At 48.2% G+C, this 65226-nt stretch overlaps 1 protein-coding gene across 1 annotated transcript; it reads right to left on the bottom strand.

Annotated features, from left to right (window-relative positions):
- Nucleotides 1-42249: 42249 nt before the first annotated feature.
- LOC142920229 (protein Wnt-5b-like) lies at nt 42250-53234 on the bottom strand. The gene is made up of 7 exons (XM_076062717.1): nt 53066-53234; nt 51988-52096; nt 50296-50534; nt 49200-49531; nt 48111-48227; nt 46539-46848; nt 42250-42882 (listed from the first exon to the last, which is right to left on the bottom strand). The coding sequence occupies exons 2-7, from the start codon at nt 52071-52073 to the stop codon at nt 42788-42790; spliced, it is 1179 nt and encodes a 392-aa protein (XP_075918832.1). The 5' UTR covers nt 52074-52096; nt 53066-53234; the 3' UTR covers nt 42250-42787.
- Between the last annotated feature and the right edge of the window lie 11992 nt (nt 53235-65226).

The raw sequence follows: 65226 nt of genomic DNA on the forward strand, positions 1-65226 counted from the left end.
GCTCTTGTAATACACCAGAGGACACACATGGGAGAGAAACCCTTCAAGTGCAGTGTGTGTGGGAAGGCATTTGCAAATTCATCAAATCTTCAAGTACACCAGAGAACACACAAGCATCAGAAGATCCACAAGGAGTGGAGTCTGAAATCAGCTTGTGAAAGTCAAAGTGCCGCAATGAGCCCATCCCTCATGAAACACGAACCGGAGGAAAATCCCAGCTTGGACACTTTTAAAGGTATCGAGGTGAAATATGAAGAGGTGATGGTGAAATGTTAAGAAGTGAAGGTGAAATGTGAAGAAGTGATGGTGAAGAGGGAAGAAGTGAAGGTGAAATGTGAAGATGAAGATTCAACTCCAAAATGGGACCTTCACATCGATGGAGGCAACGTGAAGCAGGAGGAGAATTCTGACTGAGGCAGAGCGAGGCAACTCCCAGCAGTTTGTGGAAGTGGAGGTGTGGGTGGACTTCCTAGACAATACAAAGTCAAATGGAGACCCGGTAGATGTGTAAACTTTGCGTTTTAATAATTGTGTTTTTTTATTTTATTTTGGGCACCTTTATAATACATGCCACAGGACCCGCACGAGCTTAATCCAGCACTGTCCGGGATACCATTCCAGTGGCCAACCAGGCTGTTGAAACCACCGCGGGTGGAGTTGAGGGTGACGGTGGAGGGCGCGATTGATGCCGATGGGCGGCGAGGGGGTCATCCAAGAGGATGCCCAGTGGGGAGACGAAACAATGAAATCGCTCCACGTGTCAGGTGATGTTGATATCGAAAACTGACACATAACTGGCATGCCATAAATAGTAAATTAACTCTGCTTATTCGAATCAATGTATTCATATATGTTGATAAACTGTTTTCAAGCAGATTGTCTCTAATGGCGACTACAGGGACCACGTGATTGTTTAAGAATGTCTTTGATTATAACTATAATTGCCTACAATTCGTCATGTGTAGCTTATTTAGACTATAATTTATTCACTACCCAAACTGTATTTACTTGAAAACATAGAGCTGATATTTGTAAGCAGTCTTTTTTATTTATACGTTAAGTGGAATTGGTAAAAAAATATTTGTACACGTACAGGCGTTGTGGTCCATAAGTCTGGTGACACAGAGGCGTTGTGGTCCATAAGTCTGGTGACACAGAGGCGTTGTGGTCCATAAGTCTGGTGACAGAGGCATTGTGGTCCATAAGTCTGGTGACACAGGCGTTGTGGTCCATAAGTCTGGTGACAGAGGCGTTGTGGTCCATAAGTCTGGTGACACAGAGGCGTTGTGGTCCATAAGTCTGGTGACAAAGGCGTTGTGGTCCATAAGTCTATGGGCAGTGTTGAGTCTATGGCAGTGTTGAGTCTATGGAAGTGTTGAGTCTATGGGTAGTGCTGAGTCTATGGTGCAGTGCTGAGTCTATGGGTAGTGTTGAGTCTATGGGTAGTGTTGAGTCTATGGGCAGTGTTGAGTCTATGGGCAGTGCTGCGTGTATGGGCAGTGTTGAGTCTATAGTAGTGTTGAGTCTATGGGTGGTAGTGTTGAGTCTATGGTAGTGTTGAGTCTATAGTAGTGTTGAGTCTATGGTAGTGTTGAGTCTATGGGTGGTAGTGTTGTGTCTATGGTAGTGTTGTGTCTATGGTAGTGTTGAGTCTATGGTAGTGTTGAGTCTATGGGTGGTAGTGTTGTGTCTATGGTAGTGTTGTGTCTATGGTAGTGTTGAGTCTATGGGTGGTAGTGTTGAGTCTATGGGTGGTAGTGTTGAGTCTATGGTAGTGTTGTGTCTATGGTAGTGTTGAGTCTGTGGGTGGTAGCGTTGAGTCTATGGTAGTGTTGTGTCTATGGTAGTGTTGAGTCTACAGTGAGGGAAAAAAGTATTTGATCCCCTGCTGGTTTTGTACGTTAGCCCCATGACAAAGAAATGATCAGTCTATAATTTTAATGATACGTTTATTTGAACAGTGAGAGACAGAACAACAACAACAAAATCCATAAAAACGCTTCGCTACGTGGCCACGAGTGACGGTAAAATATGAAGAAGGGGCGACCTTGAAGCGTGAAGGTCAGGAATCTTCTCCGGGTGCTCCTCCTCCCACGTTTGCAGGCGCCTATCAACGTCATCACAGCATCCCAATGGCAGTATTCTCGACACGAATATCATCTTGACTCAAGAAGGCTATTCTGGATAAAAATCATTCGCGTTATTCTCATGATTATTGTAATCCTCATGTGTGTATGTTGAACTCCTTTCGCACAGTACGTAGCCAACCTTGCTATACATCCTAAAAAGACTAGAATAGTCATCCTATGCAGAGACCGGTGCCTGCCAATAAATGTGTAACTTCCACCCTCGAGCTCAGATAAGAGCCGTCAAATGTATATTTGACAATGGTGACACTTTGCTTTGTGTTTCTGGATAAGGTTAACATATAGGTTGCATTTTGCATTCAAACAGATGACTATACAGGAATACAGCTTCTGACCTTCAAGTGTGCATAACGTTCATTTTATTTAAGCCGAGATGCCATTCATTAATGTGAATGGAAATAAGCTCAAATATACGTTTTATGAAAGTATACCACATTGATGAAATTTATGGTGTGCATTATTGAAGGTCTGTGAACTTTATAACAGTCTTCCCAGCAAGTGAAGAAACTTGTCAAGCATTTCAAAAACACTTTATATAAACAAGGTTAATGTTTTAATGGTATCTGTGAAAGCAGAGGATGGAGCTCTTTTTTCATCAGCGGAGTATGGTGCCACACTCCTCTTACACAGCAACTGTTTGAGTTTATGGATCACGCAGAGATCGTAAAACTCTGCACGCCCGACTTGCAGGGCAGCACTGTGGTGTCTGTAAGAGCGTTCATTTTGATCTATGCACGTAGTCTTCAGTCTCGGTGGTGCTTTCCTGGGTAAATATTCTAATGAAATATGGATGATGAATGTTAGCAACTGCTCAATCTGCTGTGTGTGTATATATATTTACATTTCTGCTCTAATTTGATGCGTGAGAAGGGGAGATCCATTTTTCACTTAATGGGAACCAGTCTTTCCAAAAAAAGACTGCATTATAGTGGCTGTACAAATATATTTACAGCTTTGTTGAACAGCACCGCTCACCTTCATTACAGTGGAGATAACCCATGTATATCGGTTCACCAACATTGATCTGTTGTTCACACGTTACTAAGGTTGTGGTTATGGTGATGGAGACAGAAAAATACATTCTCATCCCCACAGTCCACAATTGTAATGCGAGATTGTGATCTTTGCAGGTCTTTCTCCGGCTCAGACCACCTTGCCTTGCACATGAAGAGTGTTGTACGTGTAGAGGTGTTACGGGAGGGTGACACGCGGTTGTGTAACGGTGGCCACAAACACGTGTAGAGGCGTTACGGGAGGGTGGCACGCGGTTGTGTAACGGTGCCAACACAAACACGTGTAGAGGCGTTACGAGAGGGTGGCATGCGGTTGTGTAACGGTGGCCACAAACACGTGTAGAGGTGTTACGGGAGGGTGACACGCGGTTGTGTAACGGTGGCCACAAACACGTCCGCTACGGCCACCACCCTGGGGGGCTGTGGGGGACGCTGTGATCACTCCCAGCCCCGCCCCTCAGTGAGGGACAGTATAAAAGGTGGGACCCGGGGAGCTGAGGTTTAGTTCGACTCAAGCAAGATGAAGAGCCAGTGAAGAATGAAGATCGACTAGTCAGACCCTGGAACTCCTTTGGCCCGCTGCCCTTCTGAGGGCCGGGCAAAGCAAGCCAGGGTGTGACACCAGAGCCACAAGGGCCGATGTCCTTCCGAGGGCCGAACTCGTGTGGCTGGTGATCGGGACCTGCGCCGAAGCTGGGCCAGGTCAGACAGCCTCCCGGGAGAGGACCAGGATAGAGGGAACCAGGGAGCTGGCGTGGGCTAAAGCTCGGGGAACGTTTCCCTCTATAGAGTACGGGTGAAGAGGCCGTTACCTCTTCAAGTATCAGATTAGCCACTGCAGAGTGAAGTGTCTGTAATAAACACGTGTTGCCTCCGAAGAATGTCTCCGTCGTCAATAAGGCCACTACACTTGCACAGCCACTTCTGGAGTTGCTTGAAAGAGCCATTCTTACCCAATAGACAGTTCTTCACCATAACACAGGGGGTTATTTTTGTAGGTTATATATAAATGTTGTGTCGTTAAATCTGCCACCACCCGGCGCAGCCAACTAGTAAGGTTTGTCACGTAAACAGAAGACTCCAATTCGTCACTAGTACAGCTCACGCCGGTGTGTTGGGGAGCGAAGCCACAACATTAACAATCTGAGTACGACTTGGCATGTTCCGTTTGTGACGAACCTTACAAATTGGCTGTGTCGGATTGTGGCAGGTTTCACGACACAATTACGTGTTCACGCGATCTAACCCAATAAAACCTACGAGAATGATATTTTGATTTAAAGCTTTCGTGACTGCAGGGATTCATATTCTTGGCTCTTTTGGTAAAGTCACCACCACGTAGAAGCGAAACAATAAAACCAAGAATAAGGATGATATTGGTTGCGAAAGCCGACGTGTTAAACAGTTCTTCACATTTCAATAATTCAGCAATGTATTTTGATCGCTCAAAGGTAAACTACCATATATGTAAATGCAGAAATAAATGTTTTACAAGACTTTGTTTGAGCTCTTGTTGGTGATTTAGCTAAGATCTTCAACTTGGCTACACTTGAGAATCTGGTTTAATTTTGCACGCTCGCCTGGGTTTGAATCCAGGATCGGAGGTGCTGGGCTCAGTCATTTGACGCAGCATTACACCTCCAAACCACCTGTCGACTTTCTCGTTTATTTTTCTTTATTTTTCACCTACGTGACTTTACCGAACAAAACCAAAAAGTATGAATCCTTGCAGTCACGAAAGCTTAAAATCTAGAAGAAAAAAACGTCTATATTTGTGCCTTCAAGAATAATACTGGTTGGAGTGCCCTTTCAACGAGTAGCGTTGCATAATAATCAGTCATCCTATTGTTAACAACGTGACAATAATTGCATTAAGGGCCGCGCATGATCAATGACCGAATACTGTGTTGTGTGACAATTCAAGTAACGAAACATTGCGGCCATTGAGTGGTATTGATAAGGCAATTAGAAGTATTTCAGTCGAACGCTTTAATTTCATAATCGTTATGAATCAATGAACGAACATCGACGTGGTACTGTGCTGACGATTTCAAGCATAATAACTTCGCATATCAGAATGTGTTAAGGATTGGATACGAATCAAAGACCGAGTGCCGTGTTGTGTAACAATTCAAGTATACGAGTTTGCATATTATAAAGTTAAGGTTTGATAGAATAGTTCGCATGTTTTTAATCTCTCTCTCAACAACCAATCGATTGCGTTACGCGTCGGGAATTAACCACAGGTGCAGCTATCGAGGTGAAACAACGCAATCGTGATGGTATCATGTTAACGCTGTGTTGAAATTCCAACATCCCGAGATTGAGTTTTCATATTATCCAAAAATTAAAGTTAGCTAGAAAATAAAATTGATTAAAGCAGAAGGTTTGTGTGTGATTCTTCCTGAAATTCTGCGTAATATTGTTCTGCGTATGAGATCTGAATCCTGGGGACCTATCATAAGCACACTATCACCACATAATCCATAACACACATAATTCATAATGTTCAATCAAGAGTAATCGTATCCTTATCGATAATACGGAATTAAAGAGCAGAGTCGAATCGACTCTCTCTCATTCACGCTCACAATGCCTGCGTCACTTCATACGATTATTTGCGTTATTCCAATTCATAACACAATCCTAGTCACCGAGGCTCGACCTGATAATCCATAACGCCCTTCATTATCATAACCACGCCCACTCACAAATTAATACGATTATCTCTCGAATCAGCATAATTTATATGCATAATTACATCAATTAACATAAATTCGGATAAATTATGCAAATTTTAAATTTCATTTCATTTTCATTATTTTCATCAATTTTCATAACACCTATATATACAACAGTGTACACAGACAGTGTACACACACTGTACACACACAGTGTACACACACACAGTGTACACACACAGTGTAAACACAGTATAACCACACACAGAGTGTACACACACACAGAGTGTACACACACAGTGTAAACACACAGAGAAAACACACACAGTGTAAACACACACAGTGTACACACACAGAGTCTACACACACAGTGTACACACACGCATTGTGTACACACACAAACAGTGTACACACACATTGTGTACACACACACATTATGTACACACACACACATTGTGTACACACACAGTGTACACACACACAGTGTACACACTGTGCACACACAGTGTACACACACACACAGTGTACACACACAGTGTACACACAGACACATTGCGTACACACACAGTGTACACACAGACACATTGCGTACACACACAGTGTATACACACACAGTGTACACACACACACAGTGTACACACACAGTGTACACACACACAGTGTACACACACACATTGTGTACACACACAGTGTACACACACACAGTGTACACACACACAGTGTACACACACTGTGTACACACACACAGTGTACACACACACACAGTGTACACACACATACAGTGTACACACATGTACACACAGTGTACACACACACAGTGTACACACACATACAGTGTACACACAGTGTACACACACATACAGTGTACACACACAGTGTACACACAGTGTACACACACACAGTGTACACAAACACTGTACACACACAGTGTACACACACATATTGTGTACATACACAGTGTACACACACACACAGTGTACACACACACAGTGTACACACAAACAGTGTATACACACAGTGTACACACACACACATTGTACACACACAGTATATACACAGTGTGCACACACACAGTATATATACACACACACAGTGTACACACACAGTGTACACACACACACACAGTGTACACACACACACACACAGTGTACACACACACACTGTCCACACACACACTGTCCACACACACACAGTGTACACACACACAGTGTACACACACACACACTGTACACACACAGTGTACACACACACACAGTGTACACACACACACAGTGTACACACACAGTGTACACACACACAGATTGTACACACACAGTGTACACACACACAGTGTACACACATACTGTACACACACACAGTGTACACCCACACACAGTGTACACCCACACACAGTGTACACACACACAGTGTACACACACAGTGTACACATACACAGTGTACACACACACAGTGTACACACAAAGTGTACACACACACAGTGTACGTACACACACAGTGTATACACAATAATGTCCACGTTGTTGTAGCTGAGCCCACGCACCCAAGGGAGGGAGCAATGAAAATGAATCTAAATCAACTTAAACTCCAATCCCGCTCTGTGACGTCACCACTCAGCATTACTTCATCGGCGTGAAACGCCAGGGTGAGGTGTACCTCGCTAGTTACGTCATGCCACCATGGTATTCCACCGCGCTCTTGAGCGTGACGTCACCTCCGCTTGGGTCACTGCCGATTGAGTTCCAGTGCCAATCCTTATTTGGGCAAAGCTACGCCCAGTGACGGCAAACCATTAACATAATTTATTCGTTAAAGCCGGCGAGTTCATTGCCCACGACAGATGGGACGAGTACATTAACATAATATATTTATTCTCTATTTAGTTACGGAGCCGCTCATTGTGGGAGGAGCGTGTATCGTTCCCCGGATGTGACGTCATGTCACCTGCTGCTGCGTGACGTCATGAGGTAACAGCACTGAAATCCGAGGTGAGAAATTCTCATTGCGATTGTGGTTGTTGTGGTGGTTGTGGTGGTGATTGTTGTTGTTTACCAAGGTAGAGCCTCGCTCTCTTTCGTAGGGATGTCAATTGAGTAGCAGCGAGCATGGGAATCGATGTCCAGGTTGGAACTTTACAACGCGGGGCCTAGCCACGCGGGGCCTTGCCTCCTGCCCTCGCCTGATTGGATTTACTTTAATTATCTCGCTTAAGTTTAATTTGTCTTCACCCGGCTCGCCACTTTGTAACTTTGTTTTATTGTAAATATTCACGCAGTTTTTATTTTCGTTCTTTTGTTAGGCCAAGCCCGCTTGAGCTGCTATACCGCTCTTGTTATCAGAAGCGACCTGCCCACAACAACACAAGGTGAGGCTTTGTCAACGTGTGTGAATGTTTTGACTTTAAACTTTGGTGACTGCAGGAATTAATATTCTTGGTTCTTTCGGTAAAGTCACGTAGATAGAAAATTAAATAAAAATAACTTTAAAAACAATAAAAAATGTAAATAAAGCAAAAAACTCAAGTCGTTTTGATCGCAACACAAGTGGTCTTTATTTAATGTAATTGTATTATCTGTTATTGTTATTTTCTATCTACGTAACTTTACCGAAAGAAACAAGAATACATGTGTCAATGTCTATCGGTCAAAGACGCTCAGCGGAGAGACACGCAAACTCCAATATACAGCAGGCGTCAGGGTCGGGATCGAACCCACGACTTCCTGTATACCAGGTGAGGTAGTTAACATCTCACCACGGAGAGAGACACGCAAACTCCTGTTAGCCTCAGCTAGGTTCGTTGATCCTTAATTAATTACTTGGTGGAGTGAGGAAGAATTAATGCTGAGCAGATGAAGGTGGCCAGGCATGATTTTAGACACTCCACCGCCTGTTTACCCAGTGACAGTGTACAGTTTGTGTTTGCAGTAACGTCTATTAACTCTGTTGAACACGGAGGTTATAGCATAACAGTAGTTTACTTTTGTTTTCCTCTGGAACTCTTTATAAGAATGGAAACAGGAGGTGAACACAGCACACACATGCAGCTGAAGTCGGAACTGTTCATCCCAGCATTTAAGGACATCTGAGCCTGGATTCACACCTCTAAGTTGCGATTGAACATTAATTTATGCATTTCTGCCTAACACAAATAGTATTGTTTTCAACACCCTTTGCTATATCAGCTGAATTTAGCTCTCATAAATATTCCTTTTGTAGCCAGACATTTTGAAGATACGAGGGCTTCCAGGCATGTTTATGACCATTTGCCCTCACAGCCGTGTGATGAATTTGGGAAACGTTTTTACTACATCATGAATATATTAATAAGTATAGACGTATAAGTCACATGTGACTATATATGCATTCCTCTGTGCCTCGATACTGACGTGTAGATGGTGTGGATATTATTTTTTTCTGTCTGCAGCTGACGCTTCCCCTGACGCTTCCTCCGCAGAATTGGTCTGATGGAGCAAATGCACTCAGCGCAGCTCGGTATGACAAGTCAACAATGCGACCAGCGTGCATACAGCACGGATCGTACTGGAGATTTCACACGGCACAAGAGAACTCACACAGGAGAGAAACCCTTCAAGTGCAGTGTGTGTGGGAAGGCATTTGCATGGCCATCTGCTCTTGTAGAACACCAGAGAACACACACGGGAGAGAAACCCTTCAAGTGCACTGTGTGCGTGAAGGCGTTTGCACGTTCATCTCTTCTTGTAGAACACAAGAGAACTCACACAGGAGAGAAACCCTTCAAGTGCAGTGTGTGTGGGAAGGGGTTTGCACAGTCATCTACTCTTGTAGCACACCAGAGAACACACACGGGAGAGAAACCCTTCAAGTGCAGTGTGTGTGGAAAGGTGTTTGCATATTCATCTGCTCTTGTAATACACCAGAGAACACACACGGGAGAGAAACCCTTCAAGTGCAGTGTGTGCGTGAAGGCGTTTGCACGTTCATCTCTTCTTGTAGAACACCAGAGAACTCACACAGGAGAGAAATCCTTCAAGTGCAGTGTGTGTGGGATGGCGTTTGCAGATTCATCACATCTTCAAGTACACCAGAGAACAAACACGGGAGAGAAACCCCTCAGGTGCACTCTGTGCGGGATAGCGTTTGCACAGCAACAACATCTTCAAGTACACCAGAAAACACAAGCATCAGAAGATCCACAAGGAGTGGAGTCTGAAATCAGCTTGTGAAAGTCAAAGTGCCACAATAAGCCCATCCCTCATGAAACACGAACCGGAAGAAAATAACAGCTTGGACACTTTTAAAGGTATCGAGGTGAAATATGAAGAGGTGATGGTGAAGAGGGAAGAAGTGATGGTGAAGAGCGAAGAAGTGAAGGTGAAATATGAAGAAGTGATGGTGAAGAGGGAAGAAGTGAAGGTGAAATGTGAAGATGAAGATTCAACTCCAAAATGGGACCTTCACATCGATGGAGGCAACGTGAAGCAGGAGGAGAATTCTGACTGTGAGGCAGAGTGAGGCAACTCCCAGCAGTTTGTGGAAGTGGAGGTGTGGGTGGACTTCCTCCGAGACAATCCAAAGTCAAGTGGAGACCCGGTAGATGTGTAAGCCAGAGACGATGTCACTCCAATAGATGCACCTTTGTCACAGGCCTTTAATGACAAGAATGTGAATTTGAACACTCAGCTCCTAGGTTCAACCTGCAGAGTAAGAGCGGCCAGTCTTTGTGGACCTGTGGGTTGGGTCAATCTCTCACCAGGAGCGAGAGCCAATAAGCTCCCAAGCATTCATGATGTTCTAATGATAATTGCTTTTACATGGTGCTTGCTTAATCGCCTCAGCAACTCGGGAGTTTTGTATCTCGTCTGAAACGCTCGAAGAGCATCCCCAAGTAGCAGCTGCCCCTGTGTGGCACAGGGTGGTGGCCCTGCACCGGCCTGCATGTGGACTAGAGCCTGTCAGTAGGGGGGTATGATTGATGCGTCATCTCAGTTGTGTCGTTTGTAGGTAATCTTGATTCGAAGCTTTTGTGACTGCAGGAATCCACACTCTCTAGTTATTTCGGTAAAGTCACCACGTGGGTAGAAACATAACAGATCACGGCGTTTAGATCACAACACAAGCAATCGTCATCAGGTGGGACAACCACAGCAAGAAGAAGACGCTGAAGTAGTAGGCGCCTACTCCAGCAGTTTTATCTTCTTGCTGCTGTGGTTGTCCCACCTGATGACGATTGTTTGTGTTGTGATCGAAACTCCGTGATCTATTATTTGTAGGTAATGTTTAGAATTTGCTACATTTTGACCCAGATGCCAGCATGCAATGGTCTACTCGTTTTGAATGACACTACAATAGTACGTTGTACATACACTGTTAAGCAGGCGGTGCGTATTTTAAAAATAGCTTCTTGTTAATACGATGTAACCTGATGCAGTATATTTCACTGCAGTAATTACATTTTGTTAATATGCCTGTCAATAATTACGAATGAATACTTGTCTGTGCGTATTTTAAATGTTATTCTTTTATAAGGTGATGTTGATATCGAAAACTGACACATAACCGGCATGCCATAAATAGGAAATTAACTCTGCTTATTCGAATCAATGTATTCATATATGTTGATAAACTGTTTTCAAGCAGATTTTGTCTCTAACGGCGACTACAGGGACCACGTGATTGTTTAAAAATGTCTTTGATTATAACTATAATTGCCTACAATTCGTCATGTGTAGCTTATTTAGACTATAATTTATTCACTACCCAAAATGTATTTACTTGAAAACATAGAGCTGATATTTGTAAGCAATGTCTTTTTTTATTTATACGTTTGAAAAAAAATATTTACACAAATTGAACTTGTTCAGATACAAGGTGAATTCACAAGGCTTTGTAAAAAATCCAATATTTCAGAATTTTGCCTTATGGGAGAATATTTTTTTAAATGTTGGTAAAAATAAAGATTCAGAAGTATATATTGTGCCGTGTCTACAATTTTACTGTAAAGTGGAATTGGTAAAAAAAAATTAATGGTTCAATGAGCCACTCCTTCTACGGGAAAGCTACCCATATGGATGCTTACCTGAAACCGGATTCCCACCATCCATCCCAGAAGAATTCCCTCATCAAGACTCTGCACCATAGAGCCCAATGCATATCCGACCAGGAACACATAGCCAGTGAACTCAAGCACGTACACCAAGCTCTTAAGGCTATTGGTTACTCTGACTACAATCCGCAAAGCTATCACTCCAACCATGAAGAAGGACCCTCTTGAGCCTTTCAAAACCATCACTTTGCCCTACATTGCGGGGATCACAAAAAAAGATCTCCAAAATCTTGAATAAACACAAGATCCAGGTCCGATTCAACACATTACATAAAATCCGTGATCTGGTTCCGTCTGTAAAAGATGTGATTCCGGACATACAATACCCTGGTGTCTACAAACTAAGTTGCCTCTGTGGTAGTAGTTACATTGGAGAAACCAAACGCCATGTCTCGGACCGCATTCGTGAACACAAAGCAGACCTGAAACACGGTAGGACCAACACCTCGGCCGTGGCAGATCACTGTTATAATTCAGTAGGCTCACATGACATTGACTTCTCCCAGACAGAGGTTATTTGTAAGCCATCTGGCTACCATGAGAGATTCGTTCATGAGGCTATCCACATATACAAACACAGAGACAATTTCAACCGGGAAGATGGATTCTGGCTTAGCAATCATTGGAAAGATTTTATAAACCATTTCGTGTCTTAATTGATTGTTCACGCTTACGGTGGCTTTCAGACCGCATTCATTATTTTCGTCTCCCCCCTCCTCTTTTCCGAACATAGATGGACTCGTCCTTCTAAACAAACTGTCAAATCACTCTCCGTGGTGCTAACGTTAAAAAAAACCCGCCACTTTTTTCAAAATTTCTTGCTGTGGTTTTCACACCTGACGACGATTGCTCGTGTTGCAGTCGAAACGTCGTGATAATTTTATTGTTTTATATTTTTATTATTTTATTGTTTCCCTTCTACGTGGTGACTTTACCGAAAGAACCAAGAACATGAATTCCTCGCAGTCACGAAAGCTTTAAATGAACATTATTACTTCGTTAACACCTTTCACTTTCGCACGCCGCTAATTTTTTGCGACAAGAGGTTTCATTACCACAGGTTACACGTGCAGTGGGTTCAAGACGAGGCGAGACGGTTCGCTGGAGGCAACACGTTTATTCAACAAGGGAACCACAACACAGAGGGGTGACGACCCCTCACAGCCGATAACCTCAGGAGGCAGTCCCTCCACACTACGGTGCCCTTACTCTGGTTCTAGCGCTAACCCTACACTGGTTATGTCTGAACCCGACCCTAGCCAGGGTCACTGGGCTCTTCGCTTCAGGGTCTTCAGAGTAGCGCTCAGAGTCTTCTTCAGAGCTTCAGGTGGACGAGGACCGCCAAACCCGTTCAGGGGTCCGGCTTTTATCCCCGTTCCAGGGTCTCTCCGCCCCTGGCCAAGCCTTCTGGGACTCTCTAGGGGGCCCTGGAACATCCCCCAGCCCCCCCCCCCCCTCTTGGGGTCTGGGGGCCCTGTTCGTCCCACCTGGTCTGTACACCACCCCCTGCTGACGCATGTCCGCTATTACAGGTCAGCTCCCGTGGTAATACGCATACAGCCCAACAATGGCGCTACATCATCCCCCCCCCCCCCCCTTGTAACATCTAGGCGTCTGCTACGTTCACAGGAAGCCCTAGACGCATGCACGAATATGCTCAAGGTGCCATGTCATACATGCGAGCGTATGGATGTCCCCGACTTATTTATTACCTTTACATGTAATCCAACTTGGCCTGAGATAAAACAAAAATAATAAAAACTTTCATTCGGCCAGACACCCAGCCGTCGATACGACTTCACAGCCAGGGTGTTCAGACAAAAGCAAGTTAAATTCATCGAGAGCATTCACTGATAGTCGTGTTTTTTGGAGAATCAAGATGCTGGATGTACTCAACTGAGTTGGCGTCCTCTGCTCGAGGACCAATTGAGTCGAGGCTCTAAAGAAAGCCGTCCCTTGGTGTGGACCAATCGGTTTCAAGGACAATGCATCATATATTATCATAGTGCGTGTTTTGTTTGCATTTTGACTGCAGGTATTGTGGTTAATGCAGCGACATTAATCCTTGTAAAAAGGTTTCAGTTTTGTTGCCAGAAAAAAGGGGAAAACCCCTATTATTATATTTTGGTACCGGCAAAGGAGGTCTAATGATGTAGATGACTTCCCCACGCTCATATTTTAATCTGGCTGAAAGAAAAAAATCATCCAATCCAAATCGATGTTATATCTGCCGAGTTTCCAAATCCAGAGGAAGACCCAAAATCTGTTTGCAGTAGTGACCGCAAAAATGATTCATGGGCCATGCGGAAACCTTAATGGCAATGCAGCAGCATGTATGAAGGACATAGAGGGCAGCAAGAAATATCCGAGACAATTTATTAAAGACACACAAACTAGAGATGATGGATATCCTCGCTATAGAAGGTGAGCTCCAGCAGACGGTGGATACACAGCAAGACTGAAGATTAGAGGCAACGCGGAAATCGAAATGGACAACAGGTGGGTTGTTCCGTATTCTCCGCTTCTTTCTAAAATGTTTCAGGCGTAGATGTGCTGACCACGCTCCACCTCCTCCAGTTAGTGTGTGTATCATGGTGTGTGTGTCAGTGTGTGTGTCAGTGTGTGTAGGTGCTCGCTAACAGCACTTGCCCCTACAGTCTGTTAAGGCTATACGGGGGATCTTTGTTTTTTGCTTTGTCAGTGTGTGTGTGTGTATCAGTGTGTGTCTGAGTGTGTGTGTGTCAGTGTGTGTGTGTCAGTGTGTCAGTGTGTGTCTGAGTGACTGAGTGTCTGAGTGAGTGACTGAGTGACTGTCTGAGTGAGTGACTGAGTGTCTGAGTACGTGTCTGAGTGACTGAGTGTCTGAGTGAGTGACTGAGTGAGTGACTGAGTGTCTGAGTACGTGTCTAAGTGACTGAGTGTCTGAGTGAGTGTCTGAGTGACTGAGTGAGTTACTGTCTGAGTGTCTGAGTAAGTGTCTGAGTGAGTGACTGAGTGAGTGAGTGAGTGACTGAGGGACTAAGTGAGTGACTGAGTGTCTGAGTGAGTGACTGAGTGTCTGAGTGAGTGACTGAGTGACTGAGTGACTAAGTGAGTGACTGAGTGTCTAAAAGAGTGACTGAGTGAGTGACTGAGTGAGTGACTGAGTGTCTGAGTGAGTGACTGAGTGACTAAGTGAGTGACTGAGTGTCTGAGTGAGTGACTGAGTGAGTGACTGAGTGTCTGAGTACGTGTCTAAGTGACTGAGTGTCTGAGTGAGTGTCTGAGTGACTGAGTGAGTTACTGTCTGAGTGTCTGAGTAAGTGTCTGAGTGAGTGACTGAGTGAGTGACTGAGTGTCTGAGTGAGTGAGTGAGTGACTGAGGGACTAAGTGAGTGACTGAGTGTCTGAGTGAGTGACTGAGTGTCTGAGTGAGTGACTGAGTGACTAAGTGAGTGACTGAGTGACTGAGTGAGTGACTGAGTGAGTGACTGAGTGTCTGAGTGAGTGACTGAGTGTCTGAGTGAGTGACTGAGTGACTGAGTGAGTGACTGAGTGTCTGAGTGAGTGTCTGAGTGAGTGACTGTCTGAGTGAGTGTCTGAGTGAGTGAGTGAGTGACTGAGGGACTAAGTGAGTGACTGAGTGTCTGAGTGAGTGACTGAGTGTCTGAGTGAGTGACTGAGTGACTAAGTGAGTGACTGAGTGTCTGAGTGAGTGACTGAGTGAGTGACTGAGTGTCTGAGTGAGTGACTGAGTGACTAAGTGAGTGACTGAGTGTCTGAGTGAGTGACTGAGTGAGTGACTGAGTGTCTGAGTGAGTGACTGAGTGTCTGAGTGAGTGACTGAGTGTCTGAGTGAGTGACTGAGTGACTGAGTGAGTGACTGAGTGACTGTCTGAGTGAGTGACTGAGTGTCTGAGTACGTGTCTGAGTGACTGAGTGTCTGAGTGAGTGACTGAGTGAGTGACTGAGTGTCTGAGTACGTGTCTAAGTGACTGAGTGTCTGAGTAAGTGTCTGAGTGAGTGACTGAGTGAGTTACTGAGTGTCTGAGTGAGTGAGTGAGTGACTGAGGGACTAAGTGAGTGACTGAGTGTCTGAGTGAGTGACTGAGTGTCTGAGTGAGTGACTGAGTGTCTGAGTGAGTGACTGAGTGAGTGACTGAGTGAGTGACTGAGTGTCTGAGTGAGTGACTGAGTGTCTGAGTGAGTGACTGAGTGACTGAGTGAGTGACTGAGTGTCTGAGTGAGTGTCTGAGTGAGTGACTGTCTGAGTGAGTGTCTGAGTGAGTGGCTGAGTGTCTGAGTGAGTGACTGAGTGTCTGAGTGAGTGACTGAGTGTCTGAGTGAGTGACTGAGTGACTAAGTGAGTGACTGAGTGTCTGAGTGAGTGTCTGATTGAGTGACTGAGTGAGTGACTGTCTGAGTGAGTGTCTGAGTGAGTGAGTGAGTGACTGAGTGTCTGAGTGAGTGACTGAGTGTCTGAGTGAGTGACTGAGTGACTAAGTGAGTGACTGAGTGTCTGAGTGAGTGACTGAGTGAGTGACTGAGTGAGTGACTGAGTGTCTGAGTGAGTGACTGAGTGACTAAGTGAGTGACTGAGTGTCTGAGTGAGTGACTGAGTGAGTGACTGAGTGTCTGAGTGAGTGACTGAGTGTCTGAGTGAGTGACTGAGTGTCTGAGTGAGTGACTGAGTGTCTGAGTACGTGTCTGAGTGACTGAGTGTCTGAGTGAGTGACTGAGTGTCTGAGTGAGTGACTGAGTGACTAAGTGAGTGACTGAGTGTCTGAGTGAGTGACTGAGTGAGTGACTGAGTGAGTGACTGAGTGTCTGAGTGAGTGACTGAGTGACTAAGTGAGTGACTGAGTGTCTGAGTGAGTGACTGAGTGAGTGACTGAGTGTCTGAGTGAGTGACTGAGTGTCTGAGTGAGTGACTGAGTGTCTGAGTGAGTGACTGAGTGTCTGAGTACGTGTCTGAGTGACTGAGTGTCTGAGTGAGTGACTGAGTGAGTGACTGAGTGTCTGAGTACGTGTCTAAGTGACTGAGTGTCTGAGTGAGTGTCTGAGTGACTGAGTGAGTTACTGTCTGAGTGTCTGAGTAAGTGTCTGAGTGAGTGACTGAGTGAGTGACTGAGTGTCTGAGTGAGTGAGTGAGTGACTGAGGGACTAAGTGAGTGACTGAGTGTCTGAGTGAGTGACTGAGTGTCTGAGTGAGTGACTGAGGGACTAAGTGAGTGACTGAGTGTCTGAGTGAGTGACTGAGTGTCTGAGTGAGTGACTGAGTGTCTGAGTGAGTGACTGAGTGAGTGACTGAGTGAGTGACTGAGTGTCTGAGTGAGTGACTGAGTGTCTGAGTGAGTGACTGAGTGACTGAGTGAGTGACTGAGTGTCTGAGTGAGTGTCTGAGTGAGTGACTGTCTGAGTGAGTGTCTGAGTGAGTGGCTGAGTGTCTGAGTGAGTGACTGAGTGTCTGAGTGAGTGACTGAGTGTCTGAGTGAGTGACTGAGTGACTGAGTGAGTGACTGAGTGTCTGAGTGAGTGTCTGATTGAGTGACTGAGTGAGTGACTGTCTGAGTGAGTGTCTAAGTAAGTGTCTGAGTGAGTGACTGAGTGAGTGACTGAGTGAGTGTCTGAGTGAGTGACTGAGTGAGTGACTGAGTGAGTGACTGAGTGTTCGAGTGAGTGAGTGAGTGACTGAGTGAGTGTCTGAGTGAGTGAGTGACTGAGTGTCTGAGCGAGTGACTGAGTGTCTGAGTGAGTGACTGAGTGTCTGAGTGAGTGACTGAGTGTCTGAGTGAGTGACTGAGTGACTGAGTGAGTGACTGAGTGTCTGAGTGAGTGTCTGAGTGAGTGACTGAGTGAGTGACTGTCTGAGTGAGTGTCTAAGTAAGTGTCTGAGTGACTGAGTGAGTGACTGAGTGAGTATCTGAGTGACTGAGTGAGTGACTGAGTGACTGAGTGTTCGAGTGAGCGACTGAGTGAGTGTCTGAGTGAGTGACTGAGTGAGCGAGTGAGTGACTGAGTGAGTGACTGAGTGTCTGAGTGAGTGACTGAGTGTCTGAGTGAGTGACTGAGTGAGTGACTGAGTGTCTGAGTGAGTGTCTGAGTGAGTGACTGTCTGAGTGAGTGTCTGAGTGAGTGACTGAGTGTCTGAGTGAGTGACTGAGTGTCTGAGTGAGTGACTGAGTGTCTGAGTGAGTGACTGAGTGACTGAGTGAGTGACTGAGTGTCTGAGTGAGTGTCTGATTGAGTGACTGAGTGAGTGACTGTCTGAGTGAGTGTCTAAGTAAGTGTCTGAGTGAGTGACTGAGTGAGTGACTGTGTGAGTGTCTGAGTGAGTGACTGAGTGAGTGACTGAGTGAGTGACTGAGTGTTCGAGTGAGTGAGTGAGTGACTGAGTGAGTGTCTGAGTGAGTGAGTGACTGAGTGTCTGAGCGAGTGACTGAGTGTCTGAGTGAGTGACTGAGTGTATGAGTGAGTGACTGAGTGACTGAGTGAGTGACTGAGTGTCTGAGTGAGTGTCTGAGTGAGTGAGTGACTGAGTGAGTGTCTGAGTGAGTGAGTGACTGAGTGTCTGAGCGAGTGACTGAGTGTCTGAGGGAGTGACTGAGTGACTGAGTGAGTGACTGAGTGTCTGAGTGAGTGTCTGAGTGAGTGACTGAGTGAGTGACTGTCTGAGTGAGTGTCTAAGTAAGTGTCTGAGTGAGTGACTGAGTGAGTGTCTGAGTGACTGAGTGAGTGAGTGACTGAGTGACTGAGTGTTCGAGTGAGCGAGTGAGTGACTGAGTGAGTGTCTGAGTGAGTGAGTGACTGAGTGAGCGAGTGAGTGACTGAGTGAGTGTCTGAGTGAGTGAGTGTCTGAGTGAGTGACTGAGTGAGTGACTGACTGAGTGAGTGAGTGAGTGACTGAGTGAGCCACTCCCAACGCCCTGACCCGCTGCCCTGGAGTCTCCTCACCCTCCTCTTCACCACCCGACACCTCACCACCCAGCCCCTCCTCACCACCCTACACCTCACCACCCAGCCCCTCCTCACCACCCTACACCTCATCTGCTCCTCCTCACCCTGCATCTCCCCTCCAGCTGGGGTATCTCAGCCATGATGTCGTCTATCTGCTTGAGAATCCGGCACTCCTCCACCCTTTTGAGACTCGCCACCCTCTCCTCCTCCTCCTCCTCCTCCACCTCGTCGCCCGACTTGCAGTCGCCATCATCGGCTGCACTGCGTGATCTCCGTAGTCCCCTCCTCCTCGTCCTCTTCTTCTTCCTCCTCCTCCTCCTCGTCTTCCTCTCCTCCTCCTCCTCGTTCTCCTCCTCCTCGTTGTCCGCCACCTCCCCATCGTCTCGTGCTCTGTCGACGCTCGGCTGCAGGCGGCTGGTGCAAAACTTCAGCAGCAGCCTGCGGATGCCCCCCGTAGACTCCACCACATCCTCCTCCTCGTTCCTCCGCTCCTTCACCTCGCCCCCCTCCACTACCTCCTCCTCGTCCCTCCGCTCCTTCACCTCGTCACCCTCCACCACCTCCTCCTCCTCGTCCCTCCGCTCCTTCACCTCGTTACCCTCCACCACCTCCTCCACCTCGCCCCACCGCTCCTTCGCCTCGTCACCCTCCACCACCTCCTCCGGCGATGAAGACGACCACGACGACGATGCGTCCGAGAACGACCAACAGCTGGGCGACGATGACGACGCTCTCTGCTGCCGGTATTGTTGCTGAATTTGTCTCCGTCGCTGCCGCTGCTTCTCCAGGGCGCAACCCCGGCGCCTCCCGGTGGGCGGTGGTGGCGGCTCAGCCAGCGGCCATGGCATCAGCGAGAAGAAGTGGAGCGTCGCCCCACGCGGGGCCGAGCGCGGAGGAGGCGGAGGAGGCGGAGGAGGCGGAGGAGCGCGGCAGGCAGAGGAGCCCGGGCAGGGATCGGGATTCGGTCCCGCCGGACAATCCGCCGCCGCCGCCGCCTCCCGCCGCTTGCTTAGCGGCGACTGCCCGGTCAAAACCTCCTCCTCCTCCTCTTCCTCCTCCGCCTTCATCGCCGCCTCGGCCTCCTCTTCCCCTCCTTCTCCTCTCGCTCCACCTCCTCCTCCTCCGCCCCTCCTGCTGCTCGCCCTCCTGCCCACGCCCTGCCACCAAAAGTCGAAGTGTCTCTTCCACGCCGCACGCGGTCCAAACGCGGCCTCCCTGCGTCTCTCCGCCTCCTCCGCCTCCTCCTCGCCCGCTGCCTCATCAGCGCCAAGCGCCGGCCCCGACTCTCCGCCGCCGTCTCCGCGCTCCGGGGCGACCCTCGGGCCGATTCCCGGCGTCGGCGTCGTCCGGGCGCCGCCGCTGCCGCCGCCGCCGTCGCGGGAGCTCTCCTGGGGGGGCGCCGCCGCCGCCGGAGTCTCCCGGCGGCGGCGCCCCCCCTCGAGAGCCCGGAACGTCACGGGGCGACGAAGACGACGGTCGCGGCGGGGAGGCCCCGGCGCGGGCCCCGGCCCCCCGGCGTCGTCGTCGTGGAGCGGGCGAGCGACCTTGGAGGGCTCCGCGTGGGACTCGGCTCCTCCTCCTCCGGCGTCGTCCGCGGAGCGCTTGGGCACCCGGATGGGCCAGGAGGAGCGAGCCCTCGCGGAGGGGGCGGCCGTGGTCGTGGTCGGGGCCGGGGGAGGCTGTCTGGGAGGCCGCTGGTGAGGGGGGAGGGCCGGAGGAGAGGGAGGAGACGCGGGATCAGATTCCAGCATTCAGCACGCAAACGTCCTGGTAGTGGTGGTGGTATTGGTGGTAGCGGTGGTGGTCAGTGATTGTAGTGATGTTGGTAATGGTGGTGGTGATGGTAGTGATGGTAGTGTACGGTAGTAGTGGTGGTGGTGGTAATGGTGGTGGTGATGGTGGAAGTGGTGGTAGAAGTGGTGGTGGTGATGGTGCTAGTGGTGGTGGTAGTAGTGGTGGTGTAATGGTGGTGGTAGCGTTGCTGGTAGTAGTGGTGGTAATGGTGGTGGTGGTAGTGATGGTAGTGTATGGTAGTAGTGGTGGTAATGGTGGAAGTGGTGGAAGTGGTGGTGGTAATGGTGCTAGTGGTGGTGGTAATAGTGGTGGTGTAATGGTGGTGGTAGTGTTGGTGGTAGTAGTGGTGGTAATGGTGGTGGTGTCCGGCAAAACAACCCCCTACCTCCTTGTGGTGCCGGACGGGCAACGCTGCCGTGGGCAGTGCCGGGGGGGAGGGCCAATTCGGATTGGCCTTTCCCCTCATGGCGTTTGTAACCACCACAGTGGCTAAGTGGGGGCTCTGGACAGGTGTGAGGGGCTGGAAACCCCTCCACCTCCAATTAATTACCACTAAACCACGACCACAACATTTTATAAATAAGCTTGTGCCGGAGGCCCCGGGGGGACAGGCGTCTATGACGTCTCCTGACCAAACCCCATTTGGCGGAGCCAGGAGACTGAATCCTTCCCCTCGGGGCTCCTCCAAAAACAACAAAAAACCACTACGTGTGGCCACGTGGAATGTTCGAACGCTCACTGCGGAGGAGAGGCTGCCACTCCTCTGTCAAGAGCTGGACCGGTACCGCCTGGATCTCTGTGGTAATAAGGAGGTCCTGTGGACCGGCTCTGGCTCCTGCCACCATGAGGGGTGGACAGTCCTCTACTCGGGGCAGGAGACTGCCAAATAACAGGGTGTGGCTCTTCTTCTGAATAAAAGAATGAAGGGGGCGTGGGAGCGTGGTGATGAGGTGTGGGATGCTGTAAGCCCCACGCTACTTTGGGCTCGCCTTCCCATCAACCACAGGCGAGGAGTGGTGGTCATGGTAACTTATCCCCCAACCAAAGACGAACATCCGTGGAGGAATGCAAGCAAGGCCAATGAGTCAAATGCCTTCTATGACCTCCTGTCACAGGTGCTGGCTAAAGTAGCCCCTCGGGATAGTCATCTTGTTGGGTGACTTTAATGCCCGAGTTGGTCATGATGCTGGCACCTGGTCTGGAATAATTGGAAGGCATCGGGCAGATCAGCTCAATAACAACGGCAGGAGGCTGCTAAATTATTGTGCAGCCCATGGGCTTGTAATTACCAACACGCTGTTCCGGCATCGGCGCATCCACACCACATCATGGATGCATGCGGGTCCAAGCAAGAACATCTGCTGGACTACATAGTGACGGAACAGCGAATGCGGGCCCATGTCCTTGACACCAGGACCTACCGTGGAGCTGATCTGCCCACTGACCATCGACTTGTCATCTGTAAGATACACCTGCAATTCTTCCACTCCGGTGGTGGATGTACACCCAGGACCCCATTCAAACCCTTAGTGGCATGGTCTCAGCTAGCTGATGAAAGTTATAAACGAGAATTTCATCATAGCTTGTGGCTGGGATTGGCATCATCCCCCACTCCTCTTGATGTCGAGGGGAAATGGGCGAGGTTTAGGACTGTAGCTCATGTAGCTGCAGTGGCTGCTTTGGGTACACGGTCCAGACCTCGCCAGAGACCCTGGCTGACAAGAGGAGGTGTTCAAGCTGGCTGAGAAAAATCGACAGGCCCACTCTCATCGGCTACAGCATCCCACGTCGGAGCATGAGGAGGCTTACCGCAGCCTTCGCTCAGAGGTTCGGAGAGCCGTGAGGCGCTGCAAGGATGGGTGGTGGTCGCGGGTTGCTGAGGAGATGGAGTCTGCCTCAGTGGCCCACGATCACAAATCGCTCTTTAATTCCATCAAAAAAGTAACCTGCAGCGCCACACCTATTACCGTCATTAGGGGAAAGAACGGTGATCCAATATCCGACCCCCAGGAACAGGTTTGCAGATTTTCTGAGCATTCCTGAGGTCCTGGGGAAGTGGAAATCCCTCAGCCAGGAAAACGTGGGACAAAGTGGGGATGACCCTACTGAGGCTGCGGTGCCTCAAATATTGGAGGAAGTCACCCCCTGTGAGTGGCTGGCTGAGGTGCCATCCGTTGAGGACAGCAAGTTGGCACAGTAGGGGGCACAGGTGGTGCATCAGCCAGTCGTCTCAGTCAGTCGACCCGTCGCATCTGGGTCTGCCCCGTGACCTCCTGCCAGCGGGCGTTCGACACTTCACGTGGCCTCAAGGTGCAGATGGCCTGGCACAAGCGTCGTGGTGACGTCACCACCACTTAGTGGTGAATGGCGCTTGTTGTTGTTGTTGATAGTGGAGCTGCTGGTAGTATATTTGGAGTGTGTGTGTCTCGCGCCTCGTGGTCACGTGGATTTGTTTCTGGTTCCTCCGGTTCCCCCCCCTCCAGATTTAGAATTAACATCACGCATTTAAAATATTTCACTGCGATACATTTCCACACGATGAAGTCACTTTGTGTTGAGCTTTCATTTGTGATGGGCAGGTCGCTTGTGAAAAAAACGCCACATAGCTCAGTGGGCCTTACCTTGTACAATAAAATAGAAAAACTAGTTTATAGTTGAAGAAAAGAGATTAGTTGGATCTGTCACGTGGGTTATTTAAATAAAAAAGGTTATTCGTTTCATCAGGTCATGTGCACAGATTACAATAACATTTGGAGGGAAAAAAACATGCTGGCCGTTATGTGACTTCACCGAAAAAGCCAAAAAGTAAGTTACGGTCAAGTTTTATTTTAAATTTATTTAGGATATTTGCTCTTAATGTGCTTACTTTCCCCCAGCACATTCACTGCATTGCCTTGGTGAATGCATGGCATCGCGTGGTCATAACCCACCGGGATATTTTCCCCTTACGCGTCAAGAGATTGACATTCTCAATGGAAATCATTTCAGGTATTCACTGAAAGTGTCAGAGATGAATTTTCAGGATAAAACTGAACATTCGTGCTAAAGATTGGTGCCATATTGTACGATTATAATTGTGCAAAATGCAACCAGAACACAATTAGCACGGTTAGCTACGTACCGCTACAGTCTACATTATAGACTCTCAGTACACTCACTCAGCTTAATAACCAGGCTACATTCTACATTATAGACTGTCAGTACACTCACTCAGCTTAATAACCATTACTACAGTCTACATTATAGACTGTCAGTACACTCACCATACTTAACAACCATTACTACAGTCTACATTATAGACTGTCAGTACACTCACCCAGCTTAATAACCAGGCTACAGTCTACATTATAGACTGCTAGTACACTCACTCAGCTTAATAACCATTACTACAGTCTACATTATAGACTGTCAGTAAACTCACCATACTTAATAACCATTACTACAGTCTACATTAAAGACTGTCAGTAAACTCACTCAGCTTAATAACCATTACTACAGTCTACATTATAGACTGTCAGTACACTCATCCAGAATTAATAACCATTACTACAGTCTACATTATAGACTCTCAGTACACTCACCATACTTAATAACCAGGCTACAGTTTACATTATAGACTGTCAGTACACTCACCATACTTAATAACCAGGCTACAGTCTACATTATAGACTGTCAGTACACTCACCATACTTAATAACCAGGCTACAGTCTACATTATAGACTGTCAGTACACTCACCATACTTAATAACCAGGCTACAGTCTACATTATAGACTGTCAGTACTCACCATACTTAATAACCATTACTACAGTCTACATTATAGACTGTCAGTACACTCACAACACCTAATAACCATTACTACAGTCTACATTATAGACTGCCAGTACACTCACTCAGCTTAATAACCAGGCTACAGTCTACATTATAGACTGTCAGTACACTCACCATACTTAATAACCATTACTACAGTCTACATTATAGACTGTCAGTACACTCACTCAGCTTAATAACCATTACTACAGTCTACATTATAGACTGTCAGTACACTCACTCAGCTTAATAACCATTACTACAGTCTACATTATAGACTGCCAGTACACTCACCATACTTAATAACAATTACTACAGTCTACATTATAGACTGTCAGTACACTCACCATACTTAATAACCAGGCTACAGTCTACATTATAGACTGTCAGTACACTCACCATACTTAATAACCATTACTACAGTCTACATTATAGACTGTCAGTACACTCACCATACTTAATAACCATTACTACAGTCTACATTATAGACTGTCAGTACACTCACCATACTTAATAACCATTACTACAGTCTACATTATAGACTGTCAGTACACTCACCATACTTAATAACCAGGCTACAGTCTACATTATAGACTGTCAGTACACTCACCATACTTAATAACCAGGCTACAGTCTACATTATAGACTGTCAGTACACTCACCAAACTTAATAACCATTACAACAGTCTACATTATAGACTGTCAGTAGACTCACCATACTTAATAACCATTACTACAGTCTACATTATAGACTGTCAGTACACTCACTCAGCTTAATAACCATTACTACAGTCTACATTATAGACTGTCAGTACACTCACCATACTTAATAACCAGGCTACAGTCTACATTATTATTCACAAATTAAATCGTTTGTATTTTGTCAATGGCCATAGACTCAACACTGCCCCATAGACTCAACACTGTCCCATAGACTCAGCACTGTCCATAGACTCAGCACTGCCCCATAGACTCAGCACTGCCCTATAGACTGAACACTGCCCCATAGACCCAACACTGTCCATAAATTCAACAGTGCATATTTAAACTATCTGCGAATCACGGGCTGGACATTTGAGGCCACTTTTTACCTCACGTTTTCCCTCACGAGAGGCGATCTCGCACCCCTGGGGGGTCGTCATCGTCGTTAATTTCTGCTCCGAAATAAAAAAAAATTCAAATCCGCACCTCACGACTCTCAAAATGGCGCCTGGCCGAGGAGGAGTCTCAAAAATTTGGCGGGAAAAAAAATCCCGCGTCACGTGGCTAGGGAGGAACCAAATCTGATTGGCTACAAGTCGCCGCTTGGACCAATCAGAGAGCTCCAAGCGCCTCGCCTCACAGCAGCTCCGCTCCTGCACTGATAGATCACTGCAGAAGGTCTCTCGTCTATAGTTGAATAGTGTAATAGTGTGTGTATCTGTGTGTATGTAGCTGTGTGTATATGTGTGTATCTGTGTGTGTCTCTGTGTGTGTATCTGTGTGTATGTGTGTCTCCGTGTGTATCTGTGTGTGTGTGTATCTGTATGTACGTGTGTGTATGTATGTGTATCTGTGTGTATGTATCTGTGTGTACGTCTCTGTGTGTGTATCCGTGTGTGATGTGTCTCTTTGATCTTTGTGTCTGTGTGGGTGCACATAGCCTGGCACAAGCGTCGTGGTGACGTCACCGCCACTTAGTGGCGAATGGCGGTTGTTGTTGTTTGTGTGTGTCTCTGTGTGTGTCTCTGTGTCTCCGTGTGTGTGGTGTGTCTCTGTGTCTCCGTGTGTGTGGTGTGTGTCTCTGTGTGTGGTGTGTGTCTCTGTGTGTGGTGTGTGTCTCTGTGTGTATCTCTGTTTGATGTGTGTGTGTCTCGTGTGTGTGTCTCTGTGTGTGTGATGTGTCTTTGTGTGTGTGTCTGTATGTGTCTCTGTGTGTCTTTGTGTGTCTGTGTGTGTCTCTGTGTGTCTCTGTGTGTGTTGTATTGCCTCGTTACGCGGTAAATGCTGCGGCACAACAGGAGGGAACTGCAGGGATGAGGCTCTCCACTCTTGGTGCCGTGAATTAAAACAGCGCCAGGGTGGAGCGTCCCGTCCCTACAGCTCGTAGCTGTGACGGAGTGAGAGTGATCAGCGGACAGCCACCATGGTTGCCAGGTAAGGGGAGACTTCACCCGGAACTCGCCTCCACACGTGTTTTCCGTGAACATTGTCGCAATAAACGTACGATCAGGAATCTTTAAAATATCCGACCTTTGTCGTTCCGCAAGAATATTAACGCTCAAACTCGTATCGAACTCTTCATGAATTCACTTGGTCAAACAGTTCAGGTACTCGGCAAAGCATTTCACCACCCGGTATGCAACAGTTAAACAATCTACTCCAAATCAACACCGAAATGTCAAATCATCATCCACCATTGACTTCCACATCGATGGAAGCCGTTTGCCACGACGTCCAAGCCATTAAACACCGGAACAACGAACGTGCCATTCAAGTACATCTTGAAAGCCATTATCTGAAGTAGTTGGTATTAAACAACAATAACTAAATAATAGAAACACGTTTACAATATTGAGCGAAGTTATAGTCACGGACTCTTTCCAACTTGATCTCAACAGGACCACAAAAGCTCAGATATGTGTTGCATAATAATGAATCAATCTGATTGAAATCATCAAACACTTTCCGATTTCAACATCACCTTATAAAAGAATAACATTTTAAATATAAGCGCACAACTTTATCTATCTGTGATGAGCGCTGCATTTTCCGTTGTTTTCATGCAGGGGGCGCTGTAAACCTACGCACCCCCTGCATGGACAACGGAGGCGCAGGGACAGACGTTCGATTACGTTGGAATTGATCTGCAGACGGCGGTCTTCTCGCACGGCCAGCTGTGTGTCGCCTTATCTCGATCCCGCAATCCCAAACAGGTGAAAGTCCGCATCGAACCGAACCCCCAGCAAGGCCATCTACTTAACGACAAGAGAAAATTCACACGAAATGTCCTTTTCAATGAAGTCTTCCAGATGTAAATTGATAGAAGCTTTTAATGAGGGAATAAAATCATCTAATTCAAAACACAACACAATTCAAATGTTTCATTTTAAAACTTCAAAACGGAGCATGGGTTACTTGCGTGAATGCGTCCTTCATGTGCAAATGTTGTGACTTTCCTGGCCTGAAGGCCGTCAATGTGTTGGACCCTTATTGGTGCACAGCGTCTCAACAACAGCAGTGGGGTTTGCTTCAACTGATAGGTAACGAACATGCAGACGTCAATCAGCAAGGAGCATTTCTAGTCCTAGTTAGACAAAATCTACGTCAACACGTAAGACAAAACTACAATTCGTGTTGTAGAGAATGTACCTCCTCCTATACGTGTAACCTTTAAATGGTATGCCTTGTAACTGATGAATGATCCGAGCGTACTACCTATTTCAAAGACAATGAGTTTCTCCAGATGCTTCATGGAACACAAAAGTACCCTTTGACCTGTATCACAAGAACAACGGGTCTCACCTGAGTTATCTGTACAGGTTACTTTCAAACACACACACACACACTTTGTCCTAACATCACTTAATCAATGTTTGACCCTTACAGATCAAATGTTACAAGTATGCAAAAAACCAGACAAGTATACATTCTAAATTATTGACAGGCATATTAACAAAATTGAATTACTGCAGTGAAATATCCTGCATCACGTTACATCGTATTAACAAGAAGCTTTAAAAAAAAGTTGCACATTCTGCTTGACAGTGTATGTAAAACATACTATTGTGTCATTCAAAACGAGGCCATTGCATACTGGCGTCTGAGTGAAAATGTAGCAAATTCTAAACATTACCTACAAACTACACAACTGAGATGACACATCAATCATCGCCCACTACGGACAGGCTCTTGTCCACATGCAGGCCGGTGCAGGGCCACCACCTTGTGCCACACAGGAGCAGCTGCTACTTGGGGATGCTCTTTGAGTGTTTCAGGCGAGGTACGACACAGAACTCCGAGTTGCTGAGGCGATTAAGCAAGCACCATGTAAAAGCAATTATTATGATTACATAGTGAATGCTTGGGAGCTTATTGGCTCTTGCTCCTGGTTAAAGAGCTACCCAACCCATGGGCCCACAAAGTGTTCAACTTCACATTCTTGTCATTAAAGGCCTGTGACAAAGGTGCATCTATTGTAGCGACATCGTCTCTGGCTTACACATCTACCGGGTCTCCGCTTGACTTCGTATTGTCTAGGAGCAAGTCCACCCACACCTCCACTTCCACAAACTGCTGGGAGTTGCCTCACTCTGACTCACAGTCAGAATTCTCCTCCTGCTTTACGATGTGAAGGTCCCATTTTGGAGTTGAATCTTCATCTTCACATTTTACCTTCACTTCTTCACTCATCACTTCTTCACATTTCACCATCACCTCTTCATATTTCACCTTTATACCTTTAAAAGTGTCCAAGCTGGGATTTTCGTCCGGTTCTTGTTTCATGAGGGATGGGCTCATTGCGGCACTTTGACTTTCACAAGCTGATTTCAGACTCCGACTCCGCTCCTTGTGGATCTTCTGATGCTTTTGTGTTCTCTGATGTCTTCGAAGATTTGATGAATCTGCAAATGGCTTCCCGCACAGAGTACACTTGAAGGGTTTCTCTCCTGTGTGTCTTCTCTGGTGTGTTACAAGATCAGATGACTGTGCAAATGCCTTCAAGCACACACTGCACTTGAAAGGTTTCTCTCCCGTGTGTGTTCTCTGGTGTATATCGGACCTTTGTCGTTCCGCAAGAATATTAACGCTCAAACTCGTATCGAACTCTTCATGAATTCACTTGGTCAAACAGTTCAGGTACTCGGCAAAGCATTTCACCACCCGGTATGCAACAGTTAAACAATCTACTCCAAATCAACACCGAAATGTCAAATCATCATCCACCATTGACTTCCACATCGATGGAAGCCGTTTGCCACGACGTCCAAGCCATTAAACACCGGAACAACGAACGTGCCATTCAAGTACATCTTGAAAGCCATTATCTGAAGTAGTTGGTATTAAACAACAATAACTAAATAATAGAAACACGTTTACAATATTGAGCGAAGTTATAGTCACGGACTCTTTCCAACTTGATCTCAACAGGACCACAAAAGCTCAGATATGTGTTGCATAATAATGAATCAATCTGATTGAAATCATCAAACACTTTCCAATTTCAACATCACCTTATAAAAGAATAACATTTTAAATATAAGCGCACAACTTTATCTATCTGTGATGAGCGCTGCATTTTCCGTTGTTTTCATGCAGGGGGCGCTGTAAACCTACGCACCCCCTGCATGGACAACGGAGGCGCAGGGACAGACGTTCGATTACGTTGGAATCGATCTGCAGACGGCGGTCTTCTCGCACGGCCAGCTGTGTGTCGCCTTATCTCGATCCCGCAATCCCAAACAGGTGAAAGTCCGCATCGAACCGAACCCCCAGCAAGGCCATCTACTTAACGACAAGAGAAAATTCACACGAAATGTCCTTTTCAATGAAGTCTTCCAGATGTAAATTGATAGAAGCTTTTAATGAGGGAATAAAATCATCTAATTAAAAACACAACACAATTCAAATGTTTCATTTTAAAACTTCAAAACGGAGCATGGGTTACTTGCGTGAATGCGTCCTTCATGTGCAAATGTTGTGACTTTCCTGGCCTGAAGGCCGTCAATGTGTTGGACCCTTATTGGTGCACAGCGTCTCAACAACAGCAGTGGAGTTTGCTTCAACTGATAGGTAACGAACATGCAGACGTCAATCAGCAAGGAGCATTTCTAGTCCTAGTTAGACAAAATCTACGTCAACACGTAAGACAAAACTACAATTCGTGTTGTAGAGAATGTACCTCCTCCTATACGTGTAACCTTTAAATGGTATGCCTTGTAACTGATGAATGATCCGAGCGTACTACCTATTTCAAAGACAATGAGTTTCTCCAGATGCTTCATGGAACACAAAAGTACCCTTTGACCTGTATCACAAGAACAACGGGTCTCACCTGAGTTATCTGTACAGGTTACTTTCAAACACACACACACACACTTTGTCCTAACATCACTTAATCAATATTTGACCCTTACAGATCAAATGTTACAAGTATGCAAAAAACCAGACAAGTATACATTCTAAATTATTGACAGGCATATTAACAAAATTGAATTACTGCAGTGAAATATCCTGCATCACGTTACATCGTATTAACAAGAAGCTTTAAAAAAAAGTTGCACATTCTGCTTGACAGTGTATGTAAAACATACTATTGTGTCATTCAAAACGAGGCCATTGCATGCTGGCGTCTGAGTGAAAATGTAGCAAATTCTAAACATTACCTACAAACTACACAACTGAGATGACACATCAATCATCGCCCACTACGGACAGGCTCTTGTCCACATGCAGGCCGGTGCAGGGCCACCACCTTGTGCCACACAGGAGCAGCTGCTACTTGGGGATGCTCTTTGAGTGTTTCAGGCGAGGTACGACACAGAACTCCGAGTTGCTGAGGCGATTAAGCAAGCACCATGTAAAAGCAATTATTATGATTACATAGTGAATGCTTGGGAGCTTATTGGCTCTTGCTCCTGGTTAAAGAGCTACCCAACCCATGGGCCCACAAAGTGTTCAACTTCACATTCTTGTCATTAAAGGCCTGTGACAAAGGTGCATCTATTGTAGCGACATCGTCTCTGGCTTACACATCTACCGGGTCTCCGCTTGACTTCGTATTGTCTAGGAGCAAGTCCACCCACACCTCCACTTCCACAAACTGCTGGGAGTTGCCTCACTCTGACTCACAGTCAGAATTCTCCTCCTGCTTTACGATGTGAAGGTCCCATTTTGGAGTTGAATCTTCATCTTCACATTTTACCTTCACTTCTTCACTCATCACTTCTTCACATTTCACCATCACCTCTTCATATTTCACCTTTATACCTTTAAAAGTGTCCAAGCTGGGATTTTCGTCCGGTTCTTGTTTCATGAGGGATGGGCTCATTGCGGAACTTTGACTTTCACAAGCTGATTTCAGACTCCGACTCCGCTCCTTGTGGATCTTCTGATGCTTTTGTGTTCTCTGATGTCTTCGAAGATTTGATGAATCTGCAAATGGCTTCCCGCACAGAGTACACTTGAAGGGTTTCTCTCCTGTGTGTCTTCTCTGGTGTGTTACAAGATCAGATGACTGTGCAAATGCCTTCAAGCACACACTGCACTTGAAAGGTTTCTCTCCCGTGTGTGTTCTCTGGTGTTTTACAAGAGCAGATGACTGTGCAAATGCCTTCACACACACACTGCACTTGAAGGGTTTCTCTCCCGTGTGTGTTCTTTGGTGTACTTTAAGATTTGGTGAAACTGTAAATGCCTTCCCGCACAGAGTGCACCTGAAAGGTTTCTCTCCTGTGTGTGTTCTCTGGTGTTTTACAAGATTAGATGAATCTGCAAACGCCTTCACGCACACACTGCACTTGAAGGGTTTCTCTCCCGTGTGTGTTCTCTGGTGTGTTAGAAGATTATATGACTGTGTAAACGCCATCCGGCACATCGTGCACCTGAAGGGTTTCTCTCCCTTGTGTGTTCTCTGGTGTTTTACAAGATCAGATGAATGTGCAAATGCCTTCCCGCACACAGTGCACTTGAAGGGTTTCTCTCCCGTGTGTGTTTTCTGGTGTTTTTTAAGAGCAGATGACCATGAAAAAGCCTTCCCACACACAGTACATTTGAAGGGTTTCTCTCCTGTGTGACTTCTCTGGTGCCGTGTCAAATTTCCAGTCCGGTCCGTGCTGTATGCACGCTGGTCGCATTGTTGACTTGTCGTACCGAGCTGCGCTGAGTGCCTTTGCTCCATCAGACCAAATCTGCAGAGGAAGCGTCAGCTGCAGACAGAAAAAAAGAATATCCACACCATCTACACGTCAAGCATAGAGGAATACACACGTGACTTACACGTCTATACTTATTAATATATTCATGATGTAGTGAAAAAGTTTCCCAAATTCATCAGATTTGATGAACGTGCAAACGCCTTCCCGCACAGAGTGCACCTGAAGGGTTTCTCTCCACGGGCTGCTATGGCACGCAATGAGAGGGAAAATGTCATTAATATGCCTGGAAGCCTTCATATCATCAAGATGAATGTTAACCCAAAACTCTAAGCACACCATTTCGGCTGTCTGACTACAAAAGGAATATTTATGAAAGCTAAATTCAGCTAACATAGCAAAGGGTGTTGAAAACAATACTATTTGTGTGATGCAGAAATGCATAAATTAATGTTCAATCGCAACTTAGAGGTGTGAATCCAGGCTCAGATGTCCTTGAATGCTGGGATTAACAGATCAGACTTCAGCTGCATGTGTGTGCTGTGTTCACCTCCTGTTTCCATTCTTATAAAGAGTTCCAGAGGAAAACAAAAATAAACTATTGTTTTGATATAACCTCCGTGTGCAATAGAGTTAATAGACTATACTACAAACACAAACTTGACACTGTCACACACTGCCATGAGTAAACAAGTGGTGGTGTGACCAGAACCATGCCTGGCCACCTTCATCTGCTCAGCATTAATTCTTCCTCACTCCACCAAGTAATGAATCGAGGATCATCAACATAGCCGAGGCTATCCGTGTCTCTGTCTCTCTCTCCCCGTGGTGAAGGTGTTCCCCTCCACACATTCAGAGTCAACAGCGTCACGCGCTTAGCGTCTTTGACCGATAGACATTGACACACGTATTGTTGGTTCTTTCAGTAAAGTCACGTAGATAGAAAATAAAAATAACAGATTAAATTTAATAAGATAAAGACCACTTGTGTTGCAATCGAAACCTCGTGGGTTTTTTGCTTTATTTAAAATTTTAAATTTAATTAAATTTTTATTTTATTTTCTATCTACGTGACTTTACCGAAAGAACCAAGAATATTAATTCCTGCATTCACCAAAGTTTTAAGTCAAAACATTCACACACGTTGACAAAGCCTCACCTTGTGTTGTTGTGGGCAGGTCGCTTCTGATAACAAGAGCGGTATAGCTGCTCAAGCGGGCTTGGCCTGCTAACAAAAGAAAATAAAAACTGGATGAATATTTACAATAAAACAAAGTTACAAAGTGGCGAGCCGGGTGAAGACAAATTAAACTTAAGCGAGATAAATAAAGTGAACGCAATCAGGCGAGGGCAGGAGGCAAGGCCCCGCGTGGCTAGGCCCCGCGTTGTAAAGTTCCAACCTGGACATCGATTCCCATGCTCGCTGCTACTCAACTGACATCCCTACGAGAGAGAGCGAGGCTCTACCTTGGTAAACAACAACAACCACCACCACAACAACCACGACCACCAACACGATGAAAATTTCTCACCTCGGATTTCAGTGCAAGAGCGAAGCGATCGCTTCCTGTTACCTCGTGACGTCACGCGGCAGCAGCAGGTGACATGACGTCAGTCCGGGGTACAAGACACTCCTCTCACGATCGGCTAACTGAATAAATTATGTTAATGAGTCTGGGCCATATGTCGAGGGATGGGGGCGTGGGTGCTGAACCTGTCGCAATAAACTCGCGACGGCTTTCACGAACACATTATGTTAATGAGCCGCCAGTCAGAGCGTCGCTTTGCCCAAATAAGGATTGTACGGAACAGATATCGCCAGTGACCAAGCAGAGGTGACGTCACGCTCAAGGGCGCGGTGGAAGGGGTGGGGTGAATACCTTGGTGACATGACGTCACTAGCGAGGCACACCTGCCCCTGGCGTTTCACAGCGATGAGGTCATGCTGAGTGGCGACATCACAGAGCGGGAATGGAGTTTAAGTTGATTTAGATTCATTTTCCATCGCTCCATCTCTTGAACAGAGACCCCTTGCGTGCGTGAGCTCAGCAACTACAACGTGGACATTACTGTGTGTACACACTGTTTCTGTGTGTACACACTGTGTGTACACTATGTGTATACACTGTGTGTGTGTACACTGTGTGTGTACACACTGTGTGTGCCTGTATCTCTGTGTGTGACTGTCTCTTGTGTGTGTGCCTGTGTGTGACACCTGATGATGACTGCTTGTGTTGCAGTCGAAACGTCGTGAGAATTTAATTGTTTTATATTTTTGTTATTTTGTTTCCCTTCTACGTGACTTTACCGAAAGAACCAAGAATAAATATCAGATCTATGTTTTCAAGTAAATACATTTTGGGTAGTGAATAAATTATAGTGTAAATAAGCTACACATGACGAATTGTAGGCAACCATAGTTATAATCAAAGACATTTTTAAACAATCACGTGGTCCCTGTAGTCGCCGTTAGAGACACAAAATCTGCTTGAAAACAGTTCATCAACATATATGAATACATTGATTCGAATAAGCAGAGTTAATTTCCTATTTATGGCATGCCGTTTATGTGTCAGTTTTCGATATCAACATCACCTTATAAAAGAATAACATTTAAAATATAAGCGCACAACTTTATCCGTGATGAACGCTGCACTTTGTCGTTTTCCTGCAGGCGGCGCTGTAAACCTACACGCGCCCCCTGCATGCGATCGACGGACGCGCAGGGACAGACGTTCGATTACGTTGGAATCAATCTGCAGACGGCCAGCAGCTCCGTGTCGCCTCATCTCGTGAAAGTCCGCATCGAACCGAACCCCCGGCAAGGCCGTCTACTTAACGACGAGAGAAAATTCACACGAAATGTCCTTCTCAACGAAGTCTTCCGGATGTAAATTGATACAAGCTTTTAATGAAGAAATAACAATCATCTAATTCAAAACACAACACGATTCAAAGATGTTTCATTTTAAAACTTCAAAACGGAGCACGGGGCGCTGGCGTGAATGCGTCCTTCGTGTGCCGTAAATGTTGTGACTTTCCTGGCCGAAGGCCCTAAAATGCTTGGACCCTTATTGGTGCACAGCGTCTCAACTGCAACAGTGGGGCTTGCTTCAACCAATAGATACGAACATCCAGACGCGAATCAGCAAGGTGCATTTCTAGTCCCAGTTAGACAAAATCTACGTCAACACGTAACACAAAACTATAATTCGTGTTGTAGAGAATGTACCTCCTCCTATACGTGTAACTTTTAAGTGGTATGCCTTGTAACTGATGAATGATCCGAGGGTGCTCCCTATTTCAAAGACGATGAGTTGCTCCAGACGCTTCGTGAAACACAAAAGTACCCTTTGACCTGTATCACATGGAACGTGTCTCACCCGAGATATCTATACAGGTTACTTCCAAACACACACACACACTTTGTCCTAACATCACTTAATCAATCTAGATTTGAACACTTAATCAATGTTTGACCCTCATAGACAAAATGTTACATGTACACGCACAATCAGACAAGTATTCATTCTTAATTATTGACAGGCATATTAACAAAATTGATTTACTGCAGTGAAATATCCTGCATCAGGTTACATCGTATTAACAAGAAGCTATTTTAAAAATACGCACGGTCTGCTTAACAGTGGATGTAAAAAATACTATTGTGTCATTCAAAACTTGTAGGCCATTGCATGCTGGCGAATTCTAAACATTAGCGACAAATTACAAAACTGAGATGAAACATCAATCATCGCCCCCTACTGACAGCCTCTTGTTCACATACTCTTTGGTTCTTTTAGTAAAGTCACGTAGGTAGACAAAATAATAATAGATCACGACGTTTCGATCGTAACACAAGCGGTCGTCGTCAGGCGGAAAAAATAATAAATGCAGGCCGGTGCAGGGCCACCACCCTGTGCCACACAGGGGCCGCTGCTACTTGGGGATGCTCTTCGAGTGTTTCAGACGAGATACGAAACTCCGAGTTGCTGAGGCGATTAAGTGAGCACCGTGTAAAAGCAATTATTGTAACATAGTGAATGCTTGGGGGCTTCTTGGCTCTCGCTCCTGGTCAGAGATCTCCCCAATCCACAGGTCCACAAAGACTGGCCGCTCGCTCTTACTCTGCAGGTTGAACCTAGGAGCTGAGTGTTCAACTTCACATTCTTGTCATTAAAGGCCTGTGACAAAGGTGCATCTATTGTAGCGACATCGTCTCTGGCTTACACATTTACCGGGTCTCCACTTGACTTTGTATTGTCTAGGAGCACGTCCACCCACACCTCCACTTCCACAAACTGCTGGGAGTTGCCTCACTCTGATTCACAGTCAGAATTCTCCTCCTGCTTTACGATGTGAAGGTCCCATTTTGGAGTTGAATCGTCATCTTCACATTTTACCTTCACTTCTTCGCTCATCACTTCTTCATATTTCACCTTCACCTCTTCATATTTCACCTTTATACCTTTAAAAGTGTCCAAGCTGGGATTTTCGTCCGGTTCTTGTTTCATGATGGGCTCATTGCGGAACTTTGACTTTCACAAGCTGATTTCAGACGCCGACTCCGCTCCTTGTGATGCTTTTGTGTTCTCTGGTGTCTTCGAAGATTTGATGAATCTGCAAACGGCTTCCTGCACAGAGCACACTTGAAGGGTTTCTCTCCTGTGTGTGTTCTCTGGTGTTTTACAAGATCAGATGACTGTGCAAATGCCTTCACGCACACACTGCACTTGAAAGGTTTCTCTCCCGTGTGTGTTCTCTGGTGTTTTTTAAGAGCAAATGACTGTGAAAATGTCTTCCGACACACACTGCACCTGAAGGGTTTCTCTCCTGTGTGTGTTCTATGGTGTCTTTTAAGAGTAGATGAATCTGAAAATGTCTTCCCACACACACTGCACTTGAAGGGTTTCTCTCCTGTGTGTGTTCTCTGGTGTGTTTTAAGAGCGGATGACCATGAAAATGTCTTCCCACACACACTGCACCTGAAGGGTTTCTCTCCCGTGTGTGTTCTCTGGTGTGTTCTAAGAGTAGATGAATCTGAAAATGTCTTCCCACACACACTGCACCTGAAGGGTTTCTCTCCCGTGTGTGTTCTCTGGTGTGTTTTAAGAGCAAATGAACCTGAAAATTTCTTCCCACACACAGTGCACTTGAAGGGTTTCTCTCCCGTGTGTGTTCTCTGGTGTGTTTTAAGAGTAGATGAATCTGAAAATGTCTTCCCACACACACTGCACTTGAAGGGTTTCTCTCCTGTGTGACTTCTCTGGTGCTGTGTCAAATTTCCAGTCCGATCCGTGCTGTATGCACGCTGGTCACATTGTTGACTTGTCGTACCGAGATGCTGTGCTGAGGGCCTTTGCTCCATCAGACCAGCGTCAGCTGCAGACAGAAAATAAGAATATCCACACCATCTACACGTCAGTATCGAGCCATGGAGGAATGAATATATACAGTCACATGTGACTTACACGTCTATATTCATTCATGTATTCATCACTAGCTGTACTACCCGGCTTCGCCCGGGACTTGGATCTACCACGTCCGGCCGCCTATATCTCCCCAGTGGCGATGTTCACACCACAACAGTTACTCGTTTGAGGCTGAGTCGACCTAGGGGAGGCCCAGAAGCGGTTCAAATAATCATCACCGGTGGTGGCCGTGAGCGGGAATCGAACTCGGGTCACCGGGTTCGTTGCGCAGCGTAGCGCTAACCGCTACACTACAATGCGTTACGCTTACACACACACACACAGACACACACACACAGACACACACACACAGACACACACACAGACACACACACACACACACAGATACACACACACAGACACACACGCAAACACACAGACAACGCTAACCGCTACACTACAATGCGTAACTCTTCCACATGCGAGGGTCACGTGACAGATTTGACGTCACAGCTCACTTGCCGTCCAAAAAATCTATACATTATTGAGCTCCCTTCCCCCCATGAAAACACAAAAGTGTATTTGTATAATGTTTGCACGGTGTACAGTCTGGAAAGTACCCACATGGCAAATTTCCAGTTTGTTGCATGTCGGGAAGTACGCTAAACATTTTGAACAGACAACACACACAATCACAACTTTGCCTTTTATATATATTTGGAGATGCAGTGAAAAACTTTCCCAAAATTCATCACGCGGTTTCAGTTTTTTGATTTTCAGTTTGATTTATTTTGGTTATAGTCCCGTGAGCCATTCGGCTCTTGAATCGGGTGCAACCACAACAAGCAACAAAACAAAAACACGACCAAGAAAATCATCTTACAGTGACTATGTGTGACTGTGCAAACAGCACTGTCATGGCACGCAATGAGAGGGCAAATGTCATAAATATTCCTGTAAGCCCTCGCATCTTCAACATTAATGTTGCCATAGAAACGTTGTGGGGTTTTTTGCTTCATTTAAAAAAAAATAAAAAAATTAGTATCTGTTATTTTCATTTTATTTTCTATCTACGTGACTTTACGGAAAGAACCAAGAATATTAATTCCTGCAGTCACCAAAGTTTTAAGTCAAAACATTCACACACGTTGACAAAGCCTCACCTTGTGTTGTTGTGGGCAGGTCGCTTCTGATAACAAGAGCGGTATAGCAGCTCAAGCGGGCTTGGCCTGGTGAAAAAAATGAAAATAAAAACTGCGTGAATATTTACAATAAAACAAAGTTACAAAGTGGCGAGCCGGGTGAAGACAAATTAAACTTAAGCGAGATAATTAAAGTGAATGCAATCAGGCGAGGGCAGGAGGCAAGGCCCCGCGTGGCTAGGCCCCGCGTTGTAAAGTTCCAACCTGGACATCGATTCCCATGCTCGCTGCTACTCAACTGACATCCCTGAGAGAGAGAGGCTCTACCTTGGTAAACAACAACAACCACCACCACAACAACCACCACAACGACCACCACCACTACCACCATGAGAATTTCTCACCTCGGATTTCAGTGCAAGCGTGGATCGGCAGCCTCCTGTTACCTCGCGACGTCACGCGGGTAAGCAGGTAACGTGACGTCCCTTCCGGGGCAAGAGACACGCCCCTCCCATAATGAGCGGCTCTGTAACGAGTGTGAATACCTTGGTGACATGACATCACTAGCGAGGTACACCTCCCGCTGGCACTTCATGCCGATGAGGTCATGCTGAGTGGTGACGGCACAGAACGGGGATGGATTTTAAGTTGATTTAGATTCATTTTCCATTGCCCCCTCCCTTGGGTGCGTGAACTCAGCAACAACAACGTGAACATTATTGTGTGTACAGTGTGTGTGTACACCGCCTTTGCTCCCCACACACAGTGTGTATGTACACACTGTGTGTGTGTACACTGTGTGTACGTACACACTGTGTGTGCGTGTAGTGGGGAGCAAAGGCGGTGTATTGGCCAGTCATCTCAGTCAGTCGACCCATGGCATCTTCTCATCAATTTATTTTTTAAAATGTATTTTTATTTGTTATTTGCATTACATTTTTTATTTTTTTAATATTTTATTTTGTTTATGTTTTTGTTTTCTATCTACGTGACTTTACCGAAAGAACCAGGAATATGGTAGCGCATTCTCTATTTGTTGCAGAGGTTCAAAGTTCAAATCCGACAGGCACACCTGGCTACCCCAGTAACATTCACCACAATATGCGCTGTTCTGCTTCACGGCGGATGTCAAACAGAGTATTGTGTCACTCACAACGCACAGGTCATTGCATGTTGGTGTCACGGTCAAAATTGTGGTTAATTCCAAAACATTCGGAAACTCTACAACGGAAATGACGCGTCAATGATCGCCCCCTACCGACAGAATTATGCCACGTGCAGGCCGGTGGAGGGCCACCTTGTGCTACACATGGGCAGCTGCCACTTAGGGGCACCCTTCGATTGTTTGAAATTCAATACGAAACACCGAGTTGCTGAGGCAATTAGGCAAGCGACTTATGAGTGCAAATGTTGTTTATAACATAGTGAATGCTTGGGAGCTTAATTGTACCTCGCTCCTCCTCACAGATTTACCCAGCCCACAGATCTTACATATGAAAAGCTAATGGTCAGTGAGGTCAGCAGCACTGTAGGTTCTGGTGTCAAGGACATGGGCCTGCATTAGCTGGTCCACTGCTATATAGTCCAGCGGATGTTCTTGCTTGGACCCGGCGTGAATCCACGATGTTGTCTGGATGCACAAATGCCAGAACAGCCTGTTGGAAATGAGAAGCCCAAAGGCTGCACAGAAGTCTAACAGCCTCCTACCGTTGTTATTGAGTTGATCTGGCCCATGCCTTCCAATGGCTCCAGACCAGGTGCCAGCATCATCACCAACTCGGGCATTGAAGTCACCCAACAGGATGACTCTATCAGGAGGGGCCACTTTTAGCTAACACCTGTGACAGGAGGTCATAGAAGGAATCTGAATCCACGGGCTTGCATGCATCCCTCCACTGATGTTCATCTTCGGTGGGGGCGTAAGCAACCACCACCACCACCACCATTCTCTGCCTCCTGTTGATGGGGAGGCGAGCCCAAAGTAGCCTGGGGCTTACAGCTTCCCACACCTCGCCGCCACCTTCCCACGCCGCCTTCATTCTTTTTTTCAGAATAAGAGCCACTCCTTGTTGTTTGGCATTCTCCTGCCCTGAGTGGAGGACTCTGCACCCCTCATGATGATTGGAGTCAGAGCCAGTCCACTGGATCTCCCGAATGCCACAGAGATCCAGGCGGTACCGGTCCAGCTCTGTACAGAGTAGCAGCCTCTCCTCCACGTGGCCACTCTCAGTGGCTTTTTGCCATTTCTAGAGGAACCCCAAGGGTAAGGATTCAGGCATTGCTCATTCTGTGTAACTTCCTGGATAATTAAATTATCATCATTTACACTCCGCACCCAGTTGTTATTTTTGCTGTCATCTGATGTACCGATTTGGGGAGGCATCACGCGCGTGCAGGGGCAGAGCCACAGGGGGGGGGGGGCTGGGGGGGGGCTTAGCCCCCCCTGAAATTTTGGGAAAGTCGGTAATCGGGATAACCCGATATCTGGCTGCTGCAAAATGCTGCAGGCTGCCACCTTGTGCTGCCATCTTGTGCTGCCCTGCAGGCTGCCACCTAGTGCTGCCCTGCAGGCTACCACCTCGTGCTGCCCTGCAGGCTGCCACCTTGTGCTGCCACCCTGTGTGCTGCCCTGCAGGCTGCTTGAGCGGCAGCCTTTCGAACTTATCGGCCACGTCAGCGGCTCCGACCTAATAATAAACTCCGCGTTCAAATCCAATAAAATGTGTTTCATACATTTGTGGCGCCCATTGGAAAACATAAACTGGATATCGCAGAATGTTGAAGTCAGCAACCCCCCAAAGTCAAAATCATGGCTCCGCCCCTGCGCGTGTGGACAGATGGAGGGGAAACTCGTGAATGTTGCGCGATTCTAGTTTATCGATAATGAAACTGTTCCAGTGGGATAAGGCGTTGCTGGAGAGCGTTACGGTATCCATCATGACGCCCACTCTCCCCCCCCCCCCCTTGGTTATCATTTGCAATCAATGCAGAACTAGTGCACCACTATACGCCATCATGAACACTACAGCCGACTTAATCGAGATCCAAAACGCACAGAAATTACAGTGATACTCTGATTTAACGTCGCTTCGCAAATTAGGTGGTCACTTTATTAACCTCGCCACCCGATTTGCGTCGCCTCAACCCCCACACTCACGTCGCTGACAGCATCACCGTTCGTCCTCTCTCGTTATCCATCGCCTCTCAGCCCCTTCGCCTCCACCACCACCACCTACTACCACCATCACCACTTACTACTACCACCACTACCACCACCACCTACTACTACCACTACCACCACCACCATCACACTGTCAATCGCTTCGGTATAACGCCGTTTCGATACTCAGGAACGCATCCCCGACGTCCACACACACAGATAGACACACAGAAAATTACTTTTATAGGCAAGGTTGTCTACAAGTGTAGCGTGAAGTGTATACAGTGCAACGCGGCTCAGTGAAGGGTATGACGGATGCTGCAGGGGCGGCTCCCTAAACAACTTTGTAGGGGTCACCGAACCGCACTGTGAACCCTCAGTGTGCCGAGTGAATGTTTCTAACATTTGGCAAAACGCGGCGTTAACAAGAACGGAGTTAAAAGGAACAACAAGGCCACTTAGTCACTAACCGCATTAAAGTGGTGACGGTCAAAAACAACGGTGCTTCTGCATTGTGGAAATTCACCATGTGCGGATGTTGACAAGTGTATAGTAGGGTAGTGAAGTGTAGTGTATCAACGTGTAGCGTTTGTAGTAGTGTAATGTATAGTGTGACGCGGCTCGTAGCGATGGGCATGCTGGATGCCATGGTGCCCCAAACAAACTTCGTGGGGGTCACCAAACACCCGCAGGACCTGGGGCTGAAACCAGATGGAGTCCGATTTCAGCCGAGGCCACCCCTAGGCTGCGGCTTGAGGCTACTTGCACAAGAATTGATCGGTCCATGGGCACAGCTCGCAATCGACGTTCCAGTGGAGTTGTTCCTTGCATCCGCATTGCTTCTCCACCGTGACTGGGGGGGGGGGGAACAGCACGGGGCGAGAGTGCGAAACGAACGCGAGAAGCGTCGTCGTTTTGACCGCGAGATATTTTTTTTTGACCGCGAGATTTTTTTCATCGCAATCTTGCGATCGCCGTTGACGCCGCCGTCTCCGTGCCGGCGTTGCTTGGGTGGCTGTCCTAGCCCAAGTTTTTGTTTCTATCCTAGCCCAAGTATTTGTTTCTATCCTAGCCCAAGCGCTGTATATGCTGGTCATAGCGAAGTACCGTAGGATATGAAAGTATGTTATCTGCACGATGCGCCCTAATAAAAAAAAGAACAAAGGCAAGTTTTCCGAGGGACATTACAGTAGTGTAGAATAGTGTAGATTGGTGTATAGTTGTATAGTGTAGCATGCAGCGTAGTGTATAGTGCAGTGGTTCTTAACCTGGGTTCGATCGAACCCCAGGGGTTCGGTGAGTCGATCTCAGGGGTTCGGCAGAGCCCCCGCCACGGAGGTCCGGACACACTTGAATTATTGTGTAAATTTGTGATGACACACACGGCCCGCTTGGCCATCACTGGCTGCAGATGATCATGCTACACTGCTTGGCCAATCAGCGCTGCGGGGAATTTAGTGCGTACTCAGTAGTCAACATGTGACTGTTGTTGTCGTACGTCGTGTGATTTCTTTAATATTTTATCCATACTAACTATGTCGGGCAAAAGAAGAAAGTGGTCGGACGAATATGTACAACATGGATTCTCATGTATTACGGAACGTGATGGGAGTGAGCGTCCTATCTGCATGATTTGCAACGCCAAGTTGAGCAACTCTAGTCTTGCACCGGCAAAACTAAAGGAACACTTCTTGAAGCTGCATGGAGACGGGGAATACAAGAACACAACACTTGCTGAATTCAGGGTGAAGAGAGCCAGATTCGATGAAAGGGCCTCTCTGCCTGCTCTTGGATTTGTACCTGTTAACAAACCGATCCTGACAGCATCGTACGAAGTTGCTTACCTGATCGCAAAGCAGGGCAAGCCACACACCATTGGTGAAACACTTGTGAAACCAGCTGCATTAAAGATGGCGAATCTGATACTCGGAACAGCGGCCGAAGGTAAATTATCCCAAATTCCCCTTTCAAATGACACCATCAGTGACAGAATAGAAGACATGAGTAAAGACATCTTGGCTCAAGTAGTCGCGGATCTGATTTCAAGCCCGGCAAAATTCAGCCTTCAACTCGACGAAACCACAGACGTTTCTGATCTAAGCCAGCTTGCTGTTTTTGTACGCTATGTGAAAGACGACATGATAAAAGAAGAGTTTTTATTTTGTAAGCCTCTTACAACAACAACGAAGGCAGCCGATGTGAAGAAGCTTGTGGATGACTTCTTCAGAGACAACAATCTTTCATGGGATATGGTTTCTGCAGTTTGTACGGACGGAGCTCCAGTCATGCTGGGAAGAAAGTCTGGTTTTGGTGCGCTAGTAAAGGCCGATGCACCACACATCATTGTGACGCATTGTATTCTGCACAGGCATGCGTTGGCAACAAAAACCTTACCTCCAAAAATGGCAGAAGTATTAAAAACTGTGGTGGAATGTGTGAACTATGTGCGAAAAAGTGCTCTGAGGCACCGCATCTTCAGTGAGCTGTGTAAAGAAATGGGCTCTGAATTTGAGGTACTTCTGCTCCATTCTAATATTCGGTGGTTATCCCGGGGACAGGTGCTGAATCGTGTTTTTGCCATGCGTGTGGAATTAGCCCTGTTTTTGCAAGAGCACCAACACTGCCATGCAGATTGCTTCAAAAATCCTGAGTTCATTCTCATTTTAGCGTACATGGCTGATATATTCGCAGCTCTCAATCATCTCAATCAGCAGATGCAGGGTGGTGGAGTCAATATCATGGAAGCGGAAGAACACCTGAAGGCTTTTCAAAAAAAGCTACCGTTATGGAAACGACGAACAGAGAACAATAACTTCGCAAACTTCCCGCTTCTGGACGACTGTGCAAGTAAGATCGAAGATGTGTCTGGAATCGGAGATATTTCTGTATCCACGGAACTGAAGCAAACAATTGCCACGCACTTAGATGAGCTTGCAAAGTCTCTCGACGGATATTTCCCTACAAGAGAGTCATATCCAGCATGGGTGAGACAGCCGTTCACGTTTGCTGTTGAAACAGCAGATGTCAATGATGAATTCCTCGACGAAATCTTTGAAATTCAGCAGAGCCAGGTTCAACAGCAACTCTTCAGAACAACAACGCTCTCAACGTTTTGGTGTCGACAAATGAACAAGTATCCAGTTATTGCTAAGAAAGCCCTGGATTTTTTATACCATTTGTTACAACATATCTTTGTGAGCAATCCTTTTCGAGGATGCTGGACATAAAAACGAAGAAAAGGAACAGACTTTGCTGTGAAAATGACATGAGAGTGGCACTTGCCAAGGTGAAGCCACGCATATCTGAACTGATCTCTCAAAGGCAACAGCAGAAGTCACATTGATTTCCAGGTATGTAATTTGTTGTGAGTTTATGCATTGTGTTGGTTTTATTCTTTGAACAAGGTAATGTTCATGCACGGCTCATTTTGTGTACCAGTAAAAAATATATCTATGTCTTGAATTTGAAAAAAATCACATTTTATTTTTCACTAAAGAGGGGTTCGGTGAATGCGCATATGAAACTGGTGGGGTTTGGTACCTCCAACAAGTTTAAGAACCACTGGTATAGTGTGTGATGTGTAGTCGTGCATTGCAGTGTATAGTGTGCGTGCTGAACTTCTTCACACCGTACGTAGCTAACCATGCTCAGGAGGTGCGGGGGAAGGGCAAACACTAAAAGTGCTTCTAAAGAAGAGCTTTAAATCTAAGCGCCTTCTAATATCGGAAGAGCATTCCAGACGGCCACAGAAGCACATCCGAGAGCGCTGCGCAATGATGCAGTGACCACCGCCTTTGTTCGATGGCCGAGCCAAAAAGCCGTTGCTACCAAGATGACCGGAGTTTGTTCCAACGGTTCACGCTCCTGGACGAGATCATTTTTTTTACCGTGGTTTATTTGTGGAAAGCCGAGTGGCTGAGCGGAATCAAAATGGCTGACTCCGTTTCAGATCGCGGGCTCCCAATTCCGTGTTTCGGCCGTCCGTAATTTCAACAATAAATGCTGCTACGTTTGAGTTGTACATTTTTGCTCGATACCAGATTAGAAAAATTCCGAAAATGTCCTTTCACTGAAATGTGACACACATGTAGAGAGAGACAGCAGAGGTTGTGGGTTCGATGCCTGCCCCTGCTGCTGCATATTTGGAGTCTGCGTCTCATCATCATCACGGTGGCTAGTAGATGTTAACTATCTCGCCTGATATGCAGGGGTCGTGGGTTCAATCCCAACTCTGACAATGACCGCTGTTGTATGTTTGGAGCGTTTCAGATCTGCCTTGTGCTCGCGGATCTGGTCAGAGACGTGATGTTTCGTTTACCCAACGTAACAATCACCACATGTGCAACTTCGTTTGTAGACTCCAGGGCATTGCAGGTCAGGAATGACATCCTTCACAGATGGGATTAGATCACGGATTTTATGTAATATGAAATAGTTGCCGCTTTTTAATGAATAGTTTTAGTTTATTTTCGGGGAGGGGAGGGGGGGTGGGTGGGGTGAGGTGTGCACCTTGAGAGGTGTCGTATCCTCTGTCACAGCACGTGACGGAGCGTCCCTCGGTGGCCCCCTCCGAGGTGACGCTGTACTGCGGCCCCACCGTGCCGGGGACGCCGTGAGTCTCGTCGCGCTCGCAATACTCCGGGCTGGCGTTCACGTGAACCAGGTCGCTCGCCGTGGGCGCCGTCAACCGCTCGTTCACCGCCTCCAGACGCCGGCGGGGCCAGTGGGCGGCGCCGCCCCTGCCGCCGTTGGCGCCTCCGGCACTGCCCCCACCGTTGTGGCTTACCAGCTGCACGGCGGAACTTCTGTCGTACTTTTCCTGCGGCAACCATAATCGTCGTCATCAGGGGATGTGGTGGTTGTTGAGTGAATGCGGGGAGCTCCCTTAGCTGTGAGGGACCCCCCCCTCCCCCACCCCCCACCCCCGTCTGTAACCCTCCTATGGATTCATCCTCACTCTTGGTTCTTTCGGTAAAGTCACGTAGGTAAAGAAAATAAAAGATAAAAAAATGTAATCACGACGTTTCGATTGCAACACAAGCAATCATCATCAGGTGTGACAACCACAGCAAGAACATTTTACTGAAGTGGGAGAGAAACCGGAGTCAAGGGGTTTATACTGGCCATGGTAGGGGGGGGGGGAGTGGGCGGGGCTGTAGGTGCGGGAAGAGGGGCCAGTGGGGAGAGAGCCACGCATCTACAACGATTGCCGCCAACACGGATGGTGGCACTCGCAACAAAATAGCCGCACTGCCAAGCGCTGACGATGTAATTAACTCTGTAAAATAAACTAGTATCCGGTAAATAAGAGGGAACAACTATGAACTGTTCAATTTTACATGGTTAATAACACATTTTAATGATTGCTCAGTTTGTATCTGTCCTCTGGGTTTAAGTTATGTCTGTGTTTGTATATCTGGATGGCTTCATGAACAAATCTTTGATGGTAGCCAGACGGCTTGCAGAGCACTTTGGTCTCGGAGAAAACAATATCATGGGAGCCCACGGCGTTGTAGCAGTGATCAGCCACGGCGGAAAATTTAGTTCTGCCGTATTTCAAATCTCGCGGATACGGTCTGAGACATGACATTTCGTTTCCCCAATGTAACAATCGAAACAAATGCAACTCAGTTTGTAAACTCCAGGGTATTGCATGTCAGGAATGACATCCTTCACAGATGGGATTAGATCAGGGATTGTGTACTGTACTGAATCGGACCTGGATCTTGTGCTTGTTTTTAAGATTTTGGAAATCTTTTTGGTAACGCCTGCTATGTATGGTGACGTGATGGTTCCCCCACCCCCACCATGCCCAGTATAAACCCCTTGACTCCGGCTTTTTTCCCACTTCAGCAAAATTTCTTGCTGTGGTTGTCACACCTGATGACGATTGCTTGTGTTGCAATCGAAACGTCGTGATTTTTTAAATATTTTTATTTTGTATTTTCTTTACCTCCGTGACTTTACCGAAAGATCCTTGCGGTCATGAAACTTCAAATCTAGAAGGCTTCATCCTCGTCACTCCCACCCCACACTCACCTCCTCTGGGTGCAGTCTCATCACCTGCAGCCGTGAGCTCACCTTCAGAAAGTTCCCAACGCTGCGAAAGTCGGCGAGCTGCTGCCAGCAGATTTTCAGCATGCAGGTGCCAAATAACACGTGGCACTTGCAGCCCATGTACGCCAGATTGTACACCGCCTGCAGCACCACCACCACCACCGTCATCATCGTCACCACCACCACCACACTCACCGCCACCATCATAATCGCCACTACCAACCGCCGTTCGCTAACAAGTGGCGGTGACGTCACGACGGCACCTGTGCCTGCGTCCGGGGATGGAATTCCTTTCCAGCTCAGACCCAGCGTGCCCTTCGCCACAAACATCACCTCTTGCTGTGTGTAACGGCTCTCTCGCTGCTCCAGCAGTTCAACTGCTGGGGTATGCTTTTTCGCCCTAAAGACGACCGCTTTGTGGTGTTGCGATCAAAGCAGCGTGGACGTTTTATTTTTTCTACCTCCGTGATGACTTTACCAAAAGAACCCAAAGGGGTGTGGATTCCTGCAGTCGCGAAAGCTTCAAATCAAGATTCATGCATAACAATAATCTTAAATGTAAGAACTGTATCCTGCGACCAGACGTTATTGTACTTGAAACATAAACCGGTAAAATTTTGATTTAAAGCTTTCGTGATTGCAGGGATTCATATTCTTGGTTCTTTCGGTAAAGTCACGTAGAAGGGAAAAATGAAATAATAAATAAATATATAAGCCAATTCAATTCTCACGATGTTTCGACTGCAACACAAGCAATCATCAGGTGTGAAAACCACAGCAAGAAAATTTGAAAAAAGTTGTGTTTTTTTCTTCAAATTTTGATGATGATTGTTTGTGTTGCAGTCGAAACGTCGTGAGAATTTTAATGTTCATATTTTTATTTTTTTATTATTTTATTGTTTCCCTTCTACATGACTTCACCGAAAGAACCAAGAATATAACCGGTGAAAGTTAAAGCGAGAATCATTGCATCAATCACGATTGGTAATACAACCCGAGCCGACAAAGCCGAACCTAATTTGCATTGATCGCATAAAATAACTTTTTTCCATTACATTTGTTTTTTTAATGACAATACACACACATGCACAACCCACCCGTTCACCCACTCACCAGCCGGCCGGCCTCGTTGTTGTGCAAATTCATCGCCAAAGACTCCCCTCCTTGCCCGCTGCCACGATTGTGATCGCCCGCATCCACGAACCACTTGGCGAATTGGTATCCGTATTCGACGTCGTCTCCGGAGCCGCCCCGCCGAGCATCCGGCGGTAGCTTCATGGCGTGGGGAACGACCCAGGAGCAAGCACCCTGCAGGGCCCCCTGGCGGCAGGCGCGCGCCACCGCATGGGCCACTCCGGCAGCGGTGACGGCGGAGACGAACGCGGCCTCGCGCGAGCCTGGGGAGACTCCCAGGGGGGCGTCGTGCGTGAAGCCCGCCCCGTCAGCTGGAGACGGTGCGGCCAGACCGGTGTGGGAAGGGGTTTTGGGGGAGAACACGCCAAGCAGGTGGTAGGGAAAACGTCGCCTATTTAGAGACAGACCCCTCTCACGGGATTTGCCCGGGGACCGAACAATGGGCTCCGCGGCCCTGCGAAAGGAGAGCCCCCGAATCGGCGGCGTGGGGGCGCGCAGCTCAGAAGCGGCAGCAGCACGAGCGGCTGGGGAGAGCTCCCACCCTCAAGGACCGACACGAGTGGGGACCAGGGGGATCGTCGCCGCGGGTAGGAGCCGAGCGCCGTCTCCAACTCCGCGGAATAGATCTCGGGACAGGGAAACGATCAGGTGACGGGTATTACGATCGCTGCTTTTACAGCGGCCGACCTGGGGAGCGAACTAGGGCCGGTGGGACGTCCGGGACCCCCAAGAGGCGTGCCAGGAGCGTCAGGAGCAGTGAAGCGAGCGAGCCGCAGCCTGGCACTGGCCCAGAGCGAAGGCGGTTGCCATCGGGATAACGGGGCGGCCGCTTGGGCCGCCCGCGGACATCTCCCGCTGCCCGAGGACGGGAACTCTGCGAAGCAGAGTCGCGTAGGGGAGGGGGAAACCCCTGGAGGAGGAACGCGGGAACTCCGAAGCAGAGTCGCGTAGGGGTGGGAGGTGGGCGACCCCCCCCCCTTTCCCCCCCCAAAAAAGCTTCTGTGTGCGTGTCTCGGGGAAGCGGTCGGGCACCTTAGGTGCGAGTGGATGTGGCGGGCTCGCTCTGACCCCTTACCCGACTCGGCCACGAGGTCCAGTGCGTCCTCCGCGCCAGGCACGGTGCAGTTCCACCGTTTGCCCTGGAACTGGTGCCGGCACTCGGACAGCGCCAGGTGGACGCCCTCGGCCACGTGCGCCACGTGGTCCCGGTGCCGCAGGCATATTCTGCGCTGTGCGGGAGACAGCCCCGGCACCCAAATGCACAGCGGCCGATACTCGGAGGGGTCAAAGTTGGGGGCCCACAGTGCGAGCGACCTGCAGAGGGATGGGGGCGGAAGTCACGGTGGCCGGGGGATGTTGACTACCTCGCCTGGTACGCAGGCAGTTGTGGGTTCGATCCCAACCCCTTAAAAAATGCCTGCTGCTGCATGTACGTTTTGAGTTTGCATGTCTCTCCCCGTGGTTGCGTGGATTCATCTCCAGGTCCCTCTGGTTTAGAATCAACGTCTCTACGCGTTTGGAGTGATTTGGCTGCTGCTATAAATCACCACGTGATGATGATATCGGCCACTTGCTTGAGCTATAAAGTGCGATAGCCAGGCCTCTCCTGAAAAAGTGCTACATGATAAAAAGTTAAATAGAGCAAATATCTGTGGAATTTCTACAGGTTTGTAAATTTGAATATTACACGATGTACACACACACACACGAGTTATTCTTCTCTGAAGTTGTGTAGTGACACAGCGCCGACCGCTGTCCAGCGGCGGCAACTGCTGTGGACAGCGAGTGCACTCACGCCGTCGAGAGTCTACACACGGCCGCTGCGTGCCGGCAGGGCGGAGGAACCGGGGCAAGGGTCACGGAAGACCTCACAGGGAGGGAGGCCCCTGGAACCCTCTGGTTGGTTTGAGAAGGGAGGTGGGGCCAGGGGCGGGGCCAGGGCAGGGCCAGGGGCGGGGCCAGGCCAGGCCAGGGGCCAGGGGCAATATAAAAGCAGCGGTGAGAGCGCTCCGGGCTGCCGGTACTGGGAATGGACTCTTCTTCTCATTGTCGCCTTCACCGGTAATTGTGCGGCCGGACAGCGGTTGGTCGTCTCGGTCGACGCAACGCGGTTCAGGGTCGTGTCTGGGCCGCGGCTGTACGGCAGCGTGGTCGAGAGAGAGAGGCCGGAGTTGGTGTAACGGAAATAAGAGACGGTGCCTCCTGCGACTGCATCGTCTCCGACTGTGCGTGTGCGTGCCGCACGCCGGAGGAGGACGCTACATGGGCGCAGGATGGGAAACAAGCGATTGTCTTTTAGCGCGCAAGACCCCGGCCGAGCCAAGTGACTCTTTCCTCAGCGGCGACCTGGCGATCATCACGCTGACACTTACAGCAGTAGGCAAACACTCTCAACGCGTGCTTCTAAATGTGGAGGGAATAATCGGAGGACCCCGGAATAAAAATTCTTAAGACGACCACGGGGAAAATATAGCAACTCCAAATATACGGCATGTGTCAAGGTCGCGATTGAACCCACGACCTCCTGCATAACAGCCGAGGTCGTCAACATCTCCTAGCCACCATGGTGCCCCAATATACCGCGCTAGATACTGTATATGTGATGTATATACACGCACACGATTAAAAAAATCCCGTACAACAACCGTATTGAGTGTGCAAAATAGAGGCAAGGTAAGAAGGTTGCTCAAATCGACGTCGAAACTTGTGAGCTCTCATCGCAGCAGTGAGGACGAAGACAGCGGCAGTGGCGGCGGCTTGCGGTCACCACAAGGAGGCGCTGGCGACTGCCCACAGCTGTGCCAAGGCGCAGAGCCCCAGCGGGAACCAGTCCACACGTCGCAGGGGATCCATCGAAATCCTCGTGGTCAGCGGCGCTGCGCAGAAGAGAAGCGGCCCGGTGGTGACGATGTTAACTCCCTCGCCTGGTACACAAGAGGCCGTGGGTTCGACCCTGACGATGCCCGCTGCCGTATGTTTTGAGTTTTCACGTCTCGCTCATCATCATCATCACCACCATGGTGGCTGGGAGATGTTCATTACCTCGCGTGGTACGCGGGATCGAACCCACGACCGCTTGCGTACCAGGCGAGGGAGTTAACATCTCCTAGCCACAGTGATCGTGACCAACTCGACTGCCGTCACTCTGGTGGGTACGATGGAATTAAGCTGCGGTAACGACGTTAAATCTATGAATGCATGCGGGGTATATGGAGGTGCGGGCTATCTGAATTTCTGCGGGTTACATGCTTGAAACTACGGTAGTCTCAATGGAGCGTGGCTGCTGGTGGAGGGGGGTGAGGGCATGTGAGGATGATGAGTCTCCTCGGTATCGTCTGAAGAGCGCGATGGGCCGGGGAGTTTCATGCTCCCCACCGTGAAACACTTGCACACGCACACACAAAGACAAAGGTCCCCCGTGCAAGCCTTAGACCGTCGAGGCAAGTACCGTTAGCGAGTAGCGGCGCCACGCTCGGCCGCCTTTGTCTCCCCTGTGGCGAGGTCTACCCATCGCACCAGGTGTGCTCATTTGAGGCCGAGTATACCTAGGGGAGGCCCAGGACCGGTTCAGATAATCGTCACTGGCGTTGGCCGTGAGCGAGGGAACTGAAATCGGGTCAAGAATTGACTCCACCTACGTTCATCAGATTTATATTTTTAAGGCCGGAAGTTTGACCACTCGCTCGCTCCCTTCGGGGCGAAGCGGCTAAGGAGCGAAATCCTTTCGCGTGAAGACGAAAAAAAACTCGCCCGCAATGTGGCGCCATTCCGATTGCAAACGGTGCGACACTTCGGGACGTGCTCCACGGGCCGTGGACGAGTTTCCCCGTCGTCGGCAGTCTCACCTGGCAGGTGCACAGGCAGGTACACAGCCTGGCAGGCAGGTAGGTAGGCTGGCAGGCAGGAAGGCAGGGCAGGCAGGTGGGGCAGGCAGGCAGGCGGGTAGGCAGGCAGGCAGGCGGGCAGGTAGGCGGGCAGGCAGGCAGTGGAATCCACACCCCCGCAGTGTCAGCGGAGGGCCCTTTTATAGATCTTGTTGTTTGTCAAATTAGTCATCACGGCGTGCTCATCACGAGTCCACGTGCTCCCGAGATGATCTCATCCCACACACACCTGCAGCCACTTTCCACAAAGCCCTGCCCCCCTCCCCACGTGCGTCCCTCGCTCCTCATCAATCAAGAGACACCCTGCCCCCAACGCCATCACTCTGACTGCCACAGTGATAGACTTGGGGGGTGGGTTATGTCCGCAACGTTGTGTCCACGTTCACGCAGATGCGTAAACGTGGTTTTCTCGACATATTATTTATGTTGAGTTTAACACGTAGGCTTTCGCGACCAATATTATTCACAATCAAGGTTTTTGGGTTAGATCGTGTTATTTAATGTGTTTTAACTCTCCACCACCCGACACGGCCAAACAGTAAAAAAGTGTCACGTTTAAAAAAGACAAATAGTTCACTGCTTTAGCCAATCGGTGTGTTGAAGAGTGAATCAACATCATTTACATTTTTTGAGTAGTACGACGTTTCGCTGGTAATTACATTCAGTATCAACGGGCGATTTGCCAGAATGGTGAAGCCCTCTCCACTTGCTCCCGGTCTTAAATAGAGCAGCAGCAGGGTGACGTCATCATTTAACCCAGTCTGGTGCGGTGATTTGAGGCGGAGCGGGTATTGTAATTATATAATAGATTGGTAATCATTCAATCGTTATTCATTGGTTTTTTTCCCATGTAAGGAATTGTTTGGATTGCCACGTACGGCGCGAAAGAAGTCCAACGTCTATGTTGAGTGATCGCTGCACTCTCACGGGTCACTACGCTCTACCGTACAACACCGCGCTGTCTGTCAAAGGCCCTCCTCGCTCGTGGGTGAGTTATTCAAGGCAGAGCCATACGGTGAAGAACAGAAGTCAACGGAAGCCCGCGAATGTGTTAACAAATTCATCAATAACGGAGGTTTTTTGGGGTCAGATCGCGTAAATGTGTAAATGTTGTGTTGTTGAACCCGCCGCCACCCGAGACAGCCAACCAGTGAGGGTTGTCACGTAAACAGAACGTGGCCAATTCGTCACTGGTACAGCACGCCGGTTGTGTGTTGGAGAGCTGGCTAGCTGTCACCTGAAGCTCGTTGTGATTAATGGCGAAACGTCATGGTACTCAGTTTGTTAATGTCGTGGCTTGGCTGTCCAACACACAACCGGTGTTCTGTACTAGTATACTACACTATACACTACACTATACACTACACTATACACTACACTATACACTACACTACTATACACTAATATACACTACACTATACACTACACTATACACTACACTATACACTAATATACACTACACTATACACTACTATACACTACACTATACACTACTATACACTACTATACACCAATATACACTACACTATACACTACACTATACACTACACTATACACTACACTATGCACTAATATACACTACACTATACACTACACTATACACTACTATACACTACACTATACACTGCACTATACACTGACATACACGACACTATACACTAATATACACTACACAATACACTACACTATACACTACTATACACTACACTATACACTACACTATACACTAATATACACTACACTATACACTAATATACACTACTATACACTACACTATACACTGCACTATTATACACTACACTATACACTACACTATACACTACACTATACACTACACTATACACTACTATACACTACACTATACACTGCGCTATACACTAGTACACACTACACTATACACTACTATACACTACACTATACACTAATATACACTACACTATACACTACACTATACACTACTATACACTACACTATGCACTAATATACACTACACTATACACTACTATACACTACACTATACACTACACTATACACTAATATACACTACACTATAAACTAATATACACTACCCTATACACTACACTATACACTAATATACACTACACTATACACTACACTACACACTCGTGCTGTGCTAGTGACGAATCGGCCACGTTCTGTTCATGTGACAACCCTTACTGGTTGGCTGTGTCGGGTGGTGGCGGGTTTTAACGACACAACATTTATATTTGTACGCGATCTGACCCCAAAAAAACCTCTCGTGGATGATAATGTTCGTTACAGCCTGCTACGTGTTAAACCGTTCAGAAATGCTTCGTATAATTCACAGCAGCAGCATTATAAACCATGATGTTGTCTTAAACAGAGACATCCTCCGACGAAAGTAAAATCATTGATCGGCCTACGCTTTAAAAGCGCTGGCATTGCAGCGGCACTGCGGTGTTACCACACAACAAATCTGCACCGCTGATTGTAGAGGCTTGGGGGGATTTGCCAAGGCCACTCCGTCATCAAGAAGGGCCCCTGGTGACTGTCGCGGTCCCCAAGTGACGAGATTCATTCCCCGGGCCGGACGAACGAACGGCCGGGGGCGGCGCAGCACGTGACGCAAGAGTCACGTCGGCTGGGGGTCTCGGTCGGTGATGCCCAGAGGGGCGGCAAGGGAAATCCGGCCAGGCCCCTCTGACGGCCGATAGCCGAGAAGCACCGAACGTCGGTGAAGCTGCTTGTTGTGATTACTGACGAAACGTCGTGTTCACGTTGTTCATGTTTGGGCTTTGCTCTCCAGCGCACCGCTGTTGCCGTGCTAGTGACGAATTGGGCCACGTTCTGTTCACGGGACAAACTAACTGGCTGCGTCGGGTGGTGGCGGGTTTAACGACACATTTATATATTTACGCGATCTAACACAAAAAACACCTCTATCACGGAGGTAATTCATGATTTGTAGCAGAATGTAGTTTGTGTGTTACAAGTCCTGCCACGCGCGACAATGGTCAGACAACATTTGTCTTTATCCTGGGACCTCCTGTTGCCAGCGCCAAAAAGTGATGGTAGGTTTGTCCACCTTTTTGTCTGGCAACGAAACAGCGGCGTCAAGATGTTAAAACGCCAAACTGAAACCTTTTACAAGGAATCACGTTGCTGCATTCACCACAATGCTTGTGGTCAAAATGCAAACAAAAAACGTACTCTGATCATATATGATGATGCATTGTCTTTGAAACTGCTTGGGTCTACACCAGAGACGCATTTTTGGCCTTTTGGCGTCCTCTGGTCTAACACCGTCTGAGACGAGGCTCCTAAGAAAGCTGTCTCTGGTGTGGGCCAATCAGTTTTCAAAGACAATGCATCATCAAATATTATCAGAGTGTGTTGTTTTTGTTTGCATTCTGACCACAAGCATTGTGGTTAATGCAGCAACGTGATTCCTTGTTAAAAGGTTTCAGTTTTGGTGTTTTAACATCTTAACGCCGCTGTTTCGTTGCCAGAAGAAAAGGGGAAAACCCCTATGATCATGTATTCGTCTGTTTGGTTTTTATTTTATCCGCAAATTTCAGGACTAACTGAGCAGCACCTCAATTACTGTTTTCAAGCCGATGCGGTTGAGTTTCTAAGAGACTGACGTTGTACAATGGACTGATATCCTTTAGGCTCCTCACTGAAATCTATTTGAAACCCAATTTCATCTCAAAATGCCTTTTTTTGCTGATGGATTTCTGAGCAGCTCCAGTTGTTTATCTTGAGTGTCGTTGGGACGGACGGATGGACGGATCTGCAGCGAGGGCATTGAGCCAGAATCGCCGAGACCCTGGGTTTGAATCCAAGCAACAACCGCCTAATGTTTAAACCGTACCCTTAAATGTGTACATTTGATGTCGGCCAAATCACCAACGACTACGCTAACCATCGTGCTAAAAATAGTTCTCACTTAATTTGGGCCAAGTTCCAGCTCTACACAAATAAATATTTTTTTTCTCACCATAATTCGACTCGTCCAATCAACATGCTGTTTGTTCGCCTCGTCGCAGGGCATCGACGTGAAGTGTTGTGCCCCCTCCTCCTGGTGGGTGTGTGTGTCAATCGAAGGTCATTTGAAGGGAATCTCAGAAACGCTTGCGAAATCCGCCTCGCGAGCGGGGGGAGGGGGGAGGGGTGGTGGAGGCCGCCGCTCCGCTTCGCGAGAGTTCCAGACGGACACTTCGTCACGTGACGTCATACGGAACGCACGTTTCTGGAATAACGTTTGGGGGGAAAAAAAGATGCCAAAAACACATCTGAGCATGAATTTTGATTTGAAGCTTTCGTGACTGCAGTGATTCATATTCTTGGTTCTTTCGGTAAAGTCACCACGTAGAAGGGAAACAATCAAATAATCAAATATATAAAACAATAAATTCTCACGACGTTTCGACCGCAACACGAGCAGTCATCATCAGGTTTTCACACCTGATGATGATTGCTTGTGTTGCGGTCGAAACGTCGTGAGAATTTTATTGTTTTATATATATTCTATTATTTTATTGTTTCCCTTCAACGTGACTTTACCGAAAGAACCAATAATATATCTGAGCATAGTTAAGAGGCGTGCGTGCAACTGTCCCGATTAAGCAAATGGCGTGGTAAAGTGGGCTTGGCCTGCCTTTGTTTATCATCAAGGCTCTGGAAGAAATCCCCAACCCCTCACCCGGGGTCGGTGGGGGGAGAACCCGGCCCCTCAACGTCCCGGCTCCCTGTCTCTCCCCAGCGCAGGGTGGCACCCCCAATTTGACTGTGCCCCCAACCACAGGTAAGTAGACACCGGGCAGCACGTGCTGTGTATGTCCGACGCTACACAGGGTCCTCGCGACGTGGTGATACTACGCCGTATCAACGACAATCGTACGATCCGTGATGATCGTACGATCCATCTGCTAGATACCGTCATATCCCCGTGATTGTTGTAGCTGGTTTAAATTTGTTTTATTTCCTGACCGGGAAAAACTAAAACATCAATAACAAATAGGTTCGTTAACGTCGTTAATAAATGGGCATCGTCCATTACATTAATGCTCTGCAATATTTTTCAAAATAATTGACGCCACGGTGATTGACCTGCATGATTTTCATAATGAAGATAATTACGTAATTTGTTTCAGTGGAGCTGACAGCATGTACCGAGTACGTTATAAGTGTGACAGATGGCCTTGATTATAAAATACTAGCTGTACTACCCGGCTTCGCCCAGGACTTGGATCCACAACGCCCGGCCGCCTTTGTCTCCCCAGTGGGGATGTTCACACACCACAGCAGTTACTCGTTTGAGGCTGAGACGACCTAGGGGAGGCCCAGGACCGGTTAAAATAATCGTCACCGGTGGTGGCCGTGAGCGGGAATCGAACTCGGGTCGCCGGGTTCGTAGCGCAGCGTAGCGCTAACCACTACACTACAATGTGTTACGCTTCCACACACACACAGACACACACACAGACACACACACAGACACACACACATGGACACACACAGACACACACACGGACACACACACAGACACACAGACACACACACAGACACACACAGACACGCACACATAGACACACACACAGTCACACACAGACACACATACAGACACACACACAGACACACACACACAGACACGCACACACGCATACACACACACAGACACACACGGACACACGGACACACAGACACACACAGAGACACACACACAGACACACACACAGACACACACACACAGACACACACAGACATACACACACAGACAGTCACACACAGACACACACACAGACACACACACAGTCACACACAGTCACACACACAGACACACACACAGACACACACACAGACAGTCACACACAGACACACACACAGACACACACACACAGACACACACAGAAACACACACAGACACACACACAGACACACACACAGACACACACACACGGACACAATGTATAAACCTCCACCCACTCGTGCGAGTGATGAATATAATAGATAAGTGCCAATAATGCATTGTAAACACGCGTCTACGTCACGTGCTCTCGCAATTAACTCATTAACCCGATTGGCAATCATTGACATCCACGCCAGCTTCACGTGGCCGTCAAGGCATCGGCCAATCAATTATGCAAATTAGTGTCGCAATCCCACTGATTGATGAATCAAGGCGGGCAGGCTGAAGGAGGAGTGCGCCTAGTGAATAGTGAATTGTTCACTCGGTGCGTGTGTGGAGCGGTGGCTACCGCCGGCGCTGTGGAGGGCTTGTTAATGATCGTTCACTGGACTCGACATTGGTGGTGGTGGTGATGTTGTAAGGAGTTGGGGCACAAAGTGAAGCTTCACCTGGCCAGCAGGACGGTCTGTTGTCTCGAGTTTACGACGTTTGTTATTCGAGCTACAAATAGCCGAGTGGGGGGGGGGGGGTTGTGGACGCGTGGCAGACCCCCAACTCTGTGCGTTCTCTACCGTAGTCTCCAGATTCATAGACGCACTTTCTGGAGAATGTGACCATTCTTAATTTCAACAACAACAACAAACACCGCGTTAAGCAGTGGTGGTAGTAATAATACTGTAGCTCTTGGGTTACGTTATGCATTTCGTACAATGCCGAGCCGTTAGGATGTTTTGCGATGACCATAATATGAATGACTTAAAGCTGTCGTGACTGCAGGAATCACATTTATGTTTACTGCCTCAGCAGCTCTCCCGCTATATGATATTGTTATTATTTTTTATATATTTTTTCTATTTACGTTGCTTTATCGAAAGACCCAAAGAATATAATAATCATGTTTGTCAATCATCATCAGCTGCGATAGCATTAAGTGGCATCATCAGTTGAATCATCATCATCAGCAGCATCATCATCACTGCCCTTGTCGCTATCTGACAGCATCATCATCACTGCCCTTGTCGTTATCTGACAGCATCATCATCACTGCCCTTGTCGCTATCTGACATCATCATCACTGCCCTTGTCGCTATCTGACATCATCATCATCGGCAACAGAGGCAGCAGCAGCAGCAGCGTCACGACCGCCATGCAGTGCAGCGCTGCCAGCGAGACTTTTCCCAACTCCGACTCGTTAGCAGGAGGAGAGGCTGCAGCCGCGAGCACCACGTGGCCACTCGCAGGCGCTGCGTCACGTGGTGTCGGCACCGGGCTAGTCTCACTATCGCAGGGTTACCTGCACGTACCTCCAGGTGTGCCTCGGACAGGTGTGTCTGTGTACCAGCCAGGTGTACCTGTGTACCGGCCAAGTGTGCCTGTGTACCAGCCAGGTGTGCCTGTGTATCAGCCAGGTGTGTCTGTGTACCGGCCAGGTGTGCCTGTGTATCAGCCAGGTGTGCCTGTGTATCAGCCAGGTGTGTCTGTGTACCGGCCAGGTGTGCCTGTGTATCAGCCAGGTGTGGGTGTGTATCAGACAGGTGTAGATAAGTACCAGCCAGGTGTGCCTGTGTATCGGCCAGGTGTAGATAAGTACCAGCCAGGTGTGCCTGTGTATCGGCCAGGCGTGGGTGAGTACCAGCCAGGTGTGTCTGTGTATCAGACAGGTGTGTCTGTGTACCAGCCAGGTGTGTCTGTGTATCAGCCAGGTGTACCTGTGTATCAGCCAGGTGTGTCTGTGTACCAGCCAGGTGTGCCTGTGTATCAGCCAGGTGTGGGTGAGTACCAGCCAGGTGTGTCTGTGTATCAGCCAGGTGTGGGTGAGTGCCAGCCAGGTGTGTCTGTGTATCAGCCAGGTGTGGCTGAGTGCCAGCCAGGCTCTCAGAAGGGCTACGCTTGTTGGGGGTTCGCGACGGGCGTGCGGCCGGTGTCGACGCCGGCGTGGGCAACGGGCGAGTGGCAGGTAGGGCGGCTTATTCCACGTGCTAGCGGCGGTGATGGCAGTGGTGGTATTGATTACGGTGGCAGTGGTGGTTATGACATTGGTGGTGATGGTAGTGGTGGTATTGATGGTGGTGGTGGTGGTAGTGTTGGTAGTGGTGGTTGTAATATTGATGGTGGCAATGGTGGTGATGGTAGTAGTGGTATTGATGATGGTGGTGGTGGTAGTGTTGGTAGTGGTGGTTGTAATATTGATGGTGGCAATGGTGGTGATATTGACGGTGGTGTTGGTAGTGATAGTGCTGGTTGTAATATTGATGGTGGCAATGGTGGTGATGGTAGTAGTGGTAGTGACGGTGGTGTTGGTCGTGGTAGTGCTGGTTGTAATATTGATGGTGGCAATGGTGGCGATGGTAGTAGTGGTATTGACGGTGGTGTTGGTCGTGGTAGTGCTGGTTGTAATATTGACGGTGGCGATGGTGGTGATGGTAGTAGTGGTAGTGACGGTGGTGTTGGTAGTGATAGTGCTGGTTGTAATATTGATGGTGGCAATGGTGGCGATGGTAGTGGTGGTATTGACGGTGGTGTTGGTAGTGATAGTGCTGGTTGTAATATTGATGGTGGCGATGGTGGCGATGGTGGCGATGGTAGTAGCGGTAGTGACGGCGATGGTGGTGGTGGTAGCAGTGGGGTGTTATTGTGGCACGGCGTGAAAGCCCTCGGCGCTGCTGCTGCTGCTGCCGCTGTGAGCCAGGCAGGCACCAGGCGCGCCCCGCCGGCACCCCCGGCCGGGGTGATCTGCTGCGTGGCGGCACGCGACGCCTCGCACGGCCGTGCCATCCCACAACGCTCACAGGTAACGGAGCTCCCTCACCACCCCCCTCCCCCGCGATGTCGCGAACGTCAACACACATTGCACAGTAGGTCCTCATTAAGACCACACATTTATTTCACCGATCTGTAGTGCAAACGAATGAATGCATGTGTGTGTGTGTATGCATCTTCATTCGCGTGCGCCTATCTCCGACATTTCAGGAGATTAATTCCCGCCGCCTTTCCAGTCCTGCCAGGGTCGATAAAATAACAACCACTTTGTTGGGGGGGGGGGGAGTTGAAAGGGATCGGCCCCGCCAGAGGAATATGGAATTTCCACCATCGGCTCAGGGCTGTGAAACCGGACACGAGCACCGCCGCTCACCTGAGCGGCAAATCACTTTGACCTCGACTTGACCTTCAGCAGAAACAAAATCACGTGCCTTGTGAACGCCTCTGATGCACCACAGTGCCTTGTGAATGCCTCTGATGTGCCACGTGCCTTGTGAACGCCTCTGATGCACCACAGTGCCTTGTGAATGCCTCTGATGTGCCACGTGCCTTGTGAACGCGTCTGATGCACCACAGTGCCTTGTGAACGTCTCTGATGCACCACAGTGCCTTGTGAACGCCTCTGATGCACGTGACATGCCTTGTGAACGCTTCTGATGCACCACAGTGCCTTGTGAACGCCTCTGATGTGCCACAGTGCCTTGTGAACGCCTCTGATGCACGTGTGTGCCTTGTGAATGCCTCTGATGCACCACGGTGCCTTGTGAACGCGTCTGATGCACCACAGTGCCTTGTGAACGCCTCTGATGCACCACAGTGCCTTGTGAACGCCTCTGATGCACGTGACGTGCCTTGTGAACGCCTCTGACGCATCACAGTGCCTTGTGAACGCCTCTGACGCACCACAGTGCCTTGTGAACGCCTCTGATGCACCACGGTGCCTTGTGAACGCGTCTGATGCACCACAGTGCCTTGTGAACGCCTCTGATGCACCACAGTGCCTTGTGAACGCCTCTGATGCACCACGGTGCCTTGTGAACGCCTTTGACGCACCACAGTGCCTTGTGAACGCCTCTGACGCACCACAGTGCCTTGTGAACGCCTCTGATGCACCACGGTGCCTTGTGAACGCCTCTGATGCACCACAGTGCCTTGTGAACGCCTCTGATGCACCACAGTGCCTTGTGAACGCCTCTGATGCACCACAGTGCCTTGTGAACGTCTCTGATGCACCACAGTGCCTTGTGAACGCCTCTGATGCACCACGGTGCCTTGTGAACGCCTCTGATGCGTCACGTGTCTTGTGAACGCCTCTGATGTACCACAGTGCCTTGTGAACGCCTCTGATGCACCACAGTGCCTTGTGAACGCCTCTGATGCACCACAGAGCCTTGTGAACGCCTCTGATGCACCACGGTGCCTTGAGAACGTCTCTGATGCACCACGGTGCCTTGTGAACGTCCTGATGCACCACGGTGCCTTGCGAACGCCTCTGATGCACGTGACGTGCCTTGTGAACGCCTCTGATGCACCACAGTGCCTTGTGAACGTCTCTGATGCACCACAGTGCCTTGTGAACGTCTCTGATGCACGTGACGTGCCTTGTGAACGCCTCTGATGCACGTGACGTGCCTTGTGAACGCCTCTGATGCACGTGACGTGCCTTGTGAACGCCTCTGATGCACCACAGTGCCTTGTGACCGCCTCTGATGCACCACAGTGCCTTGTGAACGCCTCTGATGCACCACAGTGCCTTGTGAACGCCTCTGATGCACCACAGTGCCTTGTGAACGCCTCTGATGCACCACGGTGCCTTGTGAACGTCTCTGATGCACCACGGTGCCTTGTGAACGCCTCTGATGCACCACAGTGCCTTGTCAACGCCTCTGATGCGCCACAGTGCCTTGTGAACGCCTCTGATGCACCACGGTGCCTTGAGAACGTCTCTGATGCACCACGGTGCCTTGTGAACGTCTCTGATGCACCACGGTGCCTTGTGAACGCCTCTGATGCACGTGACGTGCCTTGTGAACGCCTCTAATGCACGTGACGTGCCTTGTGAACGTCTCTGATGCACCACAGTGCCTTGTGAACGTCTCTGATGCACCACAGTGCCTTGTGAACGTCTCTGATGCACGTGACGTGCCTTGTGAACGCCTCTGATGCACGTGATGTGCCTTGTGAACGTCTCTGATGCACCACAGTGCCTTGTGAACGTCTCTGATGCACCACAGTGCCTTGTGAACGCCTCTGATGCACGTGACATGCCTTGTGAACGTCTCTGATGCACCACAGTGCCTTGTGAACGCCTCTGATGCACGTGACGTGCCTTGTGAACGCCTCTGATGCACCACAGTGCCTTGTGACCGCCTCTGATGCACCACAGTGCCTTGTGAACGCCTCTGATGCACCACAGTGCCTTGTGAACGTCTCTGATGCACCATAGAGCCCCGTCGCCCCCTGCGCCACGGAGCGGCTGCACGCCGGCTCCCGGGGGTCACGTGACCTGTGGGGCTCCGTGACCCCTCTGGGACCCGTGGCCTCCGCGGACCCGGCGAGACTCCGGCAGTGGCCTTCGGGACCCGCGGGGCCTTCGGAGCCGGGCCGACCCCCGGGGCACCCCTGGCCTGGCCAGCCGGTGAGGGGCGGTGTTGACTGTGTTGTCTTCACTGTGTTGTGTTCACTGTGTTGTGTTCGATGTGTTGTGTTCGCTGTGTTGGCTGTGTTCGCTGTGTTGTGTTGGCTGTGTTGTGTTCGCTGTGATGTGTTCACTGTGTTGTGTTGGGTGTGTTGTGTTGGCTGTGCTGTGTTGGCTGTGTTGTGTTTGTTGTGTTCGCTGTGCTGTGTTCGCTGTGCTGTGTTCACTGTGTTGTGTTGGCTGTGTTGTGTTCACTGTGTTGTGTTGGCTGTGTTGTGTTAACTGTGTTGTGTTCGCTGTGTTGTGTTCGCTGTGTTGTGTTGGCTGTGTTGTGTTTGCTGTGCTGTGTTCACTGTGTTGTGTTGGCTGTGTTGTGTTGGCTGTGCTGTGTTCGCTGTGTTGTGTTCGCTGTGCTGTGTTCGCTGTGTTGTGTTGGCTGTGTTGTGTTCGCTGTGCTGTGTTCACTGTGTTGTGTTGGCTGTGTTGTGTTGGCTGTGTTGTGTTGGCTGTGTTGTGTTCGCTGTGTTGTGTTCGCTGTGTTGTGTTCGCTGTGTTGTGTTGGCTGTGTTGTGTTTGCTGTGCTGTGTTCACTGTGTTGTGTTGGCTGTGTTGTGTTTGTTGTGTTCGCTGTGTTGTGTTGGCTGTGCTGTGTTGGCTGTGTTGTGTTGGCTGTGTTGTGTTTGTTGTGTTCGCTGTGTTGTCTTCGCTGTGCTGTGTTCACTGTGTTGTGTTGGCTGTGTTGTGTTCACTGTGTTGTGTTGACTGTGTTGTGTTCGCTGTGTTGTGTTCGCTGTGTTGTGTTCGCTGTGTTGTGTTGGCTGTGTTGTGTTT

Source organism: Petromyzon marinus, unplaced genomic scaffold (assembly GCF_048934315.1).
Source record: "Petromyzon marinus isolate PM22_M1 ecotype Great Lakes invasive population unplaced genomic scaffold, UKy_Petmar_22M1.pri1.0 PM_G_Scaffold_7, whole genome shotgun sequence".
NCBI lineage: Eukaryota > Metazoa > Chordata > Hyperoartia > Petromyzontiformes > Petromyzontidae > Petromyzon > Petromyzon marinus.

Coding starts and splice junctions, on each gene's coding strand:
- LOC142920229 (XM_076062717.1), bottom strand. CDS start 52,073: ATGGATCCCCTGCGACGTGTGGACTGGTTCCCGCTGGGGCTCTGCGCC. Junction 50,535..51,987: donor GTCGCCAGCGCCTCCTTGTG/GTGACCGCAAGC, acceptor ATCCCTCTGCAG/GTCGCTCGCACTGTGGGCCC. Junction 49,532..50,295: donor GGACCTCGTGGCCGAGTCGG/GTAAGGGGTCAG, acceptor CACCGTCTCCAG/CTGACGGGGCGGGCTTCACG.